At 33.7% G+C, this 72,089-nt stretch overlaps 1 protein-coding gene across 1 annotated transcript; it reads right to left on the bottom strand.

The window, feature by feature from the left end:
* Positions 1-13,063: 13,063 nt before the first annotated feature.
* On the bottom strand, positions 13,064-29,799 carry LOC149568833 (extradiol ring-cleavage dioxygenase-like). Its single transcript, XM_089816783.1, has 5 exons — positions 29,768-29,799; positions 28,568-28,808; positions 27,905-28,080; positions 27,457-27,654; positions 13,064-13,289 (listed from the first exon to the last, which is right to left on the bottom strand). The coding sequence occupies exons 2-5, from the start codon at positions 28,802-28,804 to the stop codon at positions 13,064-13,066; spliced, it is 837 nt and encodes a 278-aa protein (XP_089672909.1). The 5' UTR covers positions 28,805-28,808; positions 29,768-29,799.
* Between the last annotated feature and the right edge of the window lie 42,290 nt (positions 29,800-72,089).

Genomic DNA, 72,089 nt, shown 5'->3' with positions numbered 1-72,089 from the left:
TGAACCTGGAAGCAGTGGAGTTTTGCCTCCCAAACTTTGACAAGTCTAGTAGAGCAAGGAACACCTATGAATTCCTGCCAAGCTTGAAGGCCCAAAACCTCCATGATGCCTCATAGATTATCATTTTTTTCAAAAAGAAATATTAAGGAATTAGCCTAGATCTTGGGTGATTTCTAACATTTAGCTTTGATCTTTTCTAAGTCTCAGATGTAGTCTCTATGTAATTGGGTCAAGATTTTAGTTTTAATCTGGTGGCATTTTCCCTAAGTAGCCTATAGTATACATATAATGAATGATGCAATACTGCATTTTTTAAGTAATCTATATAGTATACATTATACATAATCCATCTAGTTTTTTGTTCAGTCGATTAGCATACCTTGTAAATACGGCCTAGATTAATATAATATACTCTTTTAGTTATAATGTATCAATCTCAAACAAATCTGGTTTGGAATTATGGCTCTGGAATCATTGACGGCTTTGAAACTTGTCCTTTATTTTCCTGAGTTTCTTAACTTTTGTTAGTTCAATAAATCTTTCAATTTAAGCTAACCCTAAACTATGTAGATTAATTATGGACTACAATATACAAACTATTTGTATATGTCAATAAACTTAAGGATATATGAATTTTAACAAGCATTTTATTCAATAATGAATAATTAAGGATTTTTTAAAAAAATATGCTCCTAACCAATTTAACAATTCGTCTATATCTATCTCCCACTCTGACTATCATTAATTCTAAATACCAACAAAAGTATGATTAACAAACTTTCACCTTCTAATCTTCAATTTACTATCCAAATTTAATTATGGTTTTATTATTTTTTGATGCCTAACTCTGGTTGGTGGTTAGTTTGTGTTGTCCCCTTTTTTAAGGTTATCTCCTACTTACTGAAGGAATTATGCTTAGATATCTTTTGTTCCCCTCTTTTGTTTTAGATGTATAGCAATGTAATGACTTATTAAAACTTTTCTTAATGTTTATTTCATTGGGGTATGCCCCTTTGGCTTATGTATAATAAAGGATACTTGTCCTAGGCTAGATTAGAGGTTTTGTTTCTATGTTCTTTCCTACCAGTGCCCATCAAAATGAAGATTTTTGTAAATTTTCTTTTAATCTAATATAATATAAGGCTTTGACCATTTATTGATAAAAATAAAATTAAAAATATTAACAAAAATATAATATAACTTACAGATTAGTATTTCCATGTACACTAATTATTATAAAACATGTTTCATATTAAGATATAATTTAAATATATTAATTAATAAATTTATTAATTATATATTCCACCTATATTTGAAAAAGTTACCTTTAAAAAGCATTCAATGATCTTGTTTAGAATAAAAATATTTTCTATTAAACCTATAAGGGTTATTTACGGTGAGATGTCCACCAAAATGCTTGGATTTTCTAATGGTTTCTTCTACTCAAGCATTCAAAATATGGTGTTGTGTTTCCATTGTAGGAAAATAGAGTAGAGAAATAGGCATTCTTGAAGTGGGTAAGGAAAATGAGTACCATGTCTTCCTATCTTCCTTTGGAAAATGAGTACATTAAAAAGGTTGATTTTGGGATATGACCTAGTAATTTACATACAATGGATGTGAACACTATCATTGCCACATTTTTTGTAGCCCTATTGGATCTTAGTAAACCAAAGGAAATGACATGTTCTCTATGAATTAAACTATTCAAAAGGGTTTCTCAAGAGGTTTCTAAAGAGCTATCAAGTGATTTGTAGAAAATAAAAGGAGGTGAATTTTTTTTCCCTTCTCAACTAGGTGATGTTTCAAGAATTGAATAGAGGTGTCTATGGTGGTAACATTTAGTGCCCTTTTCTTTAATAAATTTTTGGACTTATTAATGGACGATAGAAGAAGTTGGTCTCGAAAGTAATAGTTTTAGAAGGTCTGTTTAGTGAACATGAGGAGGATGTAGTCAAAAGTAACCAAAATATTGTTTCTCACTCTAGTATAAATTTTAGTAAAGAGGCTAAGATGGAGACGCATGTAGATCATGACCTTAGATGTTCAATGAAGATTTGTGTAACCAAGAATGTGTATCAAAAAGTGGTGTTTACTTATAGGCAACTTCATGTTTGATTACTAGATCACAATTATGTTTTGTGTAAATGTCATAGTAATAGTTAGGGTAATAACAAGATCTTAGTTGGAAGATATTATTGGATGTCCATGTATTTTTCTTTCTTATGGAAGATTGGATTCTTTGTCAAATTTATGACACTCTAGCTATGTCCAATGTGAACAAACCTGATGCTAAAAGAATCAAACACACATCTAAAGATAAAATCCATATCGTTTGAAATGTATTATCTACATAAATTATGGTGAAAAGTTAAGTCCTACATATTGTGTGGATAAATTAAAAGAATATAAATCATATTTAAATATAATTATCAAGAGAAATATTAACAAATTAATATAATTAAAGTATAAGTGTACAAAATAAGTTTTTCTTGAAGTACTTCTTTATAGTTTATCATTTAAGATTTCAATATTTCTTCAACCCAATTTAACAATCATTAATTAAAGCTTTCAAACCTAGGATTAAGATTACTTTCCATTATGGACCTATTGTTATGGTTACCTGGCTAGGGATCAAGTGTTAGGTTTAAGATTGAAGTTACAATTAGAATTAGGGTTTAACATTTAGGATTAAGTTTATCAATGATTATGGTTAGGCTTAGAATTAAGTTTATCAATTTTAATTATATATTTTGGTTAAAATTTTAATCAATGTTAGGGTTAGGCTTAGAATTATGGTTAGAGTGAGATTTTACATCAAGTTTAATACTATGTTTACAGTTAGTGTGTAGTTTTATTAAAAAAAGATATGGTTTTAAGGTAAGGAAGCACATTATGTAATGCCCTGCCAAGGGATCTAAAGAACTAACCTAAAGTTTTATAAGTAAGAAATAACATACAATAATACATAAGAAAACATAAGAGATTACATTCCTTATGGATCCCAAGATGTTGAGTCACATTTAGTTTTTAAATAATTATACTAGAAGTAAAATAAATAACACATCCACATGAAAGAATAACTACAAGTTCAATCCATTTAAATAATATACATTTGTTCCTAAATTCCACTTTGCATTAATTCAAAATGCATAATCATCCACTATACATGTCTGTTGGAAATATTCAAGACTATGCTAAGTTATTGAGAGGGGAGGGGTAAATCAGTAACTTCTAAAATTTCTACACCAATTTCAATTATGAATCCAATAAACCATTTAACATTTAATTCATCATATTTGATCTAATTGCATGCATGAGAAACTAAAAATATAAAAGCATCCACAACACTTGAACACAATGATTTGGTGACCCAAAAACCTTCCAAATAGAAAGTAAAATTGGGTTGGGGATGAAACCAACAAAACTTCAATAATATAGCATAAATTTGGCCTATTAAGGCTTACATTGATCACTTTTAATGATCTTCCCTGTTAGGAGCAAATAGGACTGCTAGGTTCACCTTATTAGAGGTTTTACAAACACACAATGAAGTATGCACTCTATTAAGAGATTTAAGAAAGATTGTTAAGTCTATCTTGTGAAAGTATTTTGACTGGTTTACTTGTTAGGATGAAACAATAGATTCTGACTTACAACTGGATTACTGATAGAAATTCCTTGATTGTACTGATCACCTTTCTGTGATGAATATGTCTCTTTTGCTCCTCTTTTGATATGGCCTTCACAATTTACTCTTTATCTGCTGCTTAGCTTCAACTATTTACATTTGCATTATTACATGCATATGGATGTGATACAATACATTACATATATATATACCAATCCAAATTACAAAATTACAAAGTCGGCCATCATACAATTTAACACATATATCACAAAGTCAGCCTAAATGAAGACACTCGGGTTCTGAAGACTGACTTGGTGAAATTCTGATACTCAACATCCACTATCATTACTTGACATTTTCATGCACTCAATAGACATAGAGGCTCGATCCATACTAATCAGTTCAAAGTAGTCTTGAACTTGATCTGCACTAGTGACTCGGTAGATACTGTGTAACTTGGCATAAATTGAATCACTCAGTAAACACATAAGTGTGGTTTACACTAGCTTCACATTACATGAACTGCAAACTCGATAGAAAATGCAATGCTCAGTAACCACTGAACTACTTGGGTTGAAATGTTAGATTGAATCTACTCTGTTTGACTACTAGGCTTCACACTAATTGAATACACTTGGTAACCACTAAAATGCTCGATAGCTATTGGAATTAGTCTAGAAAACTCGATAGCAACTATAGAGCTCGGTGGCTACTTAATTGCATGGCAGACACTGTAGAATGTTCAATGATCTCAGTAGCCATACAAAATCTAAATAAATGTGTGTCACTAATAAAAAACTTGACTGATATGTCAACAATCTCTTCCTTTGGCATTAGTGACAAAAACACTTATCAGCCAAAATCTTATATACATCACCATGTGGTACTAGCTCAGTAGAATATACTGTTTTGAGATCTTTCAAAATTTATCTTTGTAAGGTATACTATACATCATCTATTATATACATTCTCTTCATAGCATGTTTCTCCCCCATACTATGTGTCTCTATATATAGCATACCATGTGATTCAACAATAATATCCCCCTTTTTTATAATAATGCCAAAGATTTATTCAGAACTTATCTACATGGAGACACCAATATGAGATAAAAATTAGAATGTACCTTAAGAATAAGTGCTAGGGTTTTATTCCAATTCTCTTGCAAAATCTTGCATGTATGTAGAGCAATTTGCACTTCTCTAGAGAGTTCTATCATGTGATCTACAATAGAGAAGTTGTTGTCATGGATCAAGGTTTTTGAGTAAACAATATGTTTTTGCATTGTATCCATGATAGGAAGGATCATATTTTGAATATCAAACAGTGATGACCTGATCCTTGCTTCTTCCTTTAACAACTCTTCCTGCATGTCTAACAAAAAACTAATCTTCATATGATGTGTAGAGTTTGAACTATGGTAATGTTGCAACTACTAAGAACTGGGTTTCAGATCCTCATTGATTTTTGATAGTTTGCTCTTTATTTCCTTTGTAAACTCAAAAACATCACACAAATTTACAAAAAATGATGTCACATTTGTGCAAGAGGTCTCAAGATTGATCAAAATTGATGAAAGCTCAACTTGTTGAATAGAAATTTGCTAAGCAATGTGCTCCAGTACTTTATTATCAAATTTCTTTTCAACTTTCTCAATTAGCTTGTCTTGTCCACTACTGTCCTCATTGAACTTTTGGACTACTTCTGCTAGTTGAAGCAAAATAGGATGAGAAGTATCAACCTCAATTCCTATGGCCGCAAAAAAAATATTTTTAGCATCATCAATAATCTTATACTCTCTATCCCTTTCTTCTCTCAATTTTTGCTACTTTGCCTTTTTCTAGAGAATTTCACCAAACTCATGCATTTGATTTGCAAAAAGATTATGAATTCCCATTTAGGGATTTCTATTTCCTCATCTAAGTCTATGTCATCCTCTATGTCCTTTCCTTTACTCAAAATTTTTGTACTCAATTGAGCCTTAGGTTCAACTGTCCTTGTACTTAATGCTTTTGTGTCCAAAATGGAAACAATAGTTGATATACTAGGACTTGCAATGAAAATTGATAGAGTACTAACCGATGGAATACTAACAAGAATGCTTGTTGAATCCAAAACTGAAGAAGTCATAACTAAAGTATCCAAAACTAAAGTAGACAAAACTATAGTATCAAAAATTGAAGTACTTACTATTGAAGAGCTCAAAATTGTAGAAGACATTGTATTCATGACTGATGACTCGGTAGCTAAAGAAGTGAGAGGTTGTAGCTTAGTAGATGAATTGGAAGTAACTTCTATTAATGATACATTGAGTTGAGTGGGGGCAAAGAGTGATTGGAAATTTTAAGTGTCTATGGTTGTCGCAATCAAACTTGCTAAAGCTGTCTCCAGCTTGATATAGCTACTGATTTGCTTGGAGAGTGAGGAAGTGAGGCAATGATTGTAGCAGCTATCTTCATTGGGTCAGTCTCCTCATCATCTTCTATATCTTCCTTGGTAGCTTCCTCCTTTTCATCTTCTTCATCTTCCTCATTGTCAAAATGTTTAGGCTCAGTATAAGTTTCTTCTTCATCATTATCACTGTCATCATCATCATCTTTTATTTCCACTAGCTGCTCACTTGGCTTGTGAAGATGATAGACATTTTTCCAAGTGTTTGTAGCATTTTTAACTACATGCTCTATATCTATGATCAAAATTAAACATGTATTAAACCTAAGAGTCATTTTATCTTCATTTTTCTTCAAAGACTCTTTTACCTCAACATCTATCATGCTCTATAGCAACTACCTCAAGGTTTCTGCATAAATGTCTTTTGCTATTTGCATTGCAAAGTCTCATCTTGGATTTATTTTCTCTAATAGTTCATTAGAGATTTGAGAGGTGATTTGATCTGGTGAATACTTCCATTTGCCCATTTTTGTCAACACCAATTCTTCAAGATGTTTCTTCTCTTCCTCTGTCCTTGTTTCATACTTCAAAGATTTGAAGTTTGTTATGCCTGCACCTTCTTCCATTTGTTTCAATTTTTCCTGGAAGGTGGGAGGAGGTTTTCTAAGGACAATGTCACTTCATTTCTTCCTGGACCTCCTTGTGAAGATTACAGTGGATGGCTTTGGTGGCTTGGTGATGATCACCTTACCTTTCTTCTTCATAGGTTCTTCCTTTTATGATTCCTCTTCATCCTCTACCTCTTCTACATCTTCTCCTTTTCCTTTAGTTAACATGAGAGGTGTGCTAGTTTTTAGTTTAGATATCCTCCTCTTTCCTTTGTTAACTACTTGAGGGAGTTTTATCTCCAATTCTATCCTTGCCTTGTCCTCATCATAGGTTCCAAGTATGGTGCCTTTGGATCAACAGGTTCATTAACTAGAGCTTCAATAATATCCTTTGCTTCATCAATACTTACCTCATAAGGAAGAGGTTTTACCCACACAATTTTGGGCTTTACTGCTTGGATGTAAACTCTATCACAATCAACCATAAAGCATACATCATCTTTGTAATCCTCAATTAACTTCTTAGGTATCCTAAACCTATTGTTCATTTTCTCTTTGAACACTTTGGCGCAGTTGTCCATAATGTTGTCCATAATGCTAACATAGTTCTCTCCCATTTCTATAATGTATTCATTTATTTGATATAAACAGGCACTTATTTCCTACATACTACCGTGCCTTTGGAAGGGAAGAACTTCTGAATGTAAAAGAACAAAAATGTCAAGAGTGAACCAAATTTATAGGGGTTTTTCTTGGATGTCCTGATACTTTCCATGTTCTTGTTGAATTGCCTTAACAACAACTCAATGAGGTTATAAGACAAGTTATTTTTTACCACTTTGTAAGCCAAGTCCATAGCTTCACAGGATACATAGTTGAGATGGCTCAAACTATATATCTTATGTGCTATGACATGAATCCAAAATTTTAGCTTTGCATCTATTGCATTGCTAATTTTCATCCCTCTACCATCCCACTCTGCTAGGGTTTTTTTTTCCAATTCAGTTTGACCTAGGGTTTTAGTTGTTTTGCCTTTGGTGAGCATGGGGAGATTGGTGATGCGATGAATCATTTTCTTTGTAATCACAACTAGTCGCTCAAGCCATATTTGACCATTATGCACCCAACTTAGAATGTATCTAATCCATTTAATTTGAAAACCTTGGGGCATGTGGGGAATATGTGTTAAACCATTGTCTTCCAAATGCTTATGCTCAAGTTTAAGAATTCTATTAACACACAATTCACCTGGGGCATCATCCATTTCTAGGGTTCCAATTTCTTGAGTAGAACACTTGAAATGAGTATGAATATCGTTAATAAGGAGTACCTTTGGAGGAATTTGTGATTGAGCTCTGTTAGGGTCTAGGGTTTCTACAACTGTGGGCACAAGTTTGAAATTTGGTGCTTTCCACTCAACTCCTCGAACCAACATCTCAAACCCTCTCTTCACTTTGTTGCTGCTTCATGCCATTGTACTTGGTAAACTGTGAAAACCTTGATAATCTACTACAAATTTGCTTAAAGTCGCTTGATTTCTCTGTAAATCACTTCTTCGTAATAGCACTTAGATTTCATAGTGAAAAATGAGTTTGATTTCAAGCATTTTGTTGAGGCTTCTCCATTAATACTCAATATAAAGGTAGTTGAGTTGACATCATGCTTGACACCCTATCATCCACTATTCTATTAATTACTCAGTGAAGACTTCATGACTCGATAACCATGTGTGTCTTGTTACTCCTAACCTTGCTCGATAGAGTCTGTGACCCGACCTTACTTGAGAACATAGCTCAGTGATAACTAATAATGTTCCTCCTTAGTGATCCTTTTGTATCTTGAATACTAATTTGGATCTTTGTCATCTTTCAATTGAAATTGTTTGAATGTGATTTTGATAATGCAGTTCTAGTTCTCCTTTCGAAACCTAGTTGAAAATGGTGGAGTCACCCACTTCTTAAGTGACATGACCATCATTTCTTGAACTAGCATCCTTGGTAGACTTAGGAATCCATTGTTGCCTCATTTGCTTTCGAATATTATCTACTTTTTCCTTATTTTCAGCTTCAATTTTACCAGTATTCATGCAATTTTTGGCTAGATGACCAAGTTCAGTACAAGTAAAACATCTTATTGTGGTATCTCTTTTCCTTGTGTGATGTTTAACACAATTCATACCAGTGTCCAAATTCTCCACAATTATGACATCTACACCAAGTATTGTAATCCCAACCAAATATTGCTTTCACAATTTTCTCTACTGAATTGAATGACTTAGTTCTGCATTCTAATGCCTTGTGACCTTGTTTCTTGCACTTGTGACACTTGCCCTCAAATTTTGGTTTATCTTTATATTCATTAGCCCTATGATCATGTTGATTGCAATTATAGCATTTTCCATTAAATTTTGCTTTACCATTACTCCAACATTTGTTTGATGTATGACCTAACTTACCACGATGATTGCAAGTAAGTCTTTGATTACTTTAAGCACCTTGTTCAAAGGATTCACCTTCTTCTTTGTATATAATTCCTGCTTTTCCCTTTTGTCTATAGAGGTTTTGCTCATTTAGTTGAACCATGTATGCTTGAGATTTCATCATTCTTTCATTGATTTGCTTTTCAGTATTTGGGTCATTTTTCAACCTTTCACTAATTTTCTTTTCAGATCTTAGCTCATTTCTTATTCTTTCATTGATTTGTCTTTCTAAATTTAGATCATTCCTTAATCTTTCATTGATCTATCTTTTGGCTCATGATTTCCTCATTTGCATTGGAGATTTGATCCATAAGATATGCATGCTGAAGAGATTGGTTTTGGATTTCATTGTTTCTTCCATCCATTTCTTCTTTTATCTTGTTCCTCTATTCTAAGATTTCACATAGCCTCATTGACTGAATTTCTTGTTCTCTTTTTAGCCTTCTTACTTCTTCTTGCAGGGAACCATTCTTCTCTAGGAGTTCTTTGATTACATCAGTTGCTTCATCTGAATTGCTTGAAGGGAAAAAAATCTTCAATTCTTTCTTCAATGCACTGATGATCATTCATCTAATTTGCAAGTTCCTTCCTTCTTTTCAGGGATTGGGTAAGTTGCTCCTTAGCTTTCTTGAGTTGTGCAATGGTCATTTCCAGATCCAACTTTTCATTGTCAATTGCCTTATCAAGTCTGAATATCTCCACATCCTTGACCTTTTCTCAAGTTGTTAAACTTTCTCTTGAGAACCATAATTCTCTAATACTAATTGTTGGAAATATTTGAGACTATGCTAAGTTATTGAGAGGGGAGGGGTGAATTAGTAACTTCTAAAATTTCTACACCAATTTCAATTTTGAATCCAATAAACCATTTAACATTTAATTCATCATATCTGATGTAATTGCATGCATGAGAAACTAAAAATATAAAAGCATCCACAACACTTGAACACAATTATTTGGTGACCCAAAAACCTTCCAAATAGAAAGTAAAACTGGGGTGGGGATGAAACCCACAAAACTTCAATACTGCAGCATAAAGTTGGCCTATTAAGGCTTACATTGATCACTTATGATGATCTTCCCTATTAGGAGAAAATAGGACTACTAGGTCCACCTTGTTAGAGGTTTTACAAACACACAATGAAGTATGTACTCTATTAAGAGATTTAAGAAAGACTGTTAAGTCTACCTTGTGAAAGGATTTTGACAGGTTCACTTAATAGGATGAAGTAATAGATCTCTAACTTACAACTCGATTACTGATAGAGATTCCTTGATTGTACCAATCACCTTTCTGTGATGAATATGTCTCTTCTACTCCTCTTTTGATATGGCCTTCACAATTTACTCTTTATTTGCTACTTAGCTTCAACTATTCACATTCACATTCTTACATGTATATGGATGTGATACAATACATTACATATATATACCAATCCAAATTACAAGATTACAAAGTCGACCATCATACAAGTTAACACATATATCACAAAGTCAGCCCAAATGAAGACACTTAGGTTCTAAAGACTAACTTGGTGAAGTTTTGATACTCAACATCCACTATCATTACTCGGCATCTTCATGCACTCGGTAGATGTAGAGGCTCGGTCCATACTGATCACTTCAAAGTAGTCTTAAACTTGGTCTACACTGGTGACTCAGTAGATATACTGTGTAACTTGGCATAACCTGAATCACTCGATAAACACATAAGCTCAATTTACACTAGCTTCACATTACATGAACTACAAACTCGGTAGAAACTGTAATGCTTGGTAAACCACTGAACTATTTGGGATGAACTGGTAGATTGAATCTTCTCAGTTTGAACTATTGGGCTTCACACTAACTGAATACACTTGGTAACTACTAAAATGCTCGATAGCTATTGGAATTAGTCCAAAAAAATTGGTAGAAATTGTAGAGCTCAGTGGCTACTAAATTACACGGTAGACACTATAGACTGTTCAATGAGCTCAGTAGCCATACAAAATTTGAATAAGTGTGTGTCATTAATAAAAAACTTGACTAATATGCCAACACATGTCACAGGGTATGAAAGGCTGAAAGAATATACATTTATAAAAGATATTACATCATCCCTTTCCGATCCATGAAACAAAGTACAATACAATAAGTAAAATCATTATATACTTAGTTTTTCATTTTGATCCCTTGGTGGAGAGTTACACATAAAAACTTAGTTTTATGTTTAAGGTTTAGATTAAATTATTGTATAGTTATGGTTAGGTTGAGGTTAGACTTAGGAATATAGTTAGTTTTACTTTCTTTGTTATATGAATTATAAACTAATTTATAATTAATTACTATTTAGTTGAAATAAATATAAAATATTGAATGTAATTACATGTTTAAACAATCTAATTTACATCTATCTAACCATTCAACATTGTAATTTTTATTAAATGCATTGAAATATCTAAAATAATAAATTTTAAATGAACATCTACAAATTTTGCAAATTAAAATATACAAAACTATTTAAATGAATAGATACAATAATCTAAAGATAATACTATTAATAATGGAAATTTACAATTTTACATATTGAAAGTGAAAAAAGCAATAAATTGACAAAATTATAAAGCATAAAATTGAAAACAATTGAAATAAAATAGTAGAAAACAAAGTAAAATACTTGGTATGCTAAAAAAGAGCAACAAAATTGGTTTTTGTAGTTTTTCGCAATCAGGTACCTGATTTTAAACATATCGAGTATCTAATTTGTTTAAAATGGGTACCTGATTTTAAAAACTCGATTCAGGCACCTGGTCCATGTTAAAAAATTGGGTACCTAATTTTTTGAATATGAATTGGGTGCTCAAGCCATATTTTTAAAATTGGGTACCTAATTCTAAACAAATCAGGTACCTGTTTCCAAAATGTCTCATTCTACAAAATTGACTTCCACAGAATTGCAACCCAACTTTGTGCTCTTACCCTAAAGATCTTGTTTTTCATTCAAAACCCAGGTGATTCTTCAAGAAATCACAAAATTCAATGAGCACGTGAGACTAAAAATAAAAATTGTTTCCTTCAAAATGACAAGTTGGTTGGTTTTGTTTAACATGTGATTGTAATGCAAAGACATTAACTTTCATAAATCCTCTTCAGAAAATGATGTTCCAATTGCCACTACAACTTCTCATGACTCATGATTTAGATCATCAAAATATATCAAGTTACATTGTTAAATTCTAATTACATTCTTACAAATTAGCAATTAGTTTGAATTTCTATCATAATGTGCATAAAAGACATCATGAAGTTATGCATTGATAATATGGATGGTGTGAAGAATAGTGAACCATTTAATCTAAATTTAATATGAATAAGGATCTAACCTTTTGGAGGAGGGATTTGGTGTATTAGCATAATCAAATGCTAGTAAAAAAGGACATTGCAACCTTGACATAATATTTTGTAGCTTCATAATTGATCTAAATCACATATATATTGTTAATTTCTAATATTAAATATTTTAGATTCAAATCTCAAAGTTAAAAATAATATACAAAAATAGACAGACAAATTTCATATTTTTATATATTATTCTTATTTTGTTTCATGCTCTCTACTCGCCTCTTATAAAATAAGAGTAAGAAAACATATATTGTAAATTATTTTTTCTTTACTAATATTTTCTCCATTCAGTTGCATTTATACTTTTATTTTTTGAGCCAAACCCAAACTTGAGGAATACTACAACATCCAAGTGAAAACAACTCAAGAAAAACACTTGCAGTGCTTCCAAATTCTACCCAAGAACCTGTAATATAGCCACCTCAACAAGCTGAAATGAGACCAGAAAAATCACCAGGTGCATCATATAGTACATATAAATAATGATAGGTCCTTACAATAAGAGAAGTACTAGAGAGTAGAAGCCCATGAATTCCTATATTCAACTAATTTAAGTTACAACTAGCAGCACTAATTTGCATCCATCAATTTGAATTCATGACATTGTTGTACATATGTGAAAGAATATGGTGAATATGAAAGTGAACTGTGACTCCAACTAGTGTGGATGAGTTCAGCTTTAGCCTCCTCACAAGCTGCTCCAAGGGCAAGCACAATGGGTAAAAAATGTTCTAGGCTTGGATGGGCCATTTTTTCAAAAGCTACTTTGTCTTCAAAATGATTGATTTCATCATACCTCAAAGTGACAAAGTGCTATGATATAATCTTAAAAGAAATCTTTGATATTTTATACATCAATATTTTGGCTCATAATCAAAAATATATTATACATCAAAGAGTGAGATTCAATACCTCCCCTAGGTTTACCAATCCTTTTTAGATCTAAACACATGCCAAGATGACAATATAGGGTTGGCCATGTCTAAGCAAGCATCCCAGTCAAAGATTGTATTTAGTGAAACACATGATAAGGAGAACTTATCACCACCTGCAGAGAGGGTTTGTCACCATAACTGGGGTGATATGCCTCTTATACCTTGTAAATCTATTTGTTCTCCTTGGAATATGTCAAATTCAACAAATAAAATGTTGAAAAGTCACGATATATCAATAGGGGATTTGGAGGACTTTGTTGATAAAATTATCCTTCAGGTTAAAAAATTTAATAACATCTCAGATCAGACTTTTCCAAGAGATGGTTTAGATGACCTTGTTCAAAATATTTGCCAGTGAGAGCTAGCTAAGTTGGCTAAAGATATTTCCCTAGTAGCAGGTATTCATTCTCCTAATATTAAGATGGGTAATGGTCACCCCAATTTACTTCAAAGTTCATTGGGTAATCCAATCTTTCCTTGCTCCATTTCCAAATTGGATGCTAATACAAATTAGATTAACTCTTGCTCATCCATCAAAAAACCCAAAGGTTGCTGCTCTAAATCAAGGAAGATTAGGGAAGAAATTGACTCAGGCATCCAATTGACCCTAAATTTTGTAAGGAATCCCAGGAAGAGAAAAGAAGAGGTAGTTGATCTTATTAAAAAAGTTATCAAGGGAGAGTGGAAGGCTCTTTAAAGCATCAATGAGACTCCTATCCTAGAATGTTAGAGGTTTAAATGACTCTAAAAAAGCTCGTCTCATCAAGGATCAAATCTTGAGAGTGGGAGTTGATATAGTTTTATTATAGGAAATGAAATTTTCCTTGGAAGGTAATAACAAGTATTTCAAATCTTGGAAAAACTAGTCCTATCTAGTTTCTCCATCCACTGGTGCCTCAGGAGGCTTGGCTATTCTGTGGAAACCAAACTCTTATCAAGTTCATCCAATTATTTCTAATGCTAATTGGATGGCTATCAAGGTACCTTATTTTAGTTTTTTTTTTATTCTTATAAATGTCTATGGTTCCACTTTGGTGGTGAGTAAGTAAAACCTTTGGAACTCCTTGTCTCAGGTTATGGAGAATCTTGGCACCATTAAAACCATCATGGCTAGAGATTTTAATGCCACCATTGGTGCCCAAGATAAAGTTGGTGGGTTGGATCCTTCCCCAAAGGTGATTGAAGACTTCAAGGACTTCTATGAAGGTAATGCCTTCTTTGACTATATTCTTATCAATGGTATTTGTGCCTAGTCTAATAGGAGGTAGGGGATTAGCCATGTGGGTGTTAGGTTGGATAGGTTTTTGCTTAATCCTCAGTGGGTTTTGGAGCATGGTGGTTGTGTTTCTTCAATCCTCCTATTCAATGGATTTGATCACTTCCTAGTTGACCTAGTGAATGCTAGGAAGAACAAGGGAAATAGGCCTAAACATTACTTCAAGATTGAAAGGAAGTGGTTCCACGATAATGACTTTGTGAATCTATTGTTGAATGGTGGAGGGAATCTCCTTTTGTTGCAAGGTCAAGAATGTAGCAACTTGCTTTCAAGATGAAACACATGAAGTCTAGAATCAAAGAATGGAATTTTGTAATCTTTGGTAATAGCTTTGAGTAGAAGAGAAGTATTGAGTTAGAGCTATCCCAATGGAATCAACATATTATAGATAATGGATTATCAGCTGAAGTATATTATATCCAAACAACTGGAGGAGGTTTTGTTGAGGGAAGAAATTTACCTACATCAGAGGTCAAGGGAATGTTGGTTACTAGAAGGTGACAAGAACACCTAATTATTCCATGCATTAGTCCAAATTAGGCATCATTGTAATTCCATTTTCCAAATTCAAGATGATTCAGGTAGGCTTCTTATAGCAAAAAATGACATTCAAAAGGAGGTGGTCCATTTCTTTGAGAACTTACTAAATTCTGTTGTTACTTCCCATGCTAATCCTAAAATTTTGGATTGCATTCCCTCACTAGTTTTAGATGTGCATTATGCCAATTTAATGTAACCCTTTTTCTTGGATGAAGTTAAGAAGGTAGTTTTCAGCATGGGGGAAAACAAGGCACCTAGCCCAGATGGATTTTCCCCTTTATTTTTCCAAAAGTATTGGGATTTCATTGGGAGGAATATCCTTTTAGCTTTGGAAGAGGTTAGGATTCATGGAGAGATGTTAAAGCAATTCAAAACAACCTTCATTACTCTTATTCCAAAGTTCTCTCAACCAAAATCCTTTGCTAATTTCAAACCCATTTCCTTATGCAACATGATTTATAAGATATTCACTAAAGCAATTTCTTTGAGATTGGCAAAGATCATTCCATTCATCATCTCAAAAGAACAAGGTGGTTTTGTTCCTAGAAGAGAAATGATGGAAGGTGCTTTAATTTTCCATGAAGTTCTTCATTTGATCCAAGAAGATAGATTACCCTCGATGGTATTAAAATTGGATATGATGAAACCTTATGATAGAGTTAACTGGGGTTTTTAAAGAAAAATCTTGGTCAAAATGCACTTCCATAGGAAATGGGTTAAGTGGGTGATGAAATGCATTTTGGGAGAGTTTTTTTAAGTATTGGTTCATGGTTTGCCTTGTGGTTTTTTCTCTTCATCACAAGGAGTTAGGCAGAGTGATTCCCTTTCACCATTCATTTTTATCATTCTTGGTGAGGGGCTTAGAAGGTTTTGTTCAACACAAAGGTTCCTTGGGGCAATGGGAAGGAATTACCATATGTAACTCCTTAAGAATGACTCATAATCTATTTGTTGATCATTCTTTATTATTTGGTAAAGGAAATCTTTGGGAGGCTAAGGTTATCAAAGAGATCGTCAATGACTATTATTTTGCTTTAGGCCAAAAATGAAATCTATCCAAATCCATAATTTTATTTTTTAACACCAAGAGTTTGGTGATGAGGGATATTCAAAATTGTCTATGTTTTGAGGTGGCTAAAACCCCATGTAAATAATTGGGCATTCCCTTCTTTCAAGGTACAAGTAAGGCTGCATATTGGAGTTCTATAATCCAAAATATTAGAGATATGATTGCTACTTGGAAGGCAAGATGGCTATCCTTCGCTAGGAGGATTTTATTGGTTAAGATTGTCCTCTCCTCTATTCCAAATTATGCTATGTCATTCCTACTTTCTCTTAAGAGGGTTCTAGAATAAATTAAGAAATGTCTTCAAGACTTTATTTGGAAAGGCAACTTAGATGAAAAAAGAAGATTGTGCTAGTTTCTTTGGATATGATGTGCAAACCTCCATCTTTTGGTGGGGTGGAAATTCATAACTTGTTGTATAAGAATCTAAGTTTCAAGTGCCCTTTGGGCTAGGATTATCATAACTAAATATTTGGACTTGGATAATCTAGAGAGAATATTCACAATGTGAAATACTCCAGTAGTATCTACAATGTGGAATTTCTTGGTAAAGAGTAGGGAGATCTTACTTCCCTACCTCTCTTGGGTGATTAACTCTAGTGACAAAGCCCTTTTTTGGTTAGACTCTTGGAATGATTATCCCCCTCATAATTCACTTGGAAAATTCCATACTGCTCTAAGTGTCTTTGGAGAGGTTATGGGGTACCAATATTTGTGATTACCTTTGTATCTCAATCTCAGAGGATGGTCTCAAGGCTAGTTGGAAAATCATACTAGATGGTGTAATCCCAATTGAGGAAAAATTTGAACTCGTAAAACCCTTAATCAGAGGTTTATCTTTATTTTTGATGAAGAGGATAAACTAATCTAATCATTCAGCAAAAGTGGTAAGTATTTAGTCAAAGATGGTTATTCCTCCTTACTAAATGGTATTTATTCAACAAAGATTAGGGAATTTTACCTTTGTTGGCATGATGCAGTCCTCCCCAAGGCTGGTGCTTCTCTTTGGCTAGCACTTCATAAGTGTATTCTCACTAGATATAGACTCCAGAGACTAGGTATTGTTGGAATTACAAGTAGAAAGAGTAAACTTCTTGGGTGGAGGGGTAAATCAGTAGTTTAAAATTGGACCCATAAAAATTTCACCATACATTCATCTCATGCATTTAATAAGTAAACTGAAATAACATGTAAAGAATATGCATCTAAATCATAAAACCATGTAAGCATTTACACATAACACTAGATATGATTACCCATAAACACTCCAAATGAGAAGGTAAAACTAGGATGGGGATGACACTCACAAATCTTCACTATTGTAGTAATAAAGTGTATCCAATGAAGGTTACAATGTTTTGACCATGAAACGTGATCTACCCTATGAAAGGTTTGCCCTGTTGAAGGCTTACAAAGACTATTAAGTCTCACCTTATTAGAGGATTTCAACACCTTGTTAGAAGTGTGCCTTTTTAGAGGACTTCAACTTACAACTAAGTAAGCACCCTATTAAAGGATTTCATATAGCCTATTAGGACTACTCTGTTGAGAGATTTAACTGAAATTACCTATTAAAATTTCTCAGCATAGATCTTGATTGGCACTTGCCTTCCTGATAACAGATCACCTCGACAAAATGTCTTATAGATCCTTTATGATTAGATGTGTCAATGATGTATCCCTTGCTCTATCCTCTGTTCTTCTCTAACTAATTTTTTAATTCACTCTTTCATCATAACTTCTAAGTCACCTTGAATGCTTTGCATGCAAACTATCTTGTTCACTCCTTCAATTCCTTCCACATTCACTCTCCTCTATCATAAAGAGTTTAGGGCTTTGTCCTCCTTAAGAAGACTTAGGTGACTTAGGGTTAGGTATAAATCTACAGCTAAGGTTCATCCATTTTGCCACTTAAACCTTCCCTTTTTTTGATTGGTTGCATATAATTGCATAGGGAATCCAAATATAGATTCATCCTTATCTCCAAAATATCAAAATATAATCTTAAGTTGGCTCAAAAATGGTTTATATAGTTATTTGTGCCATTACAAACAAATATGTCAAAATTGTGTCACTCGACATCTGAAGTCTTTGATGCTCAGCATGCATTGATCTTTATAATGTGACTTGGCATCCACTATTTACTCAGATCTTGAATCACTCGACATGGTCTATCTACTTGACACTGAAGTGACTCGACACTCATTGCAACTCGACATGATCTAGTATTTACATGTTGTGCTCAACATGTATTACTAGTTCGGCATGAACTGAGTAAATAGCTTAACTATGTTGACACTCACTTGTCAAAACCAATTTAAGATCAATAATATCCCCCTTTGACATGAGTGTCAAAAACACTTAAATATACAATATTATCCTTAATCTCTTGAGCATAACATATCCATGACTCAGCTTATATACAAGACTTCAAAATTTCAAAATTGTGCACTAACTTGTATACCTGAAAATTTTATAACTCCCCTTGAGTTAATGTGTATGATTTGTATCCAAAATTTGTGCTTCCTTTGAATTCAATACATTATATCTGATACTCTTTCATTTGATATGCTCTCCTTTAGCTGATATCTGCCCCTTTTGTTGCTTTCTTCTCAAAAATGTATATCTCTCCCATATGATATTTCTCCCCCATTATTATTTCTCCCCCTCTTTGACACTTATGTCAAATAGGCTATACACCTATCGCGTGTTTGTCCAAAAAAATTTATGGAAATTCATTATTATCCTTAGAGTTGCATCCTAGTTATCACATGGAACATCCAATGACTTAATTTGGATTGCAAGCTCTATAGCAAGGTGTACTAGACCATCTAGAGTAGAAAGATTGGAGTCTTTCTTCAATAGGGTTTCAACATAGCCTAGTTCCTTGTGCATTATCTCCATATATGGGGTGAGGGTAGCCTAAATACTTGTTAGTTTGGCTCTAATGTTAGCCTCATCTACTATTAAGATAGCTAATTGACTTTTTGTCTGAAGCAATGTTCTAAAATGCTTCTCACTCTAAGTTGGATTTTTAGGTAGGCTTTCACTTGATGTAGATATTTTGCTCTCTAAACTCAGAATGTGACTTTTGGTCTCTTGGGTGAAGTGTAGGATTACATAGTTTTGTGTACAATGAGAATATATTCTCAAGTGCCTTCTTCACATCCTCAACCTTGGTTGCTGATGCATCTTGTTGTAGTGCTATCTTATTAGATGTTTTCTTAGTTACTTTGCTTTGAAACTTCTTTCAGACCATTCTAATAGTTTTGCATTTGTATCAAGGTCTTCATTACTGACCTTCTCCACTATATCTATCAATTTTTCTATTAGTGACTTGGTCTCAGCAATAGTTAGTAGGCTAAATTCATCTAAAAAGATGTCCTTTATATCTTGAAGTGCTTGCTTCTACCTGTGTTCTCTCCTAAGCATTTATTGATACTTTTTCCTTTCTAAGGCTTGTTGTAAAATGCCTATGCCTATTTGCTCCAATGCCATAGTATCATAATCATACTTTGGAATAACAATTTCTTCATCAAGGCTTCTGTCTCCATAATGTATTACCTTGTTAATCTTTAATGAGCTTGGACTTGGCACTGAGATCTACAATGGAGTAGCATCTGTGCTCAACCTCTGAAGAGTTTGAGTAGAAGAAGTGGTAGATGTTGATAAGGCTACCAATGCTTGGATTTCCACTTGTTCCTTCACCTTTGGTTCTATCTCTTTAGGCTGCCCCTAGTCTATTACTATGACTTGGCTGGCACCTTGTGCTTTGTTGTAGGTATAGATGAATCTATCTATCCTATTTCCTTTTTTTGTCCTGTAATCATGTCTTGCTCTTCTTCTTTCTTTTCAATTGTATCAACCTTAGTAGATGTTTCTATTGTCATGATTTGGAATAAAGGTGGTACAAGAGTAACTAAAGGGATGATGGAAGGTGGTTCTTGTGGATTCACCTTTTCCCTTGTAACATCAATTACTGCCTTTTGCAGTTCTTCTACACTGACCAAAACAAGATTACCACATAGTTTTGCTTACAAAGTAGATTGATCTAAAATATTCTTTAAACCTTCTACCATTAGAGGATTGATGTTTTGAGATGATGGATTAGAGACATCATTAAGAATTATGGTTTTAGTGGTTTTGGTTATGTTATGAGGAGGATTAACACTCGGCAATTGTGTGTCATGCACAATTTGTTCTTCTTGTTGCTGCTCAAATGTTGCCTTGTCATCATCTTACTTTTCTATCTTTCCAACTATATTATCTTTTTCATCATCTTCCTTATCATCATCTTCATTATTATTTTTACCATCATCATCTTTGTCATCACCTTTACCCTCTAAAGGGTCAACTTCTCTTTGCTTAACAATGGTTAACCCATAAATAAGTTTTCATATTTGTGTTGATCTCTTAACAACATCTTCAATATTATTTTGGAGAATATTGAAGGCTTTGTATTTAGGTGTAAACCTAACTGCATATTTCTTAACAACCTTAGCAATTTGTCCCTTTGTCAATTCTGGCATTACTTGGGCTAGTGTTGTCTCCCTTATTTGTCTTTCCAAATTTAGAAGATAATGTCATTTTTGCTCAACAATGTCATATAGGCTTTTAGGTATTGTGTTGGCAAATTCTAGTGGAGTGTTCTTGAACTTTGTCATCATGGCATATAATGCCTCTTCCACTTGGTTTTTCTCTTCTTTTCCCAATTTATCAAAATTAATATGTCTAAAACTAGATAAATTAGCATTACTCTTGATATGTTCACATAAATTCTCAAGATCAGAGAGAGGATTGTGACTTACCACCTTGAATTGATAGTTATCATTTGATTATGTCTTCTCTTCATCAAAATTTGGTTGAGCCACATACTTCCTTCTTTGGATTTTATGCTACTATCCACCTTGCTCTATTTTCTTTGACTTTTCCTTGCCCTTTTGGGTGGTTTCTCATGTAGTGGCCCTTGTAGTAGGTATAGTAGGCTTTGGTTGACTTGGTTTTACAATCTTCTTTTCCCTTTCTATGGGTTGCGCCTTTTCTTTCCTCTTCTGTGACTCAACAAGAATAGGTGCTTCTTTGGCTTCTTCTCCCTTGGCACCATCAATCACCTCCTCTTCTTTGTCTTCTCCCAATCCTTCAGTTAAAGCTAGAGGTTCATGAGCTTGTGTTTGTTCATCCTCTTCATCTTTTTCATCTTCTTCCTCTTCCTCCTCAACACCTTCTCCAAATTTTTCTTTTAATTCCTTTACCAACTTGTCCTTTTTCTTAATTTTGGAGGAAATCTTTAGTTCCATGGAAATCTTTGATTTCACCATCTCATAATTTCCAAAAACTTTTGCAGTCTTGTCTACTTCTTCTACAAGTAGGGTTGTTATGGCTGTTGAGGTTTCATCTACATTTACCTCATAACCTAAGGGTCCCAACCATCTTACCCTTGGTGTGGAAGCTTGCACAAACATGTAGTCATCATCAACAAGAAAGCATACATCATTATAATGTTTCTCAACTAAGGAAACTAGAATTCTAAGTTTGTGCTTCATTAACTTCTTAAAATATTCAAAGTAACTAGTCATTATGGATTCAAAGTTTTCTCCTAGCTACTTAATGTACTCTCCTATGTACTACAGCTGATCTATTAGTCTTCCATCCTACTTTTCCAAATGAGGGAAATGTGTTTTGTACATAAAAGAATATGCAAACTAGTATAGAACCAAACTTGCATTGTGTACTCTTGGTTTTCCTTATTGCTCCAAGGTTCTCCATAAGTTGTTGTAGCTTAAGTTCTACTAGATCATATGTATGATCTTTCTTAACAATTTTATAAACAACATCCATAGCTATGTAGGGTACACTATTCAATCTACTAGATTGATAGAATTTATGTAAGATTACCCTTACAAAAAAATTGATAAGAGGATCTAAGGTTGTATCTATAGTCATACTTCTCGTATTCTAGACTGCTCCAGTATTTTTCTCAATCACTTCCAAATGTCTTGGGCTGATCTAGGGTTGGGTAACTAGTAACCCTATGAATTACTCTGTTGGCTATTTTAATTGGTCCTCCTTCCAACCACAAGGAACCATCATGAATTTGATTTAGTACAATTCATATCCACTCAGTTTTAAATAGATTAAGAATATCTAGGGCTTGTGTTAAACCCTTTTTCTCAATAATTTTGAATTCCTCCCTCAAAACACTATTTTCACACAATCTATTGTATGTACCTCTTATTTCCATGTCACCAATGCTTCCTATCTTGCAATTGTAGCATTTCCTCTTATCTTGCACCATACATTTGGCAGCATCATTGACAATGTGCTAGAAGGGTCTTGTTTATAGGCGATGTCAAGAATGGCTTTAAATACAAGTTTCTTAACTTCATTACTAACTAGCTGAACATTTAAAACTTCTTTCCTTCAACATTTTTTGAACTTGATACCATTGTGACAAGCTAGAGTTTATGAAAATTTAAACTGCATAGCTCAGCTTCAAATAAATACCTTAGAAAATTTGATGAACTGGTGATGAATCTTTGCACAAATCTTTTGCAATCACTTTTGACAAATTTCAGGTTGCTTCTAGCTCTTCTCACTCTTACTTTATTTTGAAATGATGAAAAATGAGCTTAAATCGATCATATACCCTTTGAAAACCTTGTATTTATTGCTAAGGGCTTACACATATATAAGCTCAGGAATGACCAATTTTAGGTTCATTCAACATCCATTGACATTGCCATCACTTGGTAGCTACTACGAGCTTGATGTCAACTACCTAGTCTGACAATTTGGCATCAACTAGCATTCCACTTGGCACATATAGGAAACTTTTCATACTTGGAAACAGCATGAAAGACTCAAAGATTTATCTTGAATTTATAACATCTTGCATCTTTATTCATGCTAATTTATTCTTTTTAGTACTATCTCCTTTTGGAACTGATGTATGATAAAACCTTTAAATATTAGTCCCACATACCTCTTGTTTGCCTAGTTTGATGAAGTGTGATCCCTTGACCTATTAGGTGAAGTGATCCCTTCTCCATTTTATGTGCTACAAACATCTTTCTTTTTCCATGTCTTATTCATCTCACCTCTGATGTGTTCAACATCTGCCTTACCTTTACCTTTATCAAATTCACAACTTGGTGCCTTTGACCTAGTTGGATAATATTTATAGATGTGACCAATCTTCAAATAGCTAAAACATGTAGTTTGACTTAACCATCTTTTGTAATTACCATTGAAGTGTGTCCTAATACAATTTTTAGGTATATGTCCATATTCTTGACAATAATCACAACTATATCTTGTATTATAATCCCAATTGCAAGAGTTCCCATTGTTTCTTACCTTTGTTGGCTTGTTTGATGACCTCATAGATTTGGATCTACATTCAAAATCTCTATGTCCATACTTCTAACAATTATAGTAGTATCCTTCAAAAAAAATTGTATGCACAGTCCTGGTTCTGCATTTATGTGCCTAATGACCTTGCTCGTTGCACTTATGACAATAAGTCATGTTCTTAGGCTTGACATTCTGATTTGTAGTTTTTCTCCTACACACATTAGCAGTATGTCCTTTCTTACCTCAATTATGACAAGTAGGTTTGGAGTTCTTACCTTTGATGTTCCTTTCTTCTACAACCTTGGATGATTCTCCTTCTTCAATGCTTGTGTAGCCCAGTCTTGATGTATCATTGTTGGGTCTAGGGGATCTTAATAGTTTCTCAAAGTATTTGATGGCTTCATTTGGCTTGTTGAATCTTTCAAAAAATTCTTTTTCTCTCTTTAGGTCACTCTACAATTGTTCATTCTGCAACTTCAATGTAGTTATCTCAATGTCCTTGACATTCAGTTCATAGTTGGCATTCATCATTTGACTTAGGGTATCCAATTGCATGTTGGAAATCTTGGTTAGCTCTATTGACTTCTCTTCCAATTTGTTGGCCAGAATTATTTTGTCTTCTTTAATCATGGCCTTGTCTTCCATAGCTTTCTTCTTTTGCTTAGTCACCTCACATAACAGTATAGCTTGTAATTATTGCTCTAACTTGAGATTTCTAATTTCCTCAACTTGGACTCATTCTTTTCCATTAGATCTACAACTACTACATAAAATTAATTGGAGTCACCATCTGCAAATAGCTTTGGTAGTGTCTATCTCTTTGTATGGTGTGTCATTCTCTGTAATAGCTATCTCTTTCCTTCTCTTCAAGGATTTCTTTAGTTCTTCTCTTTCCTCATTCAGTTGCTATAGTATGAGATGTATTTTGATCTCCTGGTTTTCAATAGTCTTTCCCAACTTGTAGACTTCCATTTCAAGATCTTTCCTCAAAGTTGTAAAGCTTCCCTTTTTGAGAACTAGGCTCTGATATGAATTGTTGGAATTACAAGTGGAAAGAGTAAACTTCTGGGGGGGATGAATTAGTAACTTGGACCCATAAAACTTTCACCATACATTGATCTCATGCATTCAGTAAGTAAACTGAAATGACATGTAAAGCATATGCATCTAAATTATATAACCATGTAAGCATTCACACATAACATTAGATATGATTATCCAGAAACCCTCCAAGTGAGAAGGTAAAACCGGGGTGATGATGACACCCACAAATCTTCACTATTGTAGTAATAAAGTGTATCCAACGAAGGTTACAATGTTTTGACCATGAAACATGATCTACCCTATGAAAGATCTACCCTATTAAAGGCTTACAAAGATTGTTAGGTCTCACCTTGTTAGAGGATTTCAACACCCTATTAGAAGTGTGCCTTATTAGGGGACTTCAACTTACAACTAAGTAAGCACTCTGTTAAAGGATTTCATACAGCTTGTTAGGACTACTATGTTAAGAGATTTAAATAAAATCACCTATTAAAATGTCTCAGCATAGATCCTATGATTGGCACTTGCTTGCCTAATAATAGATCACCTCTACACAATGTCTTATAGATCCTTCATGATCAGATGTCTCAATTTTGTATCCTTTTCTTTGTCCTTTGTCCTTATCTAATTGATTTTGCAATTCACTCTTTCATCATAACTTCTAAGTCACCTTGAATGCTCTGCATGCAAACTATCTTGTTTGCTCCTTCAATTCCTTCCACATTCACTCTCCTCTATCATAAAGAGTTTAGGGCTTCATCCTCCTTAAGAAGACTTAGGTGGCTTAGGGTTAGGTATGAATCTATAGCCTCGATTCATCTATTTTGCTACTTAAACCTTCCCTTTTTTTGATTGGCTACATGTAATTGCATAGGGAATCCAAATATAGATTCGTCCTTATCTCCAAAATATCAGAATTAATCTTAATTCGACTCAAAAATGGTTTACATAGTTGTCTATGCCATTACAGAAAAATATGTCAAAATTGTGTCACTCAGCATATGAGGTCTCTAATGCTCGACATGTATTGATCTTTATACTTGGACTCAACATCTACATTACTCGACATCCATTGTTTACTTGGCTCCTAAATCACTTGACATGGTCTATCTGCTTGGCACTTGAGTGACTCTAACACTCATTACAACTTGGCATGTTCAATATTTACATGTTGTGCTCAACATGTATTATTAGTACAACATGAACTAAGTAAAGAGGTTAAGTGTGTTGACACTCACTTATCAAAACCAATCTGAGATCAATAGGTATCTCAGACAATTTTATGTGTATCTTGTGTGAGAAAGTTAGAGAAGACACATATCACCTCCTTCTCACTTGTGATATTGCCTATGAATGTTGGAGTAGAGTTATGGATAGACTTGGTTGGATCAACCCAATTCAAAGAACACTCCATCAATAGTTGATTGGTTGGCCTTTGTTATAGAAGAACTCCTTTTTTGTAGCAATTTGGAGGGTTGTTCCTACACTAGTTGTTTGGGGGATATGGTGGGAACGAAATAAGATGATTTTTAGGAAAGAGTCTTTGGAGGTGGATAAAGTGTGTGAATTGTGCTAATTCTTATGTCATGAGGATGAAAAACTTATCTTCTACATTCACTTTGTTTGACTCTTATGTCCTAAATAACTAGAAAAAAAAATTATATCCCATTCTGGGGAGTTTTAGTGGGTAAAAGATCCAAGAAGGATATTAGAAGTGAAATCAAGTGGCAACCATCATCTAGTTCTTTTGTTAAGCTCAACTTCGATGGGGCCTCCAAAGGAAATCCAAGTAGAGTAGGAGTGGGTTATGTTATTAGGAACCATTTTGGTAATACACTAAGGGCTTCTTACTCTAGAATCCTTGATGCTTCCAATAACATTGCTGAGGCACAAGCCCTTTTGGAGGGCACTAAAATGTCTTTGGATATGGGTTTCAAGATGGTTCATATTGAAGGTGATTCTCAACTTCTGACATCTACTCTTTCCTCTTATTCCTTAGTGTCTTGGGACCTCTAATATGTCATTAAATAAGTTTGGAGGCTCTTGCCAAGATTTAGGTGTATAAGGTCTCCCACTGTTATAGAGAGATCTGATCACCTTGCAAATCTGGGTGCAAATTTGGAGCAGGGGTCTATGGTGGTTGAATGGCCTAATGTGGTTGAACTGTTGAATCTCCTTGATCAATGCCATCTCTAGTCTTATTCATCTTCTTGATATTCTAAATGATAGTCTCATTATGACATTGCACTTTATGCTGTCTTGACTGTGTTTGGAAGGATTCCTATTGTTGTAATGTTTTCTTCTATCTAATAATAGTACGGATCTATTAATCTTTTACCCCCAAAAAAAACAACTTTAAATTGCACTTTATAATATGATCTCTCTCTCTCTCTCTCTCTCTCTCTCTCTCTCTCTCTCTCTCTCTCTCTCTCTCTCTCTCTCTCTCTCTCTCTCTCTCTATATATATATATATATATATATATATATATATATATATATATATATATATATATATATATATATAGAGAGAGAGAGAGAGAGAGGGAGAGAGAATTGAATCTAAAAACAATTTTTTTAATAGATAACCAAACAATTAAACCATGTGATTTGATACTTGAAGAGAGAAATATATCTATGGAATCTTTTGTTATTGAGCATTTGAAACTTACCCAAGAATCAATTAGTAGAAAAAAAGTCTTGATAAACTACAAAGATGGATATAGAAGTAGATGTAAAGTGTGTCTTTTACCTGCCTTTGATTAGGATTTCTATTAGCCAGTTGTCAAAATCTAGAGCCCATGGAGGATGAACTTGAGCATCAATATCCAAACTTTGGTGGTTGTGAGTGGCATTGCTAGATCCAATTATCAAAACACCCTCTGATTTCAAGGGTGGCAAAACATGTCCCATCTTATAGGGGTACTCATTATTGGAAACCCAAATTGGGCTCATAGATTACAAACCCATTTCATTAATTTATAGATATAATAGATCAAATACATAAACTGATATGTTGAAAAAAAATTAAGAGTGTAGATGATAGATCAACCACTTTTGTTGACACATGTGAAGGAGACTCTTTAACGTATGCAAAAATATTAGAAATGTGGATGAGCTGTGTTGTTGATAGTAATTTGGGTATAACAAGCTACATAGGTGCATAAAAAATCTTTCAACACTCACCACTTTGTGCTAACTAGACAGACATCTGACAAATAGGTATGTTAGCATTCAAGTACATCAAAGAAAGGGGTACCCAAGCACCATGATCTAGTCCTCTACTTGAATCTTCCTCAACATTCTTCAATCCTGAATTACCCAGCAAATCTTTCACTCTTTTTTCCACATCAAGAGCTCCATGCACATTGTATTCAACATGCTAAATGTTGATATTATAACTTGATAAAGACCCATGATAAATTAAGATGAAAAGAGCAACAAATCTTCCAAATATGTAGATGAAAGATCGATTTTCATGATGCCATGTTTAGATTTCAATCACAAATAAGTTCCATGACACTATGCTCCTTTATGCCCCCATGTTTTGTTGACACGCTAGAGCAAGTAGATCTAGGACATATGGATCAAGTAATTTGAGCATTAAAAAATGGGAAAGTAACTTCCTCATGCAAATAATCAAGATAGGTATACTTCAGTAAATTGAGAAGCCTTCAAAAGGATTCGGAATGTACATTTTCAATTCAAGAATAAAATTAGTTGTATTCATTGGATGGAGGAAAACTGTTGAGAAATTATGGGATTCTATAGCTGGTTGCAAATTTAGATGCAACAAAAAGCCCAAATGAAGGTTTAGCCTCTTGACATCAAATCCCAAATCAATGGAAGTGAAAAGGGGGAGTTAACTTGTACATCTCTTTGGTAAAGTCATTGCAAAAGAAATCATAAATTGTGGTATGTTTTCTCACAGTATTGAGAGTGGGGAAGGAAGTATCCCAGTGAGAAAAGATGAGCAATGTGTTTTTAGGCTTCTCTTGTAAAACTTTGTCCCAGTTCAACAGAAAATTCATTACAGAAAGCTCTTTTATGGCCAATGTGGGTGATCCATGAGAAATAAAGTATGTATTCATCATGGCCATTTGCCTTCCTTCTTTGGTTGGTTAGAGAGCCAATTTTGTATAAAGCTTGGATTGGATAAGATAAGTCTACTAGAGTTCTTCCTTTTATGAAGTCTGTTGTCAATCTTATGAGAAATTTTATTTAATAATCAATATTTTATTAAAAAATATTATAATAAATAAAATTATTCTTAGTTATTATAAGAAACTCAATTTTACTTTTGTGTTATAGGCTCTTGTCTAAAATTAGTCTTAGTTATTAAGTAAACAATAAAATTCATTTTTATTATATTATTTATAATTAAGTCTAATATAAATTTGATTTTAGACTTTGCTAATCAATAAGTAGGCCATCTCCTCAACTCTTTAATTACTAATTATCTTTTTTTGGTTTATAATTTCTTCATTTATACACCCCTACTCATACATTTATCCACTACCACTTGAACATTTGTCCCAAGTCGAGGGTATGTGCAGGATCATGGTCAACCAAACTATGGCCTTAACTGGTAGTGAAAAACTAACAAATCAGGGGTTGTGTCAACTTGACACATAACTTTAAAGTGGTTCTGGACTTTATATCAAAATGTTGTAAGAAAATAATCTATAGGAAATTGAATGTAGTCTCTAAACTACTAGGCCTTATCTAGAAGGAAAATTATTTGATTAGACAAAAGTTTGGATTTGAATGCAGTACTACAAACATTTCAGGGCAAAAACAAAAAGGTGTATGTTTGACCACCTTAATCAAAATCAAATTCATACTATTTCATAATATAATTATAGATATAAAAAGTAGACTCATTCTTAGATGTGACACATATTTTTGAGTATTTTTATTCCAAATAAATATTTAAATATAATTTTTCTACTATAACTTTTCCAGAATTAAAAAAACTATGTGTTTGACCACCTTAACTAATTGAAAACTTTACCAAATTAATTTTTTTTTCCTTATACTAGGCGAAACATAGAATGTGATGCAACTTTTGGATTTCAAAAATGTTACACCATTTGAAAGTTATAGTTTTTTTTTCAATCAGCACTTTGTTGTCATCTTCATTAAAAATTAACTAATAAATACTTATCGAACTCAGAATTTGATAGTAATTATATCAATGGAATCTTGAGAGTGTTATAAAAAAACCCTTTTTGTTTCATTGAATTTTGATGAAAATAATATTGTCAAATGACTACTCAAAGTCTAAATGTCAGTGAAACCTTTCTCAAACACATTTTTTGAGTTGACCAAACAAGTTTGGTAAATACCAAGCCTAATCGGGTACTTGATTTCAAATCAAGTATCCGATACCAAATCAGATACCCGATATGAAATCAGGTACCCAAAAAGTGGTGGCCATAATTCTTTCAAGCATTCATAGCCCAACTCAAATTTTTGAAATTTTGGAGGGAAACCACCCAAATTTTGGAGGGAAACCAAAATTTGGGAAGTGTGGGCATTATTATTATTAACTATTATTACATATTATTATGATTATTATTATTAACTATTATTACTATATATAATTACATGATTATGATTATTATTATAACAAAACATAATATAGTAATATATATGATAATTATTATTATTATTAAATATATATAGTAATATTATATGATTTATTATTATATATAGTAATATATATGATTATTGTTCTTATATAATCTAGTAATATATTATTATTATATTAAAATACATATTATTGTATTATTATTAAATATAATATTGTCATGAACTACATCGAAAGGGGTCATAGATGACCCCTTTTGACGCATTTGAACCAACCAAATGGATCCCTAAGAGTCCTAGGGCCCCTAGGGACATATGTTGTCATGATGCATTTGAACCAACCAAATAGGTCCCTAGGGGTCCTAGGGCCCCTAGGGACATATGCATTCAAACCAACCAAATAGGCCATAAGGGTCCTAAGGCCCCTAGGGACATATGTTGTGATGAAATGCATCGAAAGGGGTCATAGGTTAAATTGGGGTCCTAGGGCCCCTAGGGACATATGTTGTCATGAAATGTGTCAAAAGGGGTCATAGGTTATCATATGACCCTTTCGACACATTCAAACCAAAAAAATAGGTCCCTATAGGTCCTAGGGCCCCTAAGGACATATGTTGTCATGAAATGCATCTAAAGGGGTCATAGTTTAACCTATGACCCCTTTCGACGCATTCAAACCAACAAAATAGGTCCATAGGGGTCCTAGGGCCTCTAGGGACATATGTTGTCATGAAATACGTTGAGAGGGTTCATAGATTAACCTATGACCCCTTTTGACATCTCTAGGGGTCCTAGGCCCCTAGGGACATATGTTGTCATGAAATTCATCGAAAGGGGTCATAGGTTAACCTATGACACCTTTCAATGTATTCGAACTGACCAAATAGGCCCCTAGGATTCCTAGGGCCCCTAGGGACATATGTTGTCAAGAAATGCATTGAGAGGGGTCATAGGTTAACCTATGACCCCTTTTGATGTCTCTAGGGGTCTTAGGGCCCCTAGGGACATATGTTGTCATGAAATGCATTAAAAGGGGTCGTAGGTTATCATATGACCCGTCATGAAGTGCATTGAAAGGGGTCATAGGTTAACCTATGACCCCTTTCGATGCATTCAAACCAACCAAATAGGTCCCTAGGGGTTCTAGGGCCCCTAGAGAAATATGTTGTCATGAAATGCATCAAAAGGGGTCATAGGTTAACCTATGACCCCTTTTGACGTCCCTAGGGACATATGTTTTCGTGAAATGTGTTGAAAGACCTATGACCACTTTCGACGCATTCGAACCAACCAAATAGGTCCTAATCAGTCAAACCAACCAAATAGGTTCCTAGGGGTCCTAGGGCCCCCAGGGTCATATGTTGACATAAAATGTGTTGAAAGGATGCATTTGATCCAACCAAATAGGTCCTTAGGGTCCTAGGGCCCTTAGGGACATATGTTGTCATGAAATGCATCAAAAGGGGTCATAGGTTATCATATGACCCATTTTGATGCATTCAAAACAACCAAATAGGTCCCTAGGTGTCTTGGGACACCTAGGGACCTATTTGGTTGTTTTGAATGCATCAAAAGGGGTCATAGGTTAACCTATGACCCATTTCAACACATACAAACCAACCAAATAGATCCCTAAGGGTCCTAGGGCCCCTAGGGAGATATGTTGTCATGAAATGCATCGAAAGGGGTCATAAGTTAGCCTATGATCCCTTTCAACATCCATAGGGGTCTGAGGGCCCCTAGGGACATATGTTGCCATGAAATGCATTAAAAGGGGTCATAGGTTATCGTATGACCCCTTTTAATGCATTTGAAACAACCAAATAGGTGCCTAGGATTCCTAGGGCCCCTAGGGACATATGTTGTGATGAAATGCATTGAAAGGGGTCATAGGTTAACCTATGACCTCTTTTGATGTCCCCATGGGTCCTAGGGTGCCTAGGGACATATGTTGTCATGAAATGTGTCGAAAGGGGTCATAGGTTATCATATGACTCCTTTTGACGCATTCAAAACAACCAAATAAGTCCCTAAGGGTCCTAGGGCCCCTAGTGACATAAGTTGTCATGAAATGCATCAAATTTCGATCCATTCAAACCAATGAAATGGGTCCCTAGGGGTCCTAGGGCCCCTAGGGACATATGTTGTCATGAAATGGCCCCTACGGGTATATGTTGTCATGAAATGCATTAAAAGGCATTTGAACCAACCATATAGGTGCCTAGGGGTCCTAGGTTGCTAGGGACATACATTGTCATGAAATGCATCGAAAGGGATCATAGGTTATCGTATGACCCCTTTTGACACATTCAAAAAAACCAAATAGGTCCCTAGGGGTCCTAGGGGCCCTAGGGACATATGTTGTCATGAAATGCATTGAAAGGGGCCATAGGTTAACCAATGATCCCTTTCAACACATTCGAACCAACCAAACAGGTCCCTAAGGGTCTTAGGTCCCCTAGGAACATATGTTGTCATGAAATGCATCGAAAGGGGTCATAGGTTAACCTATGACCCCTTCCAACATCACTAGGGGTCCTAGGGCCCCTATGGATATATGTTGTCATGAAATGCATCGAAAGGGGTCATAGGTTATCGTATGACCCCTTTCAACACATTTAAAACATTCAAATAGGTCCCTAGGGGTCCTAGGCCCCTAGGAACATATATTGTCATGAAATGTGTCAAAAGAGATCATAGGTTAACCTATGACCCCTTTTGATAGATTCAAACCAACCAAATGGGTCCCTAGGGGTCTTAGGGCCTATAGGGACATATGTTATCATGAAATGCATCAAAAGGGGTCATAGGTTATTGAATGACCCCTTTCGATGCATTCAAACCAACCAAATAGGTCCCTAGGGGTCCTAGGGCCCCTAGGGACATATGTTGTCATGAAATGCATTGAAAGGGGTCATAAGTTAACCTATGACCCCTTTCGATGCATTCAAACCAACCAAATAGGTGGATGGTTACGAGGAACATTGTTTCCTACCTCAGTATCATCATTTGGATCAACCATATCTATTAATTTGCAAAACATAATTTCTATTAAAAACAACCTAAATTTCAACTTTTTCTATTTATAAAATCCTAATTTTTAAAAAATTCAATTAAAAATAACTAATTTATAATAATATTCATTCAAAACATTTTTTAAAAACCAAAAAAAAAACTTATCCTTATCGTATACCCATTCCGAAATCTAATACTTGAATGGAGGTCAATACTCAAGTCAAGAAAAAATGCAATGTAAAAGTGCTCTCGAGCTTTTTTTTTTAAATCTATGTTAAAAGTTTTGGGTATCCGATTTCATATTGGATACTTGATATAATATCAGGTATCGGATATCAGGTATCTAATATGAAATCAAATTCTCAATTACCGATCAAATACCCAAAAAGGCTTGATCCTAACTTTTCAACTTTGGTATCTGGATGGATGGAAAAGGGTCAAAGCAGATTTTGAAATTCTTTTAGACGTTTTCAAACTCCATTTTTTTCACATCACCCCTTTTTGGCACACCATGATCCTACACATACCCTCGAGTGCATTATTACTGAGACATGAGACATCTTTCAGTAGGTAGGTAATCAATGACACTTTAAAATGACCACTTTTCAATAGATATACAAAATTAGCCATGATCATTAAAATAAAATTGATGAGACTTCAAACTTTTTTTTAATATATCAATATATGATAATATATCTAAAACAAACACTTCTATCTACCAATATACTATAAAGGTTCATTTTGGTAGCCCATAAAAGACACCAATAAATGTGATGCAACACCATAATGTCAAACTTTCAATGATAGTACCATAGCATGGACAAAATTACATAAATAGCTTGAGTAGTCTTTGATACGTTATCTACCTCTAGAAAGTACCATTTATCTCTCATTATCATTAAAACTAAAATACTTTTTAGGTTATTAATTATTTCCTTTAAAATTATCATATAATCTAATATAATAACACATTAATAGCACTAGCACATTTACACCACATACAACAATTTGAAGTTTGCCTCAAAAAAAACCATAGAGTTCATAGTTAAAGTATTGATAAAAGAATCACCCAACACAATATAAACACTATATCTATGCCTAACATGACTACTTAAAAAGCAATGTGACAATCCATTCTTCTTTAACAAAATTAGCCCTTGCAACCCCTCCTCCTGCTTCTTCTTTGATAAAATCTTATACAATATAAGTTTCAGGGAAAAAATTATTGAATATAGAATAGATTGATCTTAGCAATTTTATTTTTCATTGATATAAAAAGTTATAATACATATATAAATTGTAAAATATGTCCACCTATAACTAGGGACTAATGTTTTCATTGCACTTTGTGTATTAACATGTACTTCAAAACTTGGAAAAATAAATAAAATTCAACATAATTTATTAATTTATTAATAGAAATAGACTATTCATAAAAAAATGTTCTCCTCTTTTTGGTTGGCAATGTCTATGCTGGCATCAAAATGACAATTTCTAAATAAATTACAATCTAAGACACGGTTTTAAATTAATTTTTAAATTAATTTTTAAAATCAGTAAATTGTCATTTTGATGCCAGCATAGACATTGGCCTTTTGGTTTGGGTAACTGACGTTAGTTCGCTAAATAATAACTTTTGTTTGAGTAGTTCCTCTACATGCATGGAGCCCTCTTTTCCCTCTATTTGTGGGGGTGCTATTTCTTTCTGTCGTTGGTCTTGTTATTTTTTTCATGGATTCATTTTTTTGGAGTCAGTGTTTTTGTAATGGTCACCACTATACACTATGATCTACCATTATTCATTTTGGTTGCATCTTCTGTATGGTCAGACCTTCTATGCATGGAAACTATTATTGCTCATAAAGTGTGAATGATTATTAACTGTTGTTGGATTATATATTTGTAATTTTCATGTTTAGTAAAAATGTTTTGATAAGTTTCAAAATATGTTTCTTTGGGGGTAGACAATGTTATGCAATACCTTCTATAAGTGCCTTGATGAAATACTCACAATTGCATCTATCTTCTATGATCGACTCTTGCTTTGGGATACAATGCCCTTCAATTTCTCCCCAAAGCTCAACTCGGTCTCTCAAAGCGCATGTCTAGACATCTTGTATTATAGCGATGGAATTGTCCCCAAAGCAGGCGGTCAAGATCCTCTTTTTCATCAATATCCGCACGAGACGCCAATGGCTTCTCTGTCAAAACAGAGCTGTCGTTTATCGGTAGTCTTGGGTAGGTTAGTGTAGGTGTGGTAATGAACACGTTTGAGGAAATGGAGGGTGATTTTGTGGATCATGTGTCAAGGTCATTTGGTGTGCCTGTCTGGAGCATCGGCGCTGTTTTGAGCAGCCCGTCGAGAGATTTTGAAATGGGAGGTGTGAAGGGCTGGATGGATCGTCGGGCCACCAGATCAGTGGTTTATATTAACTTTGGCAGCAAGATTGTGCTTTACAAGGAACATATTAAGGTTGTTTCGATGGGTCTGGAGGCGACCGGGCAGTATTTTCTGTGGGCGGTGAAGAATCCTCCCAGGAGTGAGGCGCTACAAATTGATCTTCGTCTGTAGGGGTTTCGCAAGCGCACGGCAGATCGAAGGGTTCCGATACTCAAATGAGTTTCATCGTTATCTGTGAAGTTACCTTATGAAGTTTCTAAAACCATCTGGCGAAGAAGCTTCCAGCATGTTTTTTACCCACCGACAAAGGTCTGTAAAACTCTTGACAAGATAGTTGGATCTTTCCGAGTAAGGAAGAAATTCTTTTAATATTATTGTGGATCACCATTCTTGTCGTCATTTTATAAGTATTGTGTTTTCTAGATTTAGTGGGAAGATAAAAATAATGTTGCTTTGTTTACAAGTGTACACAAATCTCAGCTCTTTAATTGTGTTTATATAATTGATAAAAAATAACTTATGTTTATCAAGGGTAATACATGGACAATGTATCAAAATATTAATTAAATGAATTAAATGCAAATTCATAATAAACTCGAGTCAAATGAAACATTTTGCATAGAATCTTGTAATTAAAAGAGAGAGTATGGCTAAAAACTTATTCATATCTCAAATAGTGTGCCTCTATTCTTGTTTATCTAATAATCTTGTAGCGAAAGTATAAACACCTTGCAACAATAGCCATAAAATAGAATTAAAATTTTCTCTTCCAATATTAAACAAGGGCTCTGAGGGAACTGGAGTCCCTACCTATTTTATATTTGTAGATATGTTTATATATTGTGTTTGAATATGGGTGAGTAAATTTAAATTTGATCTTGTACTTTTTTTCTTAATTTTCATATGAAAAAATTAAAATAACCCCTGGCGAAAATGCTTCTAACCAATGAGATAAAAGTTGATTTTAAAAATATGACCATCAGAAACTTTAGAATTAGAAATCATTTTTATAATGTCAATTAATTGCAGGGGTCTAATGAAAACATTAGTTTCAAAAGTATATATTTAAAAACCATGTATTAACCTTTTTAATTGTCTATATCAATCTATCATCATCATCTTTAACTATTCCATCTAAATTAGTTTGTAACTTAAGCAATACACAGTAGTTACCAATATCACAATACACATTAGTTAGCAGTGCACATTAATTTAACTGTCCATACATTTGTTCGTGTGAGATATAATGACCTTCACAAACTTGAATGGGAACACAAAAGAGTCCAAAGATTTCTTAGTAGGTTGGTGTCTTAAAATCTTTTTCCAAAATAATTATCTTTTTTCTCCCCATATCAAAAAATTCTCAATTGGTTAACCTACTCCACAATTATAAACAATCTACTCCAAAGTACAAATGCAAACTACTTTACCCAACCATGCAAAATAGCTTAACATTATATTCAAGTTTGGCAGCCAAGACAATTTACCCTTGAAAAAAAAATGAAGCCAAGCCAGTGCTTGTAAGTAAAATCTTAGCCATTCATATGATACATTATCGAGACGTGTAACATGTAATAAAGCAAACATCAATTTGCTAGCTTGAACAAATAGATTATTGAACCATGTATGTACTTTTTATATAATAAGTTTTCATTGTTTTATTTTATTTCATGTGTTTTATTTTCATTTTATGTCAGATAACCAATAGGTGTATTCATTGCAACAATGATAAGTTGCATGCTTCATTTCATTTACACACTTTTAATAAGCTCACAGAAAACTTATTTCCCAAGATGTGGCCACTGTTGAATTGAAATTGAGGATATCAAAAACTTCAATTTGCCAAGACGTGACATCCATTAAATGCAATAAATCCAGGCCATCAAAACCTTTTCAGAAATTGTTTCAGTTGTCAAATTATAAGTATATACCATGCCATGTCAGATGATGCCATAAGAATTGAACATGGACGACCAAGGATCTTATAGAAATCTTGACTCGATTTTAAACAATTTTAAAGATCGGTTTCCTTTGATAATAAACAAAGGAGAATTATCACAATATCTGTCCGACAATAAGTCCATGGTTTCTTTTCTGTGGTTTTTAGAGAATGATATTTTTGCTTTTCACAAAAGCCCTTCAATGCTACTATAGACATTTTAAAGCAAACTAAAAATAATATTCCATGCATTTGAAGGACATTGGATAATATGCCATGTTTTGTAAGGAAACAATGAATAATTTGCCATGCGTGCACGTTGCCTTTTGAGAAAAATATTCCTTCTAATAACCCTTGGTGACAAAAATAGCATTTCTAAACAGCAAGTATGTGAATTTTGTAAAAGAAGATTCTGACTTATTCAGTATGAATCACATTTTTATGGCACCATTTGATGCATTATGCCAAAATGCCAATATAGGTATCCGCTAGAACTAGAAAGCACCCAACCTAATTTATGGATAGCTCCTAAAAACTAAAAACATCTAACCCACTATAATCTGATAAGAATTGCAAAAATAGTTCTCGTCACCTTAAAATGGTATGTTTAGAAAATTTGAAAGTGGTTAATACTGTGAAAAATTTAACTATTGCAGTCACTGATTATCAATCTCCTATTGTAAATGATTATTAAACTACTAAAAATAAATTCCCAACTAATATTGAAAAATAACACAACTGCAACTTCACTTATAAAATACGGAAAGAAATGAACAACACAATGAACACAATATTTTTGGACAAATTGTCCTTGGAAAAAACCCCTAAGACAAAACCAGTTCTGCAGATGAGAAATTATATTAAACTTCAGCAAATCAAGAGATACAAAATTCCTTGCCTCTTATTGGCAGAATTTCGACAACCTCCTAATTTATCCCACTGATATTTCCCACTGTTATTCCCACGCTAACACTGCGCTCTTGCTAACACTGCAAGACTGTTTGCTAACACTGCAAACATTTTTCCAAACTTCATGTTCTCCAAATGCCCCCTTGACCTCCTTTTATACTACTCTTGTTGGTAAACCAACGGCCGAGATTGATTTACAATCGACGGTTGAGATTAAAACAACTTAACAACCCTAACCAAGTCGATTTCTAGTTGTTTTCAAAAGTGGTCAATTAATTAACAAATATTTGTTTCTAATCTAACCAATTAGTTAGCAAAACAATTACTTGCTAAATAATAGCAAATGGACAAATAGCTATCCAAAGCTAACAAAACTAACACTCCCTCTTAGCGAGGAAGCTGTTCTGCAGGACACCTAACTTATCTTTGAAGAAGATAAATTTTGCCTTCCCCAATGCCTTAGTCAGAATGTTTGCTACCTGCTCCTCTGTAGGTATGTATTGTAGCTGAACAACTCCCCTTTGTACACAATCTCTAATGAAGTGATATCTGATATCTATATGTTTAGACCTATCATGAAACACTAGATTCTCAGACAACTTAATGCAACTCTGATTATCGCAATGTATCACAGTAGTCTCAACCTTCTGACCAAACAAGGCTACTAACAACTTTCAAAGCCATATAGCTTCACATGTCGCCATGCTAGCTGCTATGTATTCTGCTTCTACTGAACTTAGAGCCACAAACTTCTGCTTCCTGCTAAACCAAGATACAACTCTTGATCCCAAGCTGAAACAACACCCTAAAGTGCTCCTTTTATCTGTTGTACTTCCTGCCCAATTCGCATTAGTATAGCTTATCAGCCTGATACCTTCACCTCGAACATATATGATCTCATACTCGACTATACCACGCAAGTAATGTAGCACATCCTTAGCCGCTGTCCAATGCATTCTCTTTGGTTCAAGCATGAACTAACTAAGAGAGTTTATTGCAAATGCTATATCTGGCCCAGTGTTGACCAAATATGTAAGCGAACCAATCAATTGTCTATATAAAGTGGGATCTACATCCTTCTCCTTAGATGTATCTACCTTCCTCCAACTCATGATCATGGGTATAGACATGGCTTTGCAATCCTCCATCCTAAATTTCTTCAAGATTTCAATGCAATATTTCCCTTGACCAAGGAAAATCTCCCCATCTATCTGCCACACTTCCATGCCTAGAAAGTAGTGCATAAGTCCTAAATCCTTCATCTCGAACTCTTCTACAAGGTTCCTCTTGCAATCCACTATGAGCCCTAGTGAACCTGTAAGAAATAGATCATCCACATAAAGAACAAGAATGAGAATCTCACCCCCAACCATCAAGTAGTAGAGGTTAGCATCTGCTTCACTCTTCACAAAGCCTATTTTCTGCAAGTATGTATCAATGCACTCATACCACACTCTAGGAGCCTGCTTGAGTTCGTACAATGCTTTCTTCAATCTGCACACATGGGTCTCTTTGCTATGTGCTACAAAGCCTTCTGGTTGTTCTATGTATACCTCCTCCTTCAACTCACCATTAAGGAATGTTGTCTTGACATCCATTTGATGGATTTTCCATCCCATCTGTGCTACAAGTGAGATTACAGCTCATATAGAAGTATACCTGGCAACAGGAGCAAATGTCTCCTCTTAGTCTATTCCCTCCTTCTAAGAGAACCCCCTTGCCACGAACCTCGCCTTGTATTTCTCGATGCTACCATCTGCACTATGATTTATCTTGTAGATCCAGCGTGATCAAACTACAGCCCTATTTTTTGGTCTAGGTACTACCTCCCACACATCATTCTGCATTATTGAAGAATATTCCTCAACCATAACATCTCGCCATACCTGATGTTCTGCAGCTTCCTGATAGCTAGAAGACTCACTATCTACCAACTGACTAACTAATGCCACATAGTCATTGAACTTGGCTGGTTGTCTTCACTATCTAGTACTCTTCCTAGGAGCTCCCACAAACTCCTGAGTATCCCTTTGTGTATCTGGAACTACTTGGTTCCCGCTGCCAACTGTAGAGGATGAAATGTCAACCTCTAAGTCTTCTAGATGCATTTCCTATTGCACCTGTTGCTCCATACTCTATGAATCTTCACTAACTGAGTCTGCACTCGTACTGGTAATTGTACTTGAGCTTTGTTGCTCTTGACTTGGTCTTGGAGCTTCTGTTGGCTGCTCACTCTGATCATCTGCTGGAAAATCTCTAGATCTCCTGAATGCCTTGTCCTCCATGAACTAGACATCCCATCTGACAATAATTATTTTAGTCTCTAGAATGAAAATCATGTATGCCTTTGAGGTCTCACTGTACCCAACAAAGTACCCCCTCTCTGCAATCTGATCTAACTTTGTACATGTATCTCCAGGAATATGACAATATGCCAAACTCTCGAATATCCTGAAGTGACTAACATCTGGCTTCTTCCCTGTGAAAGCCTCCTTTGGTGTCATCTTCCCTAGCACCTTATGTGGAACTCTATTCTGGATGTAGACTACTGTATTACATGCCTCTTCCCATAAGTAACGGGGCATGTCCTGGTCATGTAGCATAGCTCTTTCTGCCTCTGATATAGAACGATTCTTCCTCTCAACAACTCCATTCTACTGTGGATTGTAAGGAACAATCCATTCTCTCTTGATTCCTTCTCTGGTACATAACTCTTGGAAGACATTTCCTTTGTACTCACCTCCATTGTCTGACTGAAGAACTTTTATCTTCTTACCTGTCAAATTCTCCACTAGAGCCTTGAACTCTTAGAATCGATTGAAAACCTCATCCTTAGTCTTCAAGAAGTATATCCAGGTCTTTCTAGAGAAATCATCAATAAAAGTAACATAGTACTCATATCCTCTGAGAGATTTCGTCGACATCGATCCACAAACATCTAAATGTACTAGATCAAGAAAACCCTTAGATCTGGTGTCACTCCTTGGAAAAGATGCTTTTGTAAACTTCCCCAACACGCATCCCTTACATACATCGTCATGCTCTGTTCTCACCTCTGGAACACCTGTCACTGTCTCACGAAGCAATCTAAGTGCTCCATGATGAATATGGCCTATCCTCCTATGCCATAGCTCTCCAAGATCTCTAGGATTAATGTTGCTCATAAGTGCCTTAGGAGTATCAAACTGCAATCTATAAAGGCGACCACTCCTAACTCCAATAGTTATGGGTGATTTCCAATCCTTGTGCTTAATCAACACATTTGTCCCTCTAAAGAGTATATTATACCGCTTATCCTGAAGAACAGATACATAAATCAAATTCATACCTAAGCATGACACATATAACACATCATGAAGTGGAATTATCTTTCCATTCTCCCTCTGAAACTGAACAGTCCCTTTCCCAATAGGGTTGAGTTTGGACAAGTTTCCCATAGAAATCTGGATGTTGGTGTCCTCCTCCTTGTAACTGGAGAAGTACTCTCTAACTCCTGTCATATGAAATGACGCCCCACTAACTATATACCAAACACACTGTGAGGTTGAGCTAACCATACAAGCTATGAGTGCAAACTCATCTTCCATTCTACTGGAGAGTTCTTTCGCACTTGCTGAAGCTGCCACTTGCTTCTTACCCTTCTTCCTCTCTGGGCAATCATTGACATAGTGGCCAAACTCGTGACATCCAAAGCACTTGACCTTAGAAAGGTCCTTCTTCTTCTTTTCATTTTGTGAATTCGATCCTTTGCTAGATCCCTTCTTTGCTTTCCCTTTACCTGCTAGGGCAACATTCTCTTGTTCCACCTCATTTTTCTGACTCTTGTTGGCCCCATTAACAAGACTTAGTCTAAAATCTTCTTGAGTGAAATCAGTCCATAGTCGATCCCAACTCGGTAAAGTATCTCGTCCACTGACAACTTGAACAAAGACACTCCATTGTTTAGTAAACCCATTTAGGGCTATTCTCACTAGCTCGTCATCACTAGGGCTATCTCCAACAGCTGCTAACTCATCCTTGACAAGTTTGAGCCTGGTAAGGTAACTTGTGACATCTTCTCCCTGATTCATTTGGGTATTTTTTAGCTTCTCTCTAAGAATCAACTTCCTATTGGTGGTAGCATTCTGGTATAGATTCAGAATGGCGTCCCACATCTTCTTAGCCGTATCTAGCTCTGCGATATGTGGAACAATATGATCCTTGACACCATTAAGGATAATCCTCCTCGCTTTGGCATCGTCCTTCCTATATGCTGCAAGCTATGTTGCATCCATTGGTACAGGTACAAAACTCGTAGCATAATCCTTGATACCATTCTCTTCCAACAATAAAGAAATTTTGGCCTTCCAAACACCAAAATTTGAGGCACCATCCAATCTATCCTGATCTCTCAAACCAGCTGAAGTCATATCAAGGGTTTAAAGCAATAATAAATCTAAAGAGATCAAAATTTATTTCCTGGGGCAATACTCTTCTACCCTTAACAATGATCTGATACCATGTGAACAATTTAACTATTGCAGTCACTGATTATCAATCTCCTATCATAAACGATTATTAAACTACTGAAAATAAATTCCTAGCTAATATCGAAAAATAACAAAACTGCAACTTCACTTATAAAATATGGAAAGAAATGAACAACACAATGAACACAATATTTTTGGACAAATTATCCCTGGAAAAAACCCCTAAGACAAAACCAGTTCTGCAGATGAGAAATTATATTAAACTTCAGCAAATCAAGAGATACAAAATTCCTTGCCTCTTACTGGCAGAATTTTGACAACCTCCTAATTTATCCTGCTGATATTCCCCATTGCTATTCCCACGCTAACACTACGCTCTTCCTAACACTACAAGACTATTTGCTAACACTGCAAACGTTTTTCCAAACTTCATGTTCTCCAAATGCCCCCTTGACCTCCTTTTATACTACTCCTGTTGGTAAACCAACAACCGAGATTGATTTACAATCGACGGTTGAGATTAAAACAACTTAACAACCCTAACCAAGTCAGTTTCTAGTTGTTTCCAAAAGTGGTCAATTAATTAACAAATATTTGTTTCTAATCTAACCAATTAGTTAGCAAAACAATTACTTGCTAAATAATAGCAAATGGACAAATAGCTGTCCAAAGCTAACAAAACTAACAAATATAGATACTGAACGCTAGTTGTATGTTTAGAAAACTTGAGAGTGGTTAATACAAATATTATTGAACATTGGTTGTATGTTTGGAAAAATTGAAAGTGGTTAATACAAATATTATTGAACACTGGTATTCCAAGAGCTTTTGAATCTTGCCAAATATTTTTCTCAAGATTTTGGTAATGGGATTTTCCTAGGCAAAAGTAGAATTTTGTAGCACTTACGAACATAAGTATTGAAGCTGAAAAACAAAGCTCTATTAAATCTATAGGACGTTGGAATTTAGTTAGAATGCCTAAAACGAAATCCCCGTCAACATCATAGTCAGTACAAAGACTTAAAAAAATGTTTGGAAGCATTGATCCAGCAATCATAATCAAAGGCTAGTAGCCCATAACTAGAAGATTGATCACCCATTGTGGTTACAGTAGGTCTTGAGTTTGACTGGTGGTTAACATCTCAATCAGATTAGAACGAGAAGCACAAAAGTGTGGCTTGAATAGGCTATTGGAGCAAATCCACACTCCAAAACATATATAGATGGCATCCATAATGGGCTTGTTTTCGTGTTGATCAAGCAATTCCCATTCTCAACAATAGAAAGAATTATTACAAGGATTCAAAATTGTGTGCTTCAAGAAACCAAGCTACAACATACTGCTAAATAGCTATCATTTTTCTGTTTCTGATACTAAATCGCCATTTAAGCTCTTCCCATATTCTCAACCTGTTCAAACAAACCAGATTTAAAAAAGAGGGGCTTCTAATTTAAAAACCAACCCCTCAAAAATCAACAACCAAACTTCATCAAACTTTTCCCTATTCCTGAGTTGTTAATGGGGATTGATCCTTTATGTTTACTATGATCAATCACTGTTACTAAAAATTGTGCACTAGGAAACCAAACTTCAGCCTGTTGCTGAGTAGGTATGAATTTTTTTCCTAGTTCTAGTGTTGAATCACCATTTAAGCTCTAATTATATTCTCAAACTCTTCAAACAAACCTGAGTAAAAAGAGGGGTTTCTAATTTGAAAACCAATCCCTCCAAAAAATTGGAGTCAAACTTGAACAAACTTCTCTCTATTAATAAATCCTTATTTGGGACCTATATGTTTTATTACCTTGGATCATCAGTTACTATGATTTAAAACTACAAAATTGTTCATGAATGACAAAAACATATAAATTGATGAGAACTTTTTGCAAAAAGTATACAAATTCATGACATTTTAAACACAAGAGGAAGTTGCTCTTTTACTCTTTTACTAGAAAAATGTAATAGTGTAAACTTACTATAAAATTATTCTTGAATATTTTATTTTTTAATTCTATATATGGTGTTTATTTGCATCACTTTAATTCGGTTTTATTTTAAGCATATTGTTACGTAAAATGTTATATTGAAGAGTAGAGTTATAGATAGGGTTAGGGTTAGTGTTAGGGTTGGGGCTATTGTTAGGGTTTGAGTTACGGTTAGGAATAGAGTTACAAGTAGAGTTAGGATTAGCATTAGGGTTAGGGCTAGGGTTATTTTTAGGATTACGAATCTTGTTAGGGTTATAGTTAGGGTTAGGTTTAGAATTAGAGTTAGAGTTAATGTTAGGATTAGGGTTAGAATTTGGGTTACAAATATAGTTAGGGTTAGAATTAGAGTTAGGGTTAGGGTTAAGGTAAGGGCGAGGGTAAGAATAAGGGTTTAGGTTACAAATATAGTTAGGGTTAAGATTAGAATTAGAGTTAGGGTTTGAGTTAAAGGTAGAGTTAGAATTGGAGCTCAAATAAGGGCTAGAGTTAGAGTTGAAATTAGGGTTATAATTAGGGTTAAAATTAGGATTAGGGTTAGGGTTAAAATTAGATTTATGGTTAGAGTTAGAGAAAGGGGTAGAGAAAGGGTTAGTTTTAGCGTGATGGTTAAGGTTAGGTTTATATTTAGAGTTAGGGTTGTATATAGAGTTACATCAGGGTTAAGGTTAGGGTTAGGGTTAGGGCTATGGTTTTCATTTAGATTAAAGTAAGGGTTAAGGTTAGAGTTAGAGTTTTGAGTCAGGGTTAAGGTTAGAGTTAGGGTTAGGTTATAGTTTTAGTGAAGGTTAAATTAAGGATCAAGGTTAGGATTAGAGTCTAATTATGGTAGAGTTAGATTTACAGTTAGGGTCATATTTAGGGTTAGAGTTAGGGGTAGGATTATGGTTAAAAAAAAGTAATTTTATTTTTGGCATATTGTAATGTAAAATGTTATAGTCAAACATAGATATATGGTTAGGGACAAAGTTACCATTACAGTTAATGTTAACCTTAGGGATAGAATAAGGGTTAGGGTTAGCATTAGGGTTAGGGATAGAGTTAGGGTTAGGGTTTGTGTTATGGTTAAGGTTAGGGTTAGAGTTATGGTTATGGTTATTGTTAGAGTTATGGTTAAGGTTTGGGTTAGAGTTATGTTTATGGTTAAGGTTAGGGTTAGAGTTATGGTTATGGTTAAGGTTCGAATTAGAGTTATGTTTATGATTAAGGTTAGGGTTAGAGTTATGGTCATAGTTAAGGTTAGGGTTAGAGTTATGGTTATGGTTAGGGTTAGTGTTATAGTAAGGCTAGGGTTAGGGTTTGAGTCAGGGTTAAGGTTAGAGTCAAGGTTAGGGTTTGAGTCAGGATTAAAGTAAGGGTTAGGGTTAGGGTTAGAGTCCAATTATGGTAGAGTTAGATTTAAGGTTAGAGTTATGCTCATGGTTAAGGTTAGGGTTAGAGTTATGGTTATGATTAGGGTTAGGGTTAGGGTTATTATAGGGCTTGAGTTAGGGTTATTGTAGGGATAGGGTTAGGGTTTGAGTCAGGGTTAAGGTTAGATTTAGGATTAGGGTTAGGGTTTTAGTTAGGATTAAAGTTAGGATTAGGGTTAGGGTTAGAGTCTAATTATGGTAGAGTTAGATTTAGGGTTAGAGTTAGGGATAGAGTTATGTTTATAGTTAAGTTTAGGGTTAGAATTATGCTCATGGTTAAGGTTAGGGTTAGACTTATGATTATGGTTAGGGTTAGGGTTATAGTAGGGACAGGGTTAGGGTTAGGGTTAGGGTTAGGGTTAGGGCTTGAGTAAGGGTTAAGGTTCTAGAGTTATGGTTAGCAAAAAGTTTTGAGCCAAGATTAAAGTTAGGGTTATGGTTATGGTTAGAGTCCAATTATGGTAGAGTTAGATTTAGGGTTAGAGTTAGGGACAAATTAATGTTTATGGTTAAGGTTAGTGTTAAGGTGAGGGTTAAGGTTAGAGTTAGAGTTAAGGTTAGGGTTAAGGTTAGAATTAAGGTTAGGGTTGGTGTTAAGGTTAGAGTTAGGGTTAGAGTTAGGGTTTGAGTTAGAGTTAGGGTTATCATTAGGATGAAAATTAGGGTAAGGGATAGGGTTTGAATTAGAGTTAGGGTTAGGTTTACAATTAGAGCTAGAGTTAGGGTCAGGGTTAGAGTTACAGTCAGGGTTAGAGTTAGAGTTAGGGTTAGGGTTAGGTTTAAAATTTGAGTTAGAGTTGGGATTAGGGTTAGGGTTAGAATTAGGGTTAGAAATATAGTCAGGATTAGAGATAGAGTTAGGGTTAGGGTAAGGGTAAGAATTAGGGTGAGGGTTAGAATTAGGATTACAAATATAGTTAGGGTTAGAATAAGAGTTAGGGTTAGGGTTAGAGATAGAGTTAGAATTAGAGTTAGAATAAGGGTTGGAGTTAGAGTTAGGGTTATATTTAGGGTTAGAATTAAGGTTAGGATTAGAATTAGTGTTAGAGTTAGGGTTAGGGTTAGTGTTAGGGTTAGGGTTAGGATTAGCATTAGGGTTAGGGTTAGGGTTAGGGTTAGTGTTAGGGTTATGGTTAGGATTAGCATTAGGGTTAGGGTTACAATTAGAGTTAGAGTTAAAATTAGAGGTAGTGTTAGTGCTAGTGTTAGTGTTAGTATAAGAGTTGGAGTTAGAATTAGAGTTAGAGTTAGGGTTCAAGTTAGAGTTAGAGTTAAAGTTAGAGATAGAGTTGTGGTCAGGGTTAGATTAGGGTTAGGGTTCAAGTTACCTGATTAGATTTAGGGTTAGGGTAAGAGTTAGGGCTAGGATTAGGATTAGAATTAGGGTTAGTGTTAGAGTTAGAGTTATATATAGTGTTAGGGTTAGGATTAGGGGTAGGTTTATAGTCAAAGTTAGGGTTAGGGTTAATATTGGGGTTAGGGTTACAAAAAGAGTCAGAGTTAGAGTTAGGGTTAGAATTAGGGGTAGGGTTAGAATTAGAGCTAAAGTTGGAGTTGGAGTTAGGGTTAGAGTTAGAGTTAGAGTTAGATTTAGGGTAAGAATCAGGGTTAGAATTAGGGTTAGGATTAGAATTAGCATTAGAGTTAGAGTTAGGGTTAGAAGTAGGGTTAGGGTTAGGGTTAGGGTAAGCATTAGAGTTAGACTTATAGTTAGGGTTAGAGTTAGGAACAAAGTTATAGTTAGGGTTAGAATTAGGTTAGGGTTAGAGCTAGAATTGGGGTTAGGGTTAGAATTAGGGTTAGAGTTAGGGTTATATAGGTTTGGGTTAGGATTAGGGGTAGAATTAGAGTTACAATTAGTGTTAGAGTTAGAATTAGGGCTAGGGTTAGAATTAAGGTTACAAATATAATTAGGGTTATAGATTGAGTTAGAGCTAAAGTTAGGGTAAGGGTAACAATTAGGGTTAGGGCTAGAATTAGGGTAACAAATAAAGTCAGGGTTAGAATTAGGGTTAGGGTTAGGGTTAGATTTAGAGGTAGGATTTGAGGTAGAGTTAGAGTTAGAATTACAATTAGCACAAGAGTTGGAGTTAAAAGTAGGGTTAGAATTAGGGTTATGGTTAGAGTTAGGGTTAGCATTAGGGTTAGGGTTATAATTAGTGTTAGTTTTAGTGTTAGTGTTAGTGTTAGTGTTAGGGTTAGAATTGGGGCTAGAATTGAGGCTAGGGTTAGGGTTAGGGTTAGAATTAGAGTTAGAGTTAGGGATCAAGTTAGAGTTAAAGTTGGAGATAGAGTTGGGGTTAGGGTTAGGTTTAGGGTTAAGGTTGGAGTTAGGATTAGATTTAGGGTAAGATTTAGGTTTAGAATTAGAGTTAGGGTTAGAATTAGGATTGGGTTTATGATTAGAATTAGGGTTAGGATTAGAGTTAGAGTTACGTATAGTGTTAGGGTTTGGATTAGCATTATATATAGTGTTAGGATTAGGATTATGGGTAGGATTAGGGTTAGAGTTAGGGTTAGTATTAGGGTTACAATTAGAGTTAGAGTTATAATTATAGTTAGGGTTAGAGTTAGAGTTAGAGTTAGGGTTAGAATTAGGGATAGGGGTTGGGTTAGGGTTAGAGATAGAGTTGGAGTTAGAGTTAGAGTTAGGGTTAGAGTTAGAATATGGGTTAAAATTAGGGTTAGATTTAGGGTTAGAATTAGCATTAGAGTTAGAATTAGAGTTAGGGTTAGAGTTATAGTAAGGCTTAGGGTTAGGGCTAGAATTAGGGTTAGGGTTAGAATTAGCATTAGATTTAGGATTATAAAGGATTAAGGTTAGGGTTAGGGGGAGAATTAAAGTTAGAGATAGAGTTAGAGTTAGAGTTAGAGTTAGGGTTAGGGTTAGGGTTAGGGTTAGGGTTAGGGTTAAAATTGGAATTATCTAGTTAGAGTTAGAGTTAGAGTTAGGGTTTGTGTTATTATTGCGGTTAAGATAATTTTAGGGTTACTAATCATATTATAGCTGATGTTAGTGGTATTATTACACTTTACCTTGGTGTTAGGATAACTGACAAGTTAAATTTTAATATGGATTAGTTCTATTATAGTGCCCATGATTAGTGCTATTGTGATACAAGTTATTAACCTTTTTAATAATGTAATCCCTCCCCCCCCCCTCTCTCTCTCTCCCTCTCTCTTTGTCTAACTACATCCATTAATATCTCCCCCCACTATCTAAATATACCCTCTCTCTCTATAGTCTCTAGTAATGCCCCCTAATCTGTCTCTCTAATCTCTAGATACACCCACTTATCTCTCTGACCCTACTTTCTAGATACTCCTCTCTCTCTCTCTCTCTCTCTCTCTCTCTCTCTCTATGTGCTTGCTCTCTAGATACACCTCATAATCTCTTTTTCTCTCTCTCTACATAAAGCATGCCTCTATAAGAAACATAATATGAGCTCCTTCTTTTCTACAAATATGCTCTCTCTCTCTCTCTCTCTCTCTCTCTCTCTCTCTCTCTCTCTCTCTCTCTCTCTCTATGTGCTTGCTCTCTAGATACACCTCATAATCTATTTTTCTCTCTCTCAACATAAAACATGCCTCTGTAAGAAACATAATATGAGCTCCTTCTTGTCTACAAGTATGCTCTCTCTCTCTCTCTCTCTCTCTCTCTCTCTCTCTCTCTCTCTCTCTCTCTCTCTCTCTCTAGGTGTGTGTATATACATATTATCACTTATAAAAAATATAATATTATTTCGAGTTACTTGTACATATAGGGTTAGGCTAAGGTATATAATTTACTAAATGATTAGTACAATCATATATAGAGTAAGAGTTAAAGTTAGGATCCAAGGTTTACAATTTCATTTATATGACACTTGGTGTTATGGTTAGGGTTAATAAGTGGTTAAGTGTTACACTAAAATAAGGGACAGGGTTAAGGGAAGTATGATATTTAGGTGTAGTGTTGGAGTATTTGGAGTACAACTATGGTAAAATTTGGAATATATGTTATACAATGACTCGAATAGTGGAAAAATTAATTCATGAAAGGGAAGTTATAAGTCCCAACACAACAATTTAGATGATGTTAAAAGTGTGAAAGAATATATAAGAGTCAATTTTATGAAAATTATTTCTCCATGATGATGTGAGAACATTATATATTGTTGAATTTTTAATAATGCTAATGCAATTTTTATTGCAATGATTAAGAATTGTAATCAATAAATCTCCCTATCATTAAGAAATCTATTTAGACTTATGATTTTCTTTCTTAATTAATATATTTAGTAGCCACTTCCATTGAAGAAATTTTTCGTACAACAATAAATTTATTTTGTCTTGTTCTCTTCTCCATGAAAGTTACATTGAACAATGGGGAAATAAAATTGCCAATACAACTAATTAGAAGTAAAAATTTGAAACCGGAGACAAGAATGAGCTATATACAAAAAAATATATCTGTGATGGTGTAAATACATGTCACATTCTTCAATGATTAGGATTCTTTTGTGACCTTTATTTGAACAATGATTGTGAAATACTTCTTTCATCATTGAGGGAAACCCATCCACTTTTGTAGATGTGTCACACAAAAAAATTTATGCATCTTCCATATGCATTTCTTCCATTTCCTCAACATAGTTAATTGGAAATATTGCTTCTCTACAACTTTAATTATAGTTGTGTGTGCCTCTTTAATTATTTATAGCCATTTGTCAAACTCAATCTCGAAGAAATCATTTGAGATCATTGAAGTAGTTAGGCTCTAGTATCCAATAATGTTTGATTCTCTATTCGAGGTATCCATAACTCAAATAGTAACCTGCAAACTTATAAACAAAAATCAACATATGGAAATAATCATAATGAAAAAGTATTAATAGTTAACATAAATTCTTTCAAATGAATAATGTTCAAAATAACATAATAAAAAATCAAAACTATTTCAAATGAAATAGTTAGATTGTAATGTTTGAAATATGGTGGCATTATCTTCCACTTTTCAAACATTACAAACATAAATATTAGTAAAAATCTATATATAGTATGAAAAATATTTAAATAAAACACATATATAATCTAATTAAATAATGACAAAATATAAACTAAATATATGATTCGTTTATTTTAAGTTAATCACTAACTTTAATAAAATATAAATTTTATTGATAAGGTGACCTTCTTGTCCACATCAACGATTAAATTTAATTATGAAACATTTAAAATATAAATATTTTGAAACATGCAAATATAAAACTATTATGAAACATACAAATCTAAAACATGGAAACCAAAAGTATTTTAAAAAATGCAAATTTAAAACTAATGTAAAACATGGAAATGTAAAACTAAATTGAAACATTCACATTAAAAATCTGCAAAAGAAATGTATTATCAAATATCTAAATCAAATAGTTTTTTAATCCTAAATCTAAATCAAACATACAAGGCTAAACTATATGGAACTTTAATCTACTCCTATTCAAAAACTCTAATTGCTCCAATAATCTCCATCTCTTCCTCCCTGCAAAAACACAAAATGAAAATGAAATGAGGAGCATTTGTTTTATAATTTATGAGAGAACCCTCATATCCCCCAATAGATGTCTTTTGACATTCCACGAATTTGTTTCAAATTCCCCCACTCCTCACAAAAAATAAGCATGAATGTGCATGCAAAAATATATTTAACAAAAAGAAAATGTTTTATATTTAAAATTTTAATTAAGTTATTTCAGCCCTATTTTCTTGGGTTCTATTTTTTTGGCCTTATTTTTTTAGGTCCTATTATTTTGGCATCCATTTGGCTTAATATTATTTTGGCTAGCTATTATTTCGAGAATTTTATTTTATTTTATAATTCAATAATGATAAAATATATACTAAATATATGATTTATCTACTTTAAATAAATCATTAACTTTAATAAAATATAAATTGTATTGATATGGTGGCATTCTCATCCAGATTAATGATAAAATTATGCTTTGAAACATGAAAATATAAATACTTAGAAACATGCAAATGTAAAACTATTATGAAATATTCAAATCTAAAACATGCAAACCAAAACTATTTTGAAATATGCAAATCTAAAACTAATATGAAACATGCAAATATAAAACTAATTTGAAACATGCACTTTTAAAATATGTACATGAAAAGCATTATAAAATATATAAATCAAATAGATTTTGAATACAAATCTAAATCTAAATCAAACATGCAAGACTAAACTATTAAATGCAAGGCTAAATAGTTATGAATAGAATTCTAAATCTAAATGAAATTAATTAAAATTGAAATCTAAATCAAATTAGAATATTATAACTAATTTTGAATTTCAATTTACATCTACATCTAAATCTAAATGAAAATGTAAATAAAAAATAGAAATCTCACCTGCAAAAATGTTACTCCAAAACTTCAATCTACTGCTATTCAAAAACTCCAATTTAATCCTCCAATAACCTCCACCTCTTCCTTCCTGCAAAAACATAAAATGAAAATGAAATGAGGAGCCTTGGTTTTATAACTTCTGAGAGGCTCCTTATATCCCCCAATAGACATCTCTTCACATTCCACAAATTTGTTTCAAATTCCCCCACTCCACACAAAAAAAAGCATGAATGTGCATGCAAAATTATATTTAACAAAAAAAAAAATCATATTGAAATTATTTCACCCCTATTTTTTCGGGCCCTATTTTTTAGTCCCTATTTTTTTAGGCCCTATTTTTTAGTCCCTATTTTTTCGGGTCCTATTATTTCGGCCCTATTATTTTGGCCTCCATTTGGCTTCCTATTATTTCAGCCAGCTATTATTTTGAAAATTCTTTTTTAATATTAATTTGGAAGTTTGTAACCGCTCCCAATTCTTTTTTATTGATGGAGAATCTTTTTTGGCATATTCTCGTGCTGGATATTTGTGTTGTGATTGTATAGAACGCCTCTCGGCATAAAAATAGTTACTAACTTTTACATATCTTCTTCTTGTGGTGTCGAATTAAAGCATTTCAACTTAGCAATTTAGGGACCATGAATCTTATTAATATCTCTTTAACTAAGAACTTTATAATATTATTTATTACATCTTTAGAAGTTTGATAACTAGATTAACCCAATTTAATAGGATCTTTATCTCAAATTGAACTTTTAGTTGTAATTACTATCTTATTATTGACTCCTATATTCCCTTCTAAATGCCACAATAGGCAGAGGCTTGTGCTCAAACAGAGCTCTTGTTCGAAATATGTTTGAGTGTAAAGCTATTTTTGTAATTAGATGATTGTGAGCTTATCCACAATTACATTTTTTTCTCATCAAATACATCCTAAGATCTTGCGGTGATTATGTGTACACTCAAATTTATGCCTTCAAATATAAGAGGCTAGGCATTTCCATGGCAAATATCAGGCTTTTTGTTTGTATGCTAAAACCCCACTATTTTGCCCTTTAATGCATTCACCGACCATTTTCCTTCTAGATTTAACTATTTAATTTCTTCAAAAACTCCTAAAAATTCTTCCTTTTTTATTTTTACAAACTCGATTATTTTTGGCATGTTTCATTTTGTATCGTCCGCTAGTTTCAAGAAATGAGTACCATATACAAATGCTCACCTGGATTGGAAAGATTAGAGCATGCCATAATTGGATTTCTTGCAAAGGCTTCAGAAAGTCTCAAACAAATTATGGAGTATAAAGCCAAATTCCATGACCTTTGCAAGGATTCTCAAGTTTATTAGGAATATCAAGTAGTTTGGAGAAAATTGAAGGATAGTGATGTCGTTAACTCCACCTCCATCATTTTTTTCAATCACCACATCCATCGTCAATATTTCAGTTTGCAGTAGTTTAAATTTTTGTTGGTAGTTTTGTATTAATCAATGCACAAATAACCATAGTTCTCTTAGCAGTTGTTTTCATTCACATATTATGTAAATTGTTGTTCCATGCAGTAAACTGTAGCTCTCTTCTCCATAGTTTATTCTAATTAGCATGATATATGAGTCTATTTGTTGGAAAACAGATTTGTCATTATGAAAAGTATGATTTTGTCTAATGGAAATGTATGCCATAAATCAGCTTTTCTAAAAGTTAGATAGGTCTTTGGTATATGACCTTCCTTTGCATTTTGAGGGGCAGCTCCTTCATACTTGAATTAATTTGGATTTTAAAATAAAGAAGTATTTGAATCTAGAAAGATGTGAAGAAAGCTATAAAAATGAATGCACCAAATGACTTTCAAGCCTTCTTGAATCAACTTTAATTTCTAACAAGAACGATCAACAACTACCTTGAAGGCCAACATTAGCTTAGTGGTGATTCGATGGTTCACTAACATTTACAAAATACCGTGAAAACATCGAGTCAACACCCAAACAGTTCTGATATATAGAAAAAAGAACACAAAATGCACTTCCTTTTATTTCTTTGCATCAAGAACATAAGAAAATTTAGCTGATTATAAGAGCAAAAATTGTACGACTTTCCAAAAATTACTTTGCTATCAAAACCTCACATAAGTGTCCCTCTTTTTCCAATCCAAGAGGTCCCCCTGTCACATTTATAGAGTCCTCTATTTGTTGGCTCTAGAAGATAACTACCTAACAGGTATTCCTTCAGATTCACAACTACCTCAAAAGTTAGAGTTTGGAGGATATTCATCTCTTTTCCAACCAACTCCAATTTTTTTTTACAAAATAAGAGTGAAAACCTTTATGAGTCATTTTTACAAGAAGAAAGATAGTAAGTAATAATATTTTGAATTGATCAACTAGATTGAGATGCCTTATCCAAATTCATCAACTTCTTCTATACTTATAACTCACAAAACATATCTTCTTGTAAAATGAATGAATATAGAAACAAAGAAGATAAGATATTAATATTGTTCGAAGTGGAGATATATCTTCTCTTGATCAACAAAGTCCACACTCTCGATCCTCATAACCATAGACTCTATCATGTGTTAATCTTATGAGAACCTCGAGGCCTTTGGTCAAAGTAATATGACTCCCAAACTACCCCCATCATTTCTTGAAAACACATCACTCCCATTATACTACGGGCATAGTTCGTATTTCAGCAGCTGTGGTTAGGGCTCGTTTGGTTGCTGGAATAGGAATAGAAAAGTTGGAATACGTTTTCCATTTTATGTTTGGTTCGTCACTTGGAATAGGGAATAGGAATACGTATTCCCATTTTGCCTCTAAAATGAGCTTATACCCATTCCAAAAAAAATACCTGTTATTGGAATAGCCATTCCTATTCCTAATATTACATGCCTATTCTCCATTCCTATGCTCGTGACCAAACGGGCCCTTAGTGAACTTCCAAACGATTGAATACTACAAAGAATTCATGCGTGTATAATGGAATTAATCTCCTGTTTATAGTTTCTCATTAAAAAAAAAAAAGGATAAATATACATAATTATAAAATTAAATCATTTCAAATATGAATCTATAATTTTAAATCATTTAATAGTATGAATCTATGAAACAAATTCATAATGATTATAAGAAAATAATTGGAAAAAAAAACATTTTAAAAAAATTTCAATTTAAAAAGAAATTTTTTTTCACAATGGGGATGAATCCACCCACGAATCTTCAAGTCCGTTGCCAAATCAAACTACTGAGCCATAGCACGTTGCATACACAACTCCAGCCAAAGGCAATTTTTCACAACTTCCCATGAATCAATAGCCTTTTTGGCTCTATAATATTGAAGCACATGTTAATGGTTTTGGGTTTATTGATATAAATAGGCGAGGACATCAGTAGTATTTATGAAACTTTCAACCTGGACAAAATATCGAAAGAAATTGTACAAATAATGTCCAATCTACAATTAATATTATAAAAATGAGCCAAACAAGCTTTATTTTCTAAACAATAACAAGAGCGACTCAAATGTGTGAATAAGTTGGTTTTAAACTTCTTTTAGAAATTTAATCTCATTTATTTTTAACCTAGCAAATTAGAATTAAATTTGTAACTACTCTTTAATGTGTTGGTTTTGAACATTTAACTTTGAAAACTAACAAACAGTAATTTTGGATATATATATGTGCACGCGCGTGAAGGGAGATGTCTATCTAGCAGAGGATTTGCACCCGATGTGACAGTTTTTTGAATTTATAAATTAATTTATAAATTCAAAAAACTGTCACGTGGGGTGCAAATCCTCTGCTGTTTAGCCACGGGCCACATGAAGGGGCATAACTATTTGAAAAAGACAAATTGCATCGTTTTGTGTAAATGGACATTGTTTGAAGGATAAATTGTATCTATGTAGAATGTTACTATTTAAGGGCTAAATTCAAAAGATAGTATTAAATATTGTGTGGTAGAATTTTATGCTTGAATTAAGCATTTTGATAAATCTAGTATTGTGTAGTATTTTTTATAATTTCTTTTTGAATAAGCAAGAGAGTATTGATCCATGGTACAATAATTATGTACTAGATATGTTTTAACAACAAATAAAAAAATATCTAGTACATAAATAGAAACAACACTATAATCATTTCTACTTCTACCAAAAATAAGTTTGAAGAAGACAAAGCATCGAGAACACTTAACAAGTAAGCTATAGTCAATGCAAGTAAAATCTAAATTACACTTAACATAAAAATTTACCCACAATTTATGTTAGTTAAGTCTAGAGTAAACTTATAAGGAAAATATTAATTGTTTAATGTAATAAGCCATGCAAGATTGTATATATATCTAAAAGTCTAAACATTCATGCTATTGCAAAAAATAAAAAAGAGCCCCTAGGGCTAGCCAAACTATGAAGAAAAATCATCATTTATTTTGTCCCAAGTGCTTGGATAGCAAGATGCCTTCCCATTCCTCTTGTAGGAACTTGAATAGCTTTCGAGCATCTTCATCTCCAACCCAGATACCACCAGAAATCTTCTCTGAAAGAATGTAAAGGAAGGAAGTGGACACATGAATGACTTTTAGAATGACCATAGACACATCTCTTAGTTGATTGTTCATCCCAAAATATCATCTTTTAGCTAGTGGACAAAAGTCTCCAGCCCTATAATCTACTTAACAATTTTCCTGACAAGACCACCTGAACCTGCCTTATTATTCTTCAAATGCTCAACAATTGTCTTAGATAGGTTCAATAGGGGGGAAGTGGGAAGGTTAGAGGGTTAAGAAAGGAATGGGGAGTGGAGGGTAGGGGTATGTTTAATAATGGGGCTTTGTTCATCTTTTCAAGAGGACTCATCATCCAAATTATCTTTAGATTCCTTCTTGCTACCTTACTCAACCGAGTCCTCTTTTTTCATCATGTCTTTCAAGGACTTTTTACTCCACTTCTTCACATGTCTATTGGAGCCATGTGTTTCCCTTTAAGGGGTGTCCAACTCACCTTCAGAGTCAACATTTAACACAAGATTTTTCCTTTTTTGTTAGAGCGGAGTTCACAAACCTCTAGGGTTAAATTTCAATTGTTCCCCTATTGGGAGTAGTAGGTGGGGGAGGCCTTATTATCCTTAGGGCTCATGGGGGATTTTTTTGATTTCTTCCTAGAGGTACATATTAATAATGGGGCTTTGTTCATCTTTGCAAGAGGACTTGTTTTCCAAATTATCTTTAGATTCCTTCTTGCTACCTTACTCAAATGAGTCCTATTTTTTCATCATATATTTCAAGGCCTTTCCCTGCTTCTTGGCATGTCTATTGAAGAGACGTGTTTCCCTTTAAGGGGTGTCTAAATCACCTTTAGAGTCAACATTCAACACAATCTTTTTCCTTTTTTGTTAGACTAGAGTTCAGGGACCTCTAGGGTTAAATTTTGATTATTCCCCTATTAGGAGTTGAAGGTGGGGGGACCTTATTATCTTTAGGGCTCATGGGGAAGTTTTTGGATTTCTTCCTATAGTTAGAAGAGGGCAGGGAGGGGCGGGGGGATGTTTTAATTATGGGGCTTTGTTCATCTTTGAAAGAGGACTCGTCATCGAAATTATCTTTAGGGACTTCTTGCTACCTTACTCAATGAAGTCCTCCTCTTTTTCCATCATATCTTTTAAGGCCTTTTTACCTTACTTCTTGGTATGTATATTAGATTGACATATTCCTCTTTAAGGGGTGTCCAACTCACCTTTAGAGTCAACATTTAACACAATTTTTTTTCCTTTTTTTAAGAGAAGAGTTAGGACCTCAAAGGGTTAAATTTTGATTGTTATCCTATTGGGAGTCAGAGGTGGGAGAGGCCTTATTATCTTTAGGGATCATAGGAGATTTTTTTGGATTTCTTGCTAGAGTTAGAAGAGGGGGGTGGAGCAGAGGGTGTAGACTATGGGCAACAAAGTAGTGAGTGAAGGATTATGTTGAGCAACAATTTGTATTAAAATATTAACACGAGAAAAAATGCACAATGAAAATTGTACAAACAAAATATTAGCCTTTGGTGGAGAATGATCATCTATTACCTTGTGCCTTAGCCCTAGCCACATCCTCCACATTGCTTTCTAAGGAGCAGAGAAAAAAAAACAAAATAGAAATAAGGTCCTTATGCTTAAGGATTTAGAAAAGCAAGATGATGGTAGGAAAAGACACCATATATATCATCCTTCAAGTGCTAAATTTACTTGATAATTACCCCCTGTGTTAATATTAGATAGATAGAAAATAATAGTTACATGCAAATATAACCAATATCAAAAAGGAATAAAACACACATTAAATATACAGAAGACACAAATCTTTAACGTGGTTTACCTAGTGCTTGGGTTGCATCCACCAATAATGAGTCCAATGTTATTATTTAGTAACTTTAACCTATTACAATCTTCAATCTCCCTTACAACTCAATACTCCTGCAAGAGGCTATATATCCACCTTAGAAAACTCTAACCCTAAGACAATATTGTGTAACATATGTCAGCTTAAAAAGTTAACCTTAACCATACTTAATGTTGAGTAACAATTTGCATGGTAAAAGTACAAAGCTATGTCACCTTTCAAGCTGACTTATCAGAATGACAAAATTTGAGTATTTCTATCTAAAAATCAATTTTATTCAAATTTGAGTATTTCTAGCTAAGTTATGTATAGTCTCACACTTTTCCAATTGGAAGTGTCTATTGAATGCATGTTTTATACTAGTTTGTATCCAATTACTAAAAAAATTATATTATTTCAGAAAATTAACGTTTCAATAACTCTTACTATTTTTTATAAAAAAAATTAAATGACATATAAACACCATTTTATAGAACTAAAAGTCAAGAATATTCTCATATAGAGTTTATAGTGTATTCAATATAGTATATTGTAATTAAAAAATTCTAGAAGTACATTTTTTAACACTCGAGAAGATGTCAATTTTGAGAAAGGAAAAAATATTAATTCATATAAAAAAAATTAAAAATCACATGAAATTCTAGAGGAGAGAGTCCTCTTCAAAAATGTATAATTTTTCTTTTGGTTAGAATAGATTTGTTTTTTTTTTTTAAATGTGGTGGTAGATGAAAACAATCAATTTTAGGTGAGTTGAAATTTAAATTGTTATAAAAGATAAAATATAGGCCTACAACCAATTTTTAATTTTGATTGTTCTAGCTATATATTTTACCTATAACATAATCTAAGATCGAAGGCAAATAGGTCTATTTTCATATAGTTTTGTGGTCAGAACTAGACCCCTAATTTTGAGTGTTTTTCAACAAGTAAAAAATTGTCTTTAAAAATTAGAAAAATATATCAATTCTTATTCCAAATAATTATTAAAATTTATAATCCTAAAATTCATTCATTTCTACACATTTCATTGGTTTACTTCATTATTGAATTCTAAATAATACTACCAGTTTTGTGTCATTGAAGATGAACCATTATACTTTTATTAGCCATTTCCTTTATAAAAGGGTGACAAAGGTTTGTGCTTTTACCCTACAATGAAATGTTAATAGGGGGCAAAAGGCACAAGGAAATTTGTATAGAAAAAATATTAGACCCTAGTGGAGAATGACCATCTTTTACTGCATGCCTTAGCCTTGGCCACATCCACCATATTGCTTTCTAGGGAGTGGAGAAAAATGAACAAAATATAAATAAGGTCCTTAAGCTTAAGGACATAGAAAATGAAGATGATGATAGTAATTAAGACACCATACCATCCTTCTTGAGTGCAAAATACTTTGATAATCACCTTGTGTTATGATTAGATAGACAAAAATAATCATTACATGCAAATATAATCAATATCACAAAGGATTAAAGCACACATAAAATAAGAAAAAGACACAAAGTTTTAACATGGTTCACTCAATCTTTGGGCTACATCCGCAAAATAATGAGTCCAATATTATTATCTACTAACTCTATATCATCACAATCTTCAATCTCGCTTATAATTCAATACTTTTGCAAGAGGCTATTTATTCACCTTAGAAAACCCTAACTCTAAGCCATTATTACATAATATTTGTCACCTTAACAAGTTAACTCTAAACATACTTGACAAGTAAACCTTGGGAAATGGTTGACAAGTCAACTAAAAAATTCTTGATGAATCAACCTTGAGAAATGGCTAACGAGTCAACTATTTTTTTTTAACTCCATAGGTTATAAAAAGTTTACAATACTTTCTTGATCAGTCACCACAAATTAACACCTTGCAAATTTTTTGGCCAAAACTCCAAGAGATCCTTAGTATTGTATCCATCATGGTTGTGAATTAGTTTCTCATCCACACAATTGAAGAATTAACTAAACCCTTCCTAATATAGATTTTTACTAGTTTTCTTCCACTTATGACCTATAGTGGGAAGACCAGTAGCTTTTGTAATGATGTCTTCATTTATCTCAAATAAGATATCATTTAGAGAGACATGTCTTTCAACCCAAGGTGAGACAAATTGGTGAGAGATGAATTCATTTAAGCCATTCATAGAATACCACATTCCTTGCATAAATACATGACCATAGGGTCATTTTAAAAATCTTCATCAATCTTATTGGGCTCAATTTCGAGTCTATCACCCCCCATATGTTGGAAATGATTGAAAAGATCATGAATGAAGAATAATGGAACTGGTAAAGAATGTTTTCAATCATTGTTTTGTCATTGATGTCAAACTTGCTACTTGCAGGAATGACAATTGCTTAAGTGATCCAAACACTATCAATTGGTTGATTGACAAGGAGGAGGCAATCAATAAGATGTAACTAGAGCACCTAGAGAAAGGTTGAAGTTATGATGTTATAATGAAGTATAAGGATCAGCTAAGCCATTAATGAAATATTGTATTGATGACATATTCTAAGACAAAGGGAATGGACACACTCAGATACACTTAAAATGTAAGATTTAACTAAGTCATTCGTAAAGCCTAACTAAGTTCATTTGAGAGAGCCAAGAAAGGTAGTGAGAGCCGAGCAAATTCTTCGTTGAAGCCGAGAAAGTTCAACTTCAGTGTGTGCCGAGCAATCGTTCAAGTGTCGAGTAATACAGAATTGTTAGGTGCCGAGCATTAGAAAAAGGTAATGGATGCTAAGAAAATTTCTTCAAGTGCCGAGCATTAGTAAATGCAGTAGAAGCCAAGTAACACAGAAGGAGCCGAGCATCAGTAAACCAATGATGTTGAGTTGCTGAATTATTTGTTTAAGTCAAAAGATTCACCAGATCAGTGACAATAAGTTTGTTACATCGAATTTTGTGAATTAGTTGGATGATAAGCATGATGAGTAGATGCCACAAAATTTTATGTAAACCATGCAAACCAATTCAAGGAAAATACTGATGAAGTTTCTGGAAGAAACAATTTGGAGGGAAAATAATATCGTTTTCTTAGATCAATTCAAATTGATGAGCGAGAAGACTTGAGCGGGAAATGTAGAACATAACTTCTTTATAAGGAGTCACAAGTCAAAGATCAAAGAAGCAAGAAGAGAGGGAGTTGGTCATAAGTGTGGTCGTGTAAGAGAAGCCAAGAGGAGGCTAGTGTGAAGTATCAAGAAGAGGACACAATGAGGAGTAAGTACAGAGCATCAAGACTCTGAGTTGATCAAGTGACCATAGAGTGCATTGGCATAATGAGTGGAAGAACTCAAGGAGACAGATCTTGAAGGGTGAACAAGCTGTCAGCACTGCAAGGAAGAAAAGCCAAGCAAAGAAAAGAACTGAAGAGTGATCTAAAATTTGCAAGGTTAGAGTTGCAATCTTTATCAAGTCAAAACCCTTCTAATACTTTCTTACCATTGTATTAGACATTGAAATCCTACATTGCTAGGTTCACTTAATAGCTAGGTGGATAAGCCTCAGGAAAAGGATAGAAGATCCCTAGGAGAAGGATAAGAGATCCTCAGGAGGAGGATAAGAGATCCTTAGAGAGGGATAAAAGATTCTTTTGAGAAGGTGATTGTAAATCCCATGGACTTGGGTGGGCCTAACAGCTCTATGTAAACCCTTTAATAGGGTGACATTCTAAGTTGAATGTTCTTAAGTCCTCTAATAGGGCACACTCCTAATAGGGTGTAGAAATCCTTTAACAGGGTCACATCTTACAGTGTGTAAAGCCTTTAACAGGGTAGAACATTAGAAGTGGTTGAAATCAATTGCGCAGTTATTTTGTGGGTATCATCCCCACCCCAGTTTTACCTTCTTATTCCTGGAGGGTTTTTGGGTCACCAAAATCCTTTTTGTTATGGTGTGATGCATGTTTACTTTTCATGATTTTTTAATGTTTAATTGCATGCATGATCATTTCAATTATATGCCATTAAGGATTTGACAAAAAGTTTGAATTAGACATTATTGGACCTTGAATAACTGATTCACCCCCCCTCTCAATTATTCTAAAGAATTCTAACACCATATTCTTCTTCACAAGATAAAAGTTACTCGGCAACAAGGGAACACCAAGAAAATGTACAAACCTAGAAATATCAAAAAATAACCAGGTCAAAGCCTACAAAACCTGGAGCACATTTAACTCTATAGAGAACTTCACAAAATAACTAAAACCCAAAGTGTCCTTTCATAAGTCAATAATAATGACAAAATTTATGGAAAATAGTGTTGGTTTGTCCTTCTAGCTCAAACATGTACATCAATATGTGTGAAGAGTTATGTGGGCCAATAAGGCTATCATGAAACAAGCTCCAAAATCAAGACAATCTAGGATATTATAAGAAAAGAAAAGTGTTAAATTTATGAGATAGGGATAATGAAGAGAATAACTATGACCATGAATCATAGGGTAATTCCACATGTCCTTGTGATCTTGCCACTATAATTAATTTTGTAAATGATGCCAAAAAATCATAAATGCATTTTCAACTCAACATTCTCTAGGATGCAAGATCCATGACAACAGCTAACTAACTTGGGTCATACATCTCATGACTTTGAAAGTCAAAATATTGGTGATGAGGAAGAAAGGAATGGAGGGTCGCACTAAGCCAATTCAAAGACAACTAAAACCCTACTTTGTAAGCATCATTATGATTAGTATTAACAAGACCCTCATCCTATTGAATAAGGAAATGTAAGTTGTCAGAAAATAGTCCAACAACAACCATAGAGTCTCCCATAGAATCCTCTCTCTCTCTAGGTTTGGTTTATCTTAACTTCCTTAAGACTATTAATGAGGTCAAGGATGTCTCTTAAGATAGTGTCAACTTTCTACCACACCCTAGAAAAAAATTTAATAGCATTAACAATGATTTTGGAGTCCCTTTCAATTTCCAATTTCCTACTTCCATAGAAAGTGCAAAATTCAACCCTCAAATAAGAGTCACATCCTTCTCTTTTTCAAATTATGGTACTTAGGAGGCCCAATGCATGAAACTATAATATGACCCTTATCATTATGGAGAATTCCTCCACTAGCCTCTATCCGTTTTTAAGAATCCCCATCAAAGTTGATTTTGTCCCATAGAGGCTTGAGTGGGATCCATTAAATGGCCTTTCTAATGAAGAGATTAGTGTTATTGAATCTTCTTAATCCCTTATCAATGCTCCACATTTTGGCAATGTTAATATCAACAACCCCAAGAGGTATCTAATATGGGTCTAGAACCAAGGTGAAACACCACAATAGGAGATTGTTCAACATCTCTAAATATCCTCTTGTTGTGTTCCTTTCATGTGCTCCAAAAAATTGGGAAGGGGGGGCGGGGGTGGGGGGGATGGGGGGTGGGGGTGTGGTGTGGTGTGGTTCATCATATGAGGTAAAGTAGAGGGTGTTAGAAGGGGGAATTGTGAGTGAGTAGTAAATTATTGTGAGGGGGTGGGGGGTTCATCACATAAGGTAAAGTAGAGGGTGTTAGAAGGGGGATTGTGAGTGAGTAGTAAATTATTAGATTTCTTTGATAATAACCCAAGGAAGGCTGAGCTTGTGGAGGATGGACTACCACATAATAGTGGATAATTTATGGTGCATGATGAGATAGTTGATGCTTTCCTACTCCTTCTTGCATAGGCTACATTTATTAGCTAGTTAAACCCCATCTTGGTGAAGTTATCCAGAGTAAGAATTTTTCCATGCATCATATCCATCCAAAAAAATTCACTTTGGGGATGAGCTAGTAATTCCACACTTTCTTCTAACAAGTAGGGTCAATAAAAACCTTGAGGATTGGATTGTAGGCCGAATTGACATAGAACTTTCCATTTTGAGTGAGAGGCTAGAGGACTCTATCTAGGCAGTCAAATAAAACAATCCTTGCCTTGCACAATAGTTCCATGAGATCTATGGCCAATAAATCAACTTTCACTCATTCATCCAAAATGAAATATAGAAGATTCACCCAAAGTCCATTGAAGATGTGGCTAGCCAAAAAAGTTCCAAAACTGAGACAGAGAATGTCTTAGAGAGTGGAGAATCAAGTAGCTCTCATAGTGAGATTATCAAGCAAGCTATCCTCCCAAAATAGGTGGATTTCCCTCGTATTGCCCATTTTTTAAGATATCCCTTTTTTCTAGAATGTTTCTTCTCTTAAGGACATCGTTCCATATCTTGGAGCCATGTAGTTGGCCATTTTCATTGACATATTTGAAGAATCATCCTCTATCCAGGTATTTAACTTCCATGATATTACAACAACTAGAAATCCCCTTAAGCAAGGTCTAGACAACATTTGATAGTAGGGCATAGTTAAGGTTGCAAATATTCCACAATCCAAGGTATCAAAAAGATTTGGGAAGGACCACTTGATACCAACTCACTAAGGGGAGTGTCTTTTGTCCTTAGATCCAAACCAGAGAAAAGTGTGCTATATATTTTCTAGTTTGTTAGTCATTTTGCCTATGATCTTGAATATGGAGAGGAAGTAAAATAGGATTCCCTAGAGAGAATCAGAGAGAAATTGGAGCTTCCTACATTGTTGAGAAGTTTTTCCTTCCAACTAGAAAGCTTCCTTTGGGTGCACTCTAGAGCAGAGTTCTAGTAATAATTTTTGACATCTTTCTATTAAGAAGTAAAGTCCACACACAAGTGAGAGGAGAAGGGGAATTGAATAATTGTGACCAAATATATTATTTGATCTCCAATAATTCCAATAATGATGCACAAAATTAAGAAACCATATACCATAATATAATGATTTATTGACTAGGGAAATCTTTGATTAGAGTGAAAACCTCAATAGGGTGGGGATGGAAACCACAAGATAATGAACCAATATAGAATGTGACCCTATTAGGAGTCAAATATAATGCATTTAGTACAAAAGTCCTTATTAAAGGAAAAAACCATGTGAGGAGACCTTGAACCCTTTTTAGAAGGTTCAAACACTATTAAAGGTTGAAAGGAAACAAATAGACCCACTGCCTAAATGCCCCAACAAGTGTTAAAGACAAACCTTTAGGATGGCATATCCAAAAGCACAAACTAACTCATTTTTTAACTTACCAAAATATCATACACATCCCATGATACCCAACCAAGGAAAATATCTTTCCTTTATACCCTCTACAATTAGTTTATAAGGTCATGTTGTTAGAGATTTCCTAGTGTACATTGTTGATCCTATGGGATAAATGTACCAATACTTGAGACATATGGGATGATTCAATGAGATAGAGATGATTGGGGAAACATTCAAGATGAAATAGATTAGAGGACATGTGAAGACTATAGATCTCAAGCTTAGTTCTAGTTGGAACATTACATTTTGTTGTAGAATATATATTGGAAAATATTTTTGATATATATCTTGACACTTGTATGGTATATGAATGAATGGATGATGTGTGACATTTTAATCATTGTTATGGTTGTTAAAGATGAATGAATGATTGAGTTTGTTTTTTCATCATGTTTGGTGATTATTATGGTTGTCTATGTGGGTTCAGCTTTGATGAAAGACCCATATAGAGTTATATTACATTATAGATTTGTTGATAATCTACCTATTTACATAAATACCCTCCTTACTTTTTTCCTTTGTTGGAGTTGACTCACCTAGATTGATAATGAAAGAAAAAGTCACCTGGATTATTATTTTAGACCTCATAATCAGATAGTTACTCTTTTAACAAGTTTGATTTAAAAAAGAAGCAGTAGAAAGCAATAGTGGGAAGCATCAATATGGAAATAATAAAAAGATGAAGCAGAACTAAAGTTCAATAGTGGTAGAAAGAATATTCATTAATGGTGCACTAGATTAAGAGGTCAAGTTTTGTTGACTTAAAAAATATTATGGAAATATTAGAGAAATAAAAATATATATAAAGTACAATGCAAGGCGTTCATGCTAGAAGATGAAAACGTATGTTGTGACATTATTGGCTCATAATTACTATAAAAAAATGTTGTTTAATAATAAAAAGGAAAGAATAAATTGAGGTTGGATTGGTGAACTTTCAATATTGATTGAGAAGCTTTTGAATTTTTGGATTTATATACTTGAAATGATTATTCAATTTAATTCTATCATTAACATCAAATCTATTGGATTTCCACAATCCATAATATGATTCAAAACTCTTCACATTCAATTTCTAAAGTTGAAATTGTGCTATCATTAACATTTTAGATCACACCATCATAATATAAGAGGGCATGGAAAGATATAATATTGTAATTTTCCCATCAAAGAATATGAGAGAGGGATTCTAAGATTGTAAGTTATCATCATCAAAATGAGAGAGGATCAGAAGATGTAAGGTCGTAAGTTGCAGATGATCTGAATTAGAATAGAGGGTCAAAAGAGGTGGAAAGAAGTTCCATTAATATACTATATATTTATTTACATATAAATAAATAGTGAATATCTTAGAGAAACTAAAACATGAGCTCATATACATATTAGTTCTAAAAAACAAGAAGAATTGCTCTTCTGAAATGAAGCTAAGAGAAGTCTTCATAAGAAAATGGCATGTTGCATGTTGTTATTCACCATCAGATAGTTGTGTTGTACAACAACAATTTGTTCTCCCACATGAAAATAAGAAGAATTTCTTAATATTTGTCATATTTCAGTCCTAGGAGATGGAATCTAACATTTATTCCCTTTCTCTATAGTGGAATATTTGATCACTCTCAAAATAGTCTAGTCCTCTTTTCAGAGGTAGTGACCTTGAATAAAGACACTATGGAAAAGTATCCTTAGAGAGAATTTATGATTTGATTATTCTCTTTAGTTCAATTCTAATTATTCCTATCTTCCTCTCTGAGCTCTAGAACCTATGATAGTGATCAATGTTTTTCTATATATAATGTTTTCTTTATAATTAGTACTGTATTGTATATTGAATAATATATCTATGGATAGTTATGTCCAAACCTTTTGCATGTGATGGATTGATAATGCTTATGGAGCTCTATATCTTTATATTGTGTGTCTCTCTTTTTATAGATGATATCAAATATAGAAAATATTGTACTCAAACAAAAAATTGTAATTTATTGTAAATTGGGTTAATGTAATAGCTCACAATATCTCTACCACTCTACTCCTAATATATATTTAATTTTAGTCAAATTTGATTTGATCTGATATAAAAGTATAAATTTACGATTTAATCAATCCCAATCTGGATACAATTTGTAAGGTCCCTCCTTCATAATGGGCTTTCCTTTAAAAATGCATGTGAGATTAGCAAAAATGTGTGACACAATGTCCATTTTCTATGCTTGAAATGCCAACTTCATTAGTTGAAACATGACACCTTCCCTTCCCACTATAGTCTACTAATAAAATAGGTTTTCGTGTAAGGATATTTTTAGTTTAAAGCTTCATAGTATTAGTAATTTAACAAGTAATTTTGTTCCCATAACTAATGAAGTCATAAATATATGCTTGTAACTAATGAAGCCTTATGAGAAAGTAAAATTGTTACTAATGAAGCCAACAATGTATGCTTGAGTATTTTTTACCCATTTTTGTTTGGCTCAAGAAATTCAAGTCATCCATGTACCTTGTTCTATGAATAGGGTACTGTGGACTAGAAATATGGAATGCAAATTCCTTGAGTTTCTTCAAGAGAAAGTCCATCTTGGTCGAAAAGGTGAAGGCAATTTCAAAAAAGAAGCTTGGACCTACATTGAAAGGTGGTTCAAAGATGAACTAAATAAAAATCCACCCAAGAATAACTTTATAAATAAACTAAAATCTTTGAAGGCAAGATTCAGAGTAATGAAACATTTAATAAATACAAGCGATTTTTTTTGGAATGAAGGTACACAGTCTGTGGATGTTAAGGATAGTGTTTGGAATGAACTTTTGAAGGTAAAATAGTATTTAATATTCATTTGATTTAAGTATAACTTTATATTGTAAAGTTAGTATTGAAAGACAAATAATCATTTCAATTGTTTGCCAAATTGTGGAGGAAAGAATCCAAAAAATGCAAAAGTGTATAAAAGGCAACCATTCCAATACTATAATGAGTTAGCCTTCATTGTGGGAAATGAAAGGGTAGAAGGTATTGCAGCTTCCATAGCTCAAGAGACTGAAGGGTACATTATGGATAAGGCCCTTGATCTTGATGATGATGGGGATTTCAATATACTAGCTAATCTTGATGGTCATTTGGATGACATCTTTGTTCAATCCAACCAATCAAGTGAAATTGTCACATAGATAGTATCACCATCCTCATCAAGAAAGAGACAAAGGAAGAAGGCAAGCATGACTTGTTTGATGGATACCATTTGTGAAGCCATGAATAAGATCCATGAAGGCATTTTAAAGCCTTAGATTATCAAAGTGGATGAAGAGGATTCTAAATCTATTGGAGAGAAAATATATGATGCCCTCAAAGACATTCATGGGATTATTGAAGATTCAATGATAAAGTCCTATGATACTTTTTTAGTTGAAACTAAAAGAGCAAAAGGATTTTTGAGAATGATCGAGGGGAAGAGATTGAAATGCATACAACTTAAGTATGGAGGACTCTAGAGTCTTTGATAAAACTATTTCAATTTATAGCCACATTTATATTTGATTGCTTCATAGCATCCCTTATGATAGACTGCATGATTTTTTTATTAGCTTAAAACATATTTTTGTTGCTTAATTCATGATTGTATACATTTTCAATCAGATTTAAATATGATTGCTTTAAAATATGGATGTGTATTGCTCATTGATTTTAAATATGGTTGCCAATGCTTTAAATATGATTTCTTTAAATTTCTGGGAGCTACAAAAAAAGTTAAATTTATGTGTTTTTTGCCTTGTGATTCCTGTATAAGATAGAGGTTTTGCTCCTTAGTGAACTAGGGATAAGTATGAATGTTTTTAGGTAGAGACCATTTAAGAAGATACCTTTCAATTTCAAATAATCTTCCCTATTTTCATTGTAGTTTCCTCATATAAATGCATTTACATTTCTACATTATTTTTCTAATACTTAGGATAAAGTTGCATGATTCAACTAGGCTATTTGTGGATTCTTTTGTTCAATTATGCTCATTTAAATACATTTTAATAAATTATTGCCAATGGGTATCTAAATGATGTAGTTATTGGATATTTATATAATCATTTACTTTTCTTTTTCTTTTCTATTACCATGCAATGAACTATGCTCTTATTTTCTTTTCATCATTGTTCTTCCATTGTGTGTGATTTTGACCATTTTATCTGAATGCATTTCTAGTTTAAGTGAAAATTAATGAGACAATTTTGTATTTATTCCTCAATAGTGATTGTGGTGTATGAGGCCTCACCTAATCCATCATAGTATAGAAGACATATTTGCATTATGATACTTTTAATTTGATGTTTTAATATACTTCTGAGACTATAGGGTGATGTTATTTTAATATCTACATTTGATGATCTGTACTTATGTTTGCACATTAAGACCTAAATGATATAATTAATGATTTTGTTCATGTTCTAACCTTTTTCAATTGCTTTGGTAGGATTTGAATTGCAAAAATGCTTGTAATGTGAAATTGTAATGTTTAAGTGGGGGTATGTTACTTGCATTTTGATATTCGAGATTTAGATATTTTGACATTATTCAAGACTTAGAAGGATGATGGCTTACTTTATCTATTGATTTTGACATTTATAGTAGTGTTATGCATCTATGATATGTACTATGAACCTAATATTGCGAATGGAATGATTAAACACATATGGATACAACTTTATGTAAGGATAGAATTAGATTATGTTGTGATGTGAAATGTTAATTTGATTATGATGATTATAATTTAATGTGATATGCATATAAATATTAATTTGATTATGATGATTTATGACATGCAAATAAATATTAATTCGATTATGATGATTTACGATATGCAGATAAATGTTAACTTGATTATGATGATTTATGATATGTAAATTTTGATATTTCAAAATTTCAAACGAATTATTTGAAAAGATTAGGAAAGGAAAGTTAGTTAATATATGTTAATATTGATTATGTAATTATATGCATTTATGCTATATGTTTTATATGATCTCCTTGGACTATTGATGCTTGAGTTTGATGTGCAGGAAGTGGAATCATGGAAAAAATTTGGGGGAAACAAGTTCCAAACCTATATGAACACAGTTTAACCAAGGTGAATCTTTGAAAGATTCAAAAGCCTCGTTGTAAAAGTATTTTTCTTTTTAATGCAAGTTTTCTTGTATGAGGAAATGTTTAATCATAAAGATGCATTGGGGACATGTCATGGTGATGTGGAATGTGTTTTTATGTGTCACTTGACACTTGTGGATTTTGTGTGCAATGACATGTCATCTAGGGTTTTGGATCATGGTGGCATTTCACCCTAAAACTAATTACCTTGCTAATGAGTAAGTAAACCCACTTAACAAGGGGTAGGATGGGTCACAATCAAAGGAAAATCGAATTTAGACTTGACTAGGGTTTTGAGGGGTCATTAGGTGGTCCCAAAGTGTCTTTCATGTGAAAATGAGCTACCCATATGATGGAATAGCATGTTAGGGACCTAATTTTGACCATGATAATGACTAGATAGCCTAGGGGACCCCTTTACCCATGCATTCTTCCATCAATTCGAAATTGGAGTTGTCACATGTGTTCTCTCCCATGTTTTCACTAAGTCAAATATACAAGTTTGTAAGAGGAAGTGGCTTGGTTTTTTTGCTAAAATAGTTAGTGGGGAGGATTTATTAGAGAGTCTTGGACAAATTAGTGGGGTGTTCACCCACTCTCTAAGTTTAGAGACAATTAGGGTTTTGAAGGAAGACCAAGGGAGC

Source organism: Cupressus sempervirens, chromosome 3 (assembly GCF_028749045.1).
Source record: "Cupressus sempervirens isolate cs-2001-9-10 chromosome 3, ASM2874904v1, whole genome shotgun sequence".
Lineage (NCBI taxonomy): Eukaryota > Viridiplantae > Streptophyta > Pinopsida > Cupressales > Cupressaceae > Cupressus > Cupressus sempervirens.
Note: the sequence above shows the minus strand (reverse complement) of the source record. Positions and strands in the feature narration are given on the sequence as shown.

Excerpts from the sequence above, each read along its gene's own strand:
- LOC149568833 (XM_089816783.1), bottom strand. The coding sequence starts at position 28,804 with ATGGCCATGATGAATACATACTTTATTTCTCATGGATCACCCACATTG. Across the intron at positions 28,081-28,567 it reads CCAAAGAGATGTACAAGTTA|GAATACAATGTGCATGGAGC; the intron begins ACTCCCCCTTTT and ends ATTTAGCATGTT. Across the intron at positions 27,655-27,904 it reads ATTTGTCAGATGTCTGTCTA|CCCAATTTGGGTTTCCAATA; the intron begins GTTAGCACAAAG and ends GTAATCTATGAG.